General features: G+C 44.7%; 2 protein-coding genes across 2 annotated transcripts; both read left to right on the forward strand.

The window, feature by feature from the left end:
* The first annotated feature begins 21,244 nt into the window (after window positions 1-21,244).
* On the forward strand, window positions 21,245-32,421 carry LOC125152394 (zinc finger protein 345-like). The gene is made up of 3 exons (XM_047834222.1): window positions 21,245-21,455; window positions 23,888-24,014; window positions 27,030-32,421. Exons 1-3 carry the CDS (start codon window positions 21,423-21,425, stop codon window positions 29,264-29,266), a joined length of 2,397 nt encoding a protein of 798 aa, XP_047690178.1. The 5' UTR covers window positions 21,245-21,422; the 3' UTR covers window positions 29,267-32,421.
* A 15,701-nt stretch (window positions 32,422-48,122) lies between these two features.
* On the forward strand, window positions 48,123-60,363 carry LOC125152387 (zinc finger protein 585A-like). Its single transcript, XM_047834197.1, has 3 exons — window positions 48,123-48,373; window positions 50,804-50,930; window positions 54,572-60,363. The coding sequence occupies exons 1-3, from the start codon at window positions 48,341-48,343 to the stop codon at window positions 57,730-57,732; spliced, it is 3,321 nt and encodes a 1,106-aa protein (XP_047690153.1). The 5' UTR covers window positions 48,123-48,340; the 3' UTR covers window positions 57,733-60,363.
* The last annotated feature ends 3,604 nt before the right edge of the window (window positions 60,364-63,967 follow it).

The raw sequence follows: 63,967 nt of genomic DNA on the forward strand, positions 1-63,967 counted from the left end.
GCATATCCTCTCTGGTGTTTACGTCTCAAGGCCATCGTGCGAGAGAGGAAGAGGATACAAGACAAGGGTGGTTTCATAGTCCAGAGAGGTAGCTTTTTTGACACACCTAGCCAGCATTGTTGTTGGTACCAGCTGTGCCTGTGGCAGATGCTTGTTCTGAAACATTCACCTCCCAAGTAGTCTTCCAGGTACTCCCCAGCCTCCTTGGCTGTAAAAACTGGTCGTCCTGGAGTTGGTGGTGCAGGGACCGACTCCTCTTATGGGTGCCAAAGTCACGCTTCTGTCCCTGAGTCCGTAAATAAACCATTTCTCCTCAAGCTGGACTTCTCAACCTTTTCCCTTGCTTAAGGTTTGGAGGTCATTTTGCGTATACGTCCCTTCCAGGCAATACTACTATTTTCTTCTCTGGAAGTATACCACTATTTACCCATTCATCTGTTTGGACCATTTGGGTTACTTAGAGTTTTGGCGTTTGTTAACAAAGTGCTCTCTCAAAATTTTCATTACCGTTCTCTATGTGGATAGAGGTTTCCTTTCTCTTGTGGTGTGACTCAAAGCACAATGCCCCTCACAGGTAGGTTAGTGCTAATATTTTTAAGAAACTGCCCAAATGTGATTTAAACTTCAGTTCTGCATTCCCACCAGCATGTATGAGAGTTCCAGTGCCTCCAGTCCCTGCCACTACTTGAAAGTGCCAGTCTGTAATGTCAGCCCATTTCATAAGTGTGTAGTGCTGTTGCCATTGCATTTCCTAGGGGTGTTGATTTTGAGTATTTTTTCGTGTGTTTATGTACCACCTGTCTATCTCCTTCGGTACAATTTCTGTTCATATCGTTTGCCCATTATCTTTCCGATGAGTTATGGCTATTTCCATTTTCATTTACAAATAAGAAACGCATACGACAATGGTATGTATTCTAATTTTCCTCATTCTTAAATGGTGTGACATTTTGCTGTATGGAGTCATAGTAACAGTGTTAGGCTATTTCTTCACTATTTTCACTCAGCTGCTTTTGTGTCCTGCACACGTGACGGCCCAGAACACCATACATGTGTAAGTTTAGTGTGCATTCTTACCATTATGTCTTCACTTTCTTACATCCAGGCATTCAGAAATACAAAACTGCAGCCCTGCTTTGTAGTGCTTGCCAATTTCCAAAGTGTAAATTCTCCCATCACGAGAGCGGGATATGCTGGGAGAAGGCGCTGAAAAATTCCACTTGGGTGTTTGGTGGAAGACTAAACTTTGGCGTGTGCAGGAGACTTTACAATCCCAGGCAGACGGGAGCTGGGGTGGGGGTGGAGGCGGGGGTGCTGTGAGCCAGCTGCAGGTCTGCACAAGCCTCAGGAGAAGATGTTAATCCTGATTGGCCAGAGGGGAGGGACCTCCCTAAACACCCTGATGGGTGCGTGAAAATATGGCTGGCCTCACCTTAGTGGTGACCAGGTTGTCGGGCAAACCCGCTGGGTTCAGATTGCTTCCTCGGATCCCACCCAGTACCTTGGAAGGATTTCTCACCCTCTAGTGATCACCTCCATGTGATGTAACTCTTTCTTTCTGTAATAGTTGAGCGCATTCCCCAAAGATGAATGCCTTTGGTGCATCTCACCCTGAATCTAGGTTGCCTTACCAGCCCTCCCACTCAGGGGAAGACTGCTGGCCGGGGCACTGCGGCCATTTCTGGCTTCCCCCTCTCCAGGGAGGACTGGGAGCCAGTGGGGCAGGCAGAGGAGGGCGACACTCCCAGAAGGAGAGGTCAGCGGCCTTAGTGTAGGAACCCGCTGAGACCTTTTTCCTCGGACCCACACGTGACGGTGGTGTCATCTCAGAGGGGCCTGCAGGGAGAAGGGGCCTGCAGGGAGAAAAATTTGCTGGGTCGCAGGTCAGGAGTGGCACAGGGACAGGGGAGGAAAATGGCACCCCCCGGAGGTGACTTTGGAAGGACCTGCTGGGTTGAGTCCCCATTTGTCCTGTGGAGTTCAAGGTCCCACTGTGGATCCTTAATGCAATGCGTTGCCCTGAGCCCTGGCCATTCTTGACCCGGGAGGTGCCTGAGGGACACAGCCCAGTCCACAGGTGAGTTCTTGATTCCTTTCCACGTGCACAATTGTGACCACTCTGGCAGCTCCTCGGGGTGACGGGGTGTGACATTTGGGCTAAACTGATTGGATTAGGTTGTCCAAGATTATGTAAAGGAAAAAACTTCAGGCACAGGTTGGTCAACAAATTATGAGTTTGTTGTACTGTGGGGTACAGGGATGTAAGAGCACCAAGCCTGGGGATCCCAAGTGGACTAGGTTTGGCTGCTCAGCGGTGACAAAATCCCAAGACAGAGGAACGAGTTGGGGGTGAATCTCTTTCAGGGAGGCTAACATAGGGAACACAGTGGACTAAATTCTCAAAGACTGATTCCAAAGTGGTGAAAACACTTCTAGGTTTATAGAAGAAAAATGTCAGCAAAGGTGGGTGGGTACCTGCAGGGAGGCAGTGAGTCAAGTAGATCATTGTCATGGAGTCACTCACGGGTGGGGTCTTGCTGTTCAGGGCACTCTTTATTGCTTGAAGGGGTCGTTTTGGTTCTCATCTGGGAACGCTTGCCATCAGGGTCTTCCTTAGCCAAGAGACAAGCTGGAAGGAACCCAACGAGAAAGTTTGAAGTCAAAATAGAGGCAACTGAGGTCCTCTTTCAGTACTAACAAAAATAGTATGTAGGGGTGCAGCCACCTCAAACCCTATGGCCAATCCAGTCATCTTGAAGGTTTGCCGAGCATCCTTCGTCCCCATGATTTCTCTGCGGATGTTTCTCTGTAGATCAGGCATTCTCTCCTAGAAGAGTAGAGCAGTTCTGCATGCCACAACACAAAGCAGACCCTCTTGCACAACCCCTAGGCACTGGGGAACCAGAAACTGTTGTAAAACCTTTGAGCACTGAGATAACATCCATAGCTAGCACCAGAAGAGTCTGCATGTAGTCAAGAGATGCTCCAGACCGCTGTGCTCCCTTTTCTGGTTAACTGCCCTCAACTGCTTTAAAAACCCTTGGGGGAGGCAGAGACCTGGGAGTTGGCCTGTGTACAAAAGTCCACCTTCTCCCCGGGTGGCCAGCCGCCTGAATGAGCTCATGTTTCTTTCCATTGAACACTTGTCTCTTGAGTATTGGGTTTTCGAGCAGTGGGCAGCAGAACTTGAGTTTTGGTAATGTAGGAATGTATTTGAACATAGATACACAGATATGCATGCAAGTGCCAAAGCAGTTGGATACCAGTACGGTAATAGGATACCAGTACGGTATGCAAATACCGTTTTTCTGTATGAGGGAGAGTGATTGAAGGCTTTTCACTTTGTATGTTCATAAAGGAGTAGTAATCCATTAATAAACAATAGAAAATCAGCTATTGTAGACCTTACTTTTTAGTGAAGGAAACATTTGTGTGCTGGTAAATTTTGCAGGCTTGGTTCTCAAATCCTGCAGCCTTAGAGAAGATTCATGTTAAACACAAGCACATTGGGTTTACTGTCTTTAGGAACAAGTAAGTGGAGGGAATGCTTAACTCTGTGTCTATTTCACCCGGAGACTTCTTAAAACACCGCTCTTTAGTGGCGCCTGCATGGCTCAGTTGGTTGAGCATCTGACTTAGGCTCAAGTCATGATCTCATGGTTTGTGAGTTTGAGGCCTGCATTGGGCTCTCCGCTCTCAGCGCAGAGCCCACTTTGGACCTTCTGCTTCTCCCCCACTCACACTCTCTTTCTCAATAATAAATAAACCTCAAAACAAAACAAAACAAACAAAAGCACTGCTTCTTGGAATCACGTGGAAAGTGTCTGAGTCAGTCAGTCTAGGGTATAGGCTGAGAATGAGCATTTCTAGTGAGTTGTGAGGTGATGCCAATGGACAAGGTCAGTGCAGAGATGAAACTGTGAGAACAAGCATTTAGGGAGGGCCAGGCTCCCTCCCTCCAGGCTGCAGTACCTGCGGACTGTAGCTCTGTAGACTCAGAGGACAGCAGAATACTTTTTTCCTCCAAGTATTTATTTAAATTCCAGCTAGTTAACATACAGTGCAGTATTAGTTTCAGGTGTAGAATTTAGTGATTCATTACTTACAACAACTGGTGCTCATCACGACAAGTGCACCCCTTGATAGCCATCACCTGTTAACACATCCCCCGCCCACCCACCTATCCTCAAGTAACCCTGCGTTTGTTCTCTATAGTTAAGAATCTGTTTCTTGGGGAGCCTGGGTGGCTTCGTTGGTTAAGCATCCAGAACTTGATTTCAGCTTATGTTGTGATCTCACAGTTCGTGGGTCGATCCCCGGATCAGACTCTTCACTGATACACAGAGCCTGCTTGGGATTCTGTCGCCCTCTCTCTCTGCTCCTCCTGCCCCCTCAAAAAAAAAACCAAAAAGCAAAAAGCACCTAACAAGAGTCTATTTCTTGCTTGCCTCTCTCCTCACCGCCCCACCCCCACCCCCCCCGCCCCATGTTCATTTGTGTTGTTTCTTAAGTTTCACATATGAGTGAAGTCCTATGGGATTTGTGTTTCTCTGACTGACTCATTGCACTTAGCATCATATTCTCTGGCTCCATCCATGTCGTTGCAAAGGCAAGATTGCATTCTTTTTGGTGGCTGAGTAGTATTCCATTATGTATATGTATATGTATATGTATATGTATATGTATACACACACACATATATATACATGTATATGTATATGCACAAACACATATATGTACATATACACATATACACACACGTATATACATATATATGTATATACACACCTACATACACACACACATACATACATATATACACTCATACACCTACCACATCTTTATCCATTCAACAGTCGATGGAAATCTGGTCTCTTTCCCTAATTTTGCTATTGTTGATAGTGCTGGTATGAACATCGGGGGTGCGTGTATTCCTTTGCCTCAATATTTTTGTATCCTTTGGGTCAGTACCTAGTAGTGCAATTACTGGATTGTAGGGTAGTAGCATTTTTCACTTTTTGAGGAACCTCCCTCCATACTGTTTTGCGGAGTGGCTGCAGCAGTTTCCATTCCCACCAACATAAGAGGGTTACCCTCTTTCTGCATCCTCACCAGTATCTGTTGTCTCCTGTGATGTTAACTGTAGCCATTGTGAGTTGTGTGACATGGTATCTCATTGTAGTTTTGGTTTGCATTTCCCTGATGATGAGTGACGTTGTGTATCTTTTCATGTGTGTGTTAGCCATGTGTATATCTTCTTTGGAAACATGTCTGTTCGTGTCTTCTGCCCATTTCTTAAGTAAATTATTTGTTTTTTGGGTGTTGAATGTTGTAAGTTGTTTATAAATTGTGGATATTAACCCTTTCTCAGGTATGTCATTTGAAAATATCTTCTCCCGTTCTGTAGGATGCTTTTTAGTTTTGTTTGTTGTTTTCTTTGCCAATAAACTATTCCAATAGTTTACTTTAGCTTTTATTTCCCTTGCCTCAGGACGTATCTAGTAAGAACTCGTTAAGGCCAATTTCAAAGAGGTTCCTGCCTGTGTTCTCTAGGCTTTCATGGTTTCTTCTCTCACATTTAGGGCTTTCATCCACTAAAAATTTATTTTTATTTTTATTTACTTAGAGAAGGAGAGTATGCATGTGCATGCCTGCACGAGAGGGGGAGGGGATAAGAGGGAGGGAGAGAGAGAATCCCAAGTGGGCTCCATGCTGGCATTACAGAGCCGGATGTGGGGCTTGAACTCACAAACCGTGAGATCGTGATCTGAGCCAAAATCAAGAGTTGGACGCTTAACCGACTGAGTCATCCAGGCACCCTTCTTTCATCCATTTTGAATTTACTTTTTGTGTATGGTGTGAGAAAGTGGTCCAGTTTGATTCTTTTGCATGTTCCTATCCAGTTTTCCCAGCACCTTTTGTTGAAGAGACTGTCTTTTTTCTATTAGATATTCTTTCCTGGTTTGTCGGGCATTATTTGACCATATAGGTGTGGGTTCATTTCCGGGTTTTCTACTCTGTTGCATTGATCTATGTTTCTTGTTTTTGTGCAAGTACCATACTGTGTTGATCACTACCGCTTTGTAATATAACTTGAATTCTGGAATTGTGATGCCTCCAGCTTTGATTTTCTTTTTTAGGATTGCTTTGGACATTTGGGATCTTTTGTGTTTCCATACAAATTTTTGCATTGTTTGTTCTAGCTGTGTGAAAACTGCTGGTCGTATATTGATAGGGATCGCGTTAAATGTGTAAATGGCCTTGGGTAATATAGGCATTCTAACAATATTTGTTCTTCCAACCCATGAACACATAATGTGCTTCCATTTGTTTGTGTCATCTTCAATTTCTTTCATAAGTGCTCTATAGTTTTCAGAGTACAGATTTTTTTACCTCTTTGTTTAGGTTTACTCCTAGGTATCTTACGGTTTTTGTTGGCAATTGTAAAAGAGATCGATTCCTTGATTTCTCTTTCAGCTGTTTTTTTATTGGCATATAGAAATGGAACAGAGTTCTGTACATTGCTTTTGTATCCTGGAACTTTACTGAATTCAGGTATCAGTTCTAGCAATTCTTTGGTGGACTCATTCAGGTTTTCCACATGGAGCATCATGTCATCTGCAAATAGTATACTTTTGACTTCTTCCTTGCCAATTTGGGTGCCTTTTATTTCTTTTTGTTGTCTGATTGCTGAAGCAAGGACTTCTGGTACAATGTTAAATAACAATGGTGGGAGTGGCCATCCCTGTCTTGTTCCTGACTGTAGAGGAAGAGCTCATTTTTCCCCACTGAGGATTATATTAGCCTTGGCTCTTTTATATTTGGCCTTTTGATGTTGAGATATGTTCCCTCTATTCGTACTTTAGAGGGTTTTTCTCAAGCATGGATGCTGTACTTTGTTGAGTGTTTTTTCTGCATCTATTGAGAGGATCCTATTGTTCTTACCCTTTGTCGTTGGTGGTGTTACTGTTGTTGTTGTTGTTGTTGTTAATGTGGTGTATCACATTGATTGATTTGTGAATATCGAATCACCTTTGCAACCCTGGAATAAATCCTCTGTTCATGGTGAATGATTCTTTTAACATGCTGTTTGATTTGATTTGCTACTGTTTTGTTGAGAAATTTCTCATCCATGTTAATCGGGGATATTGCCTGTAATTATTTTTTCTAGTGTGGTCTTTGTCTGGTTCTCAGATCAAGGTAATTCTGGTGTCATAGAATTGGTTTGGAAGTTTTCCTTCCATTTCCATTTTTTGGAATAGTTTGAAAAGAATAGGTATTAACTCTTCTTTAAAATTTGGGAAGCCATGTGGCCCTAAGAGATTTATTGTTGGGAGATTTTTGACTACTGGTGCAATTTCTTTGCTGGTTATCAGTCTGTTCAGATTTTCTATTTTTTCCTGTTTCGGTTTTGGTAGTTCATATGTTTCTAGGTTTTTTTTCATTTCTTCAAGATTACCTGGTGTGATGGTATATTCTTTTTCATAATATTCTCTTATATTTGTATTTCTGGGCTGTTGGTTGTGATCTCTCCTCTCCCATTTGTGATTTCATTTATTTGAGTGCTTTCTCTTTTCTTTTTCATAAGTCTCACTAGGTGTTTATCCCTTTTATTGTGTCTTTCAAAGAAGAAGTTCCTGGTTTCATTGATCTGTTCTTCTATATTCGTTTTCATTTTTGTTTTTGTTTGCTTGTTTGTCTCTATGTCACTTATTTCGGGTCCAATCTTTATTATTTCCCTTCTGCTGGCTTTAGGCTTCGTTTGTTCTTTTTCTAGCTGCTTTAGGGATAAGGTTATGTTTGCCTTTCTTCTTTTTGAGGTGGGCCTGTATTGCCATATACTTATCTCTTAGGACCCCTTTTGCTGCATCCCAAAGTTTAAAAAACTTCTTTCTTAATGTTTATTTTTGAGAGGGGGGGATGGGAAGGGCAGAGAGAGAAGGAGACACAGAATCCAAAGCAGGCTTCAAGCTCTGAGCTGTCAGCACAGATCCTGACACAGGGCTCGAACTCACAAGCCATGACATGATGACTGAGCCCAAGTCAGACGCCTAACCGACTGAGCTACCCAGGCACCCCGCATCCCAAAGGTTTTGTACCATCATATTTTCATTTTCATTTTCATTTGTTTCCATGAATTTTTTATCTTTCATTTCCTGGTTGACTCATTGCTACTTTAGTAGGATATACTTTAGTCTCCACGTATTTATGGTGTTTCCAAATTGTTTCTTGTGGCTGACCTGAAGTTTCATAGTGTCATGGTGGGAAATATGCATCACGTAATCTCAATCTTTTTGTACTTGTTGAAGCCTGAATTGTGACCCACTGTGTAATAATATTCTAGACAGTGTCCCATGTGCCCTTGATAAGAATGTGTATCTGCTTCTTTAGGGTGAAATGTTGTGACTATATCTGTTACATGCATCTGGTCCAGTGTGTCATTCAAAGCCATCGTTTCCCGGGGCGCCTGGGTGGTGCAGTCGGTTGAGCGTCCGACTTCAGCCAGGTCACGATCTCGCGGTCCATGAGTTCGAGCCCCGCGTCAGGCTCTGGCTGATGGCTCAGAGCCTGGAGCCTGTTTCGGATTCTGTGTGTCCCTCTCTATCTGCCCCTCCCCCGTTCATGTTCTGTCTCTCTCTGTCCCTCAAAAAATAAATAAACGTTGAAAAAAATTTTTTTCAAAAAAGCCATCGTTTCCTTGTTGATTTTCTGCTTGGATGATCTGTGGATTGCTGTCAATGAGTTGTTAAAGCCATCTACTTTTATTGTATTATTATCAATGAGTTTCATTTTGTTTGTTATTAATTGATTTATATCTTTGGGAACTCCAAGATGGGGGCATAAATATTTACAATTGTTAGTTCTTGGCGAATAGACCCCTTTATTATGATACAGGGCCATTGTTAACTCTTGTTACAGTTGTTGGTTTAAATCTAGTCTGTCTGATATAAGCATGGCTACTCTGGCTTTCCCTTGACATCTATTAAGAAGATAAATGTTTCTCCATCCCCTCACTTTCAATCTGCAGGTGTTTTAGGTAAAGTGAGTCTCCTGAGGGGCCTGGGCAGCTCAGTTGGTTAGGCGACCAATTTCAGCTCAGGTCACGATCTTCCAGTTTGTGGGTTCGAGCCCTGTGTTGGACTGTGTGCTGACACCTCAGAGTCTGGAGCCTACTTCGGATTTTGTGTCTCCCTCTCTGTCTGTCCCTCCCACAAGCTCTCCCTCTCTGTCTCTCTCTGAAAAATAAATATTTAAACATTTTTAAAAATAAAAAAATATAAAGTGAGTCTCTTGTAGACAGGATGTAGATGGATCTTGTTTTCTTCATCCATTCTGACACCCTAAGTCTTTTGATTGGAATATTTAGTCCATTTACATTAGCGTGATTATTGACAGTTATGAATTTAGTGCCATTGTATCACTTGTTTTAAAAAAATTTGTTAATATTTATTTGTCTTTGAGAGAGAGAGAGAGAGAGAGAGAGAGAGAGAGAGAGAACAAGCAGGGGAGGGGGAGAGAGAGAGGGAGACACAGAATCCATATCAGGCTCCAGGCTCTGAGCTGTCAGCACAGAGCCCAACACAGGGTTCAAACCTATGAACCATGAGATCATGAACTGAGCCGAAGCCGGACGCTTAACCAACTGAGCCAGCTAGGCGCCCCTGTGTCACTTGTTAAGTCATTGTTTCTGAAGCTTTTTTTCTGTTCCTGCTTAATCTCTGTCACTTTCAGTCTTTCTTTCCCACTCAAAGAGTTCTCTTTAATATTTTTTGCAGATCTCATCTGGTGGTCACAAACTCCATAATTTTTGTTTGTCTGGGAAGCTCTTTATGTTTCCTTCTCTTCTGAACGACAGTCTTGCTGGATAGAGTATTCTTGGCTGCAGATTTTTCCCATTCAGCACAATGATTCATGCCACTCCCTTCAGGTGTGCCAGGTCTTTGTGGAAAGATCTAACCTTATTTGTCTTGCCTTGTAGGTTATGGATTTCTTTTCCCTTTTCCCTTTTAGGATTTTTTCCTTATCTCTATATTTTGCAAATTTTACTATGATATGTCCTGGTGTTGGCCTGCTTTTGTTGATTTTTTTTCTTTTCTTTTTCTAAATTTACATCCAAGTTAGTTAGCATATAGTGCAACAGTGATTTCAGGGGTAGATTCCTTAACGTCCCTACCCATGTAGACCACTCCCCATCCCACAACCCCTCCAGTAACCCTCTGTTTGTTCTCCATATCTAAGAGTCTCATATGATTTGTCCCCCTCCATGTTTTTATATTATTTTTGATTCCCTTCCCTTGTGTTCATCTGTTCTGTGTCTTAAAGTCCTCATAGGAGTGACGTCATATGATATTTGTGTTTCTCTGGCTAATTTCGCTTAGCATAATATCCTCCAGTTCCATCCATGTAGCTGCAAGACGGCAAGATTTCATTCTTTTTGATTGCCGAGTAATACTCCAGTGTGTGTGTGTGTGTGTGTGTGTGTGTGTGTGTGTATACAAGCACACCCCACATCTTCTTTATCCATTCATCCATCGATGGACATTTGGGCTCTTTCCATACTTTGGCTATTGTTGATAGTGCTGCTATAAACATTGGGGTGCATGTGCCCCTTCAAAACAGCATACCTGCATCCCTTGGATAAATACCTAGTACTGCAATTGCTGGGTCGTAAGGTAGTTTTATTTTCAAAATTTTTAGGAACTTCCATACTGTTTTCCAGAGTGGCTGCACCCGTTTGCATTCCCACCAGCAGTGCAAAAGACATCCTGTTTCTCAGCATCCTCGCCAACATCTGTTGTGCCTGAGTTTGTTAATGTTAGCCCTTCTGTCAGGTGTCAGGTGGTATCTCATTGTGGTTTTGATTTGTATTTCCCCAATAATGAGTGATGTTGAGCATTTTTTCATGTGTCTTCTTTGGGGTAATGTCTATTCATGTCTTTTGTCCATTTCTTTACTGGACTATTTGTTTTTTGGGTGTTGAGTTTGATAAGTTCTTTTTAGATTTTGGATACTAACCCTTTATCTGATATGTCGTTTGCAAATATCTTCTGCCATTCCACTGGTTGCCTTTTAGTTTTGCTGATTGTTTCCTTCGCTGTGCAGAAGCTTTTTATTTTGATGAGGTCTCAATAGCTCATTTTTGCTTTTGTTTCCCTTGCCTCTGGAGACTTGTTGAGTAAGAAGTTGCTGTGGCCAAGATCAAAGAGGTTTTTGCCTGCTTTGTCCTCAAGGATTTTGATGGCTTCCTGTCTTACATTTAGGTCTTTCATCCATTTTGAGTTTATTTTTGTGTATGGTGTAAGAAAGTGGTCCAGAATCGTTTTTTCTGCATGTCATTGTCCGGTTTTCCCAGCACCACTTGCTGAAGGGACTGTCTTTATTCCATTGGATATGCTTTCTTGCTTTGCCAAAGATTCTGTGTGCCATACGTTTCTCTGTCCATTTCTGGGTTCTCTGTTCTGTCCCACTGATCTGAGTGTGTGTTCTTACGCCAGTGCCATACCGTCTTGATGATTACAGGTTTGTAATGCAGCTAGAAGTCCACTGCTTTTGTTGATTTTGATGGGAGTTCTCTCTGCTTCTTGGATTTGGACGTTTGTTTCCTTCCCTGAATTAGGGAAGTTTTCAGCTATAATTTCCTCACATAAGCCTGCCCCCTTTTCCTCTCTCTTCTTTCTCTGGGACTCCTATGATATGAGTATTACCACATTTTGTGGAGTCGCTAAGTTCCCTAGTTCTACGTTCATGATCCAATATTTTTCTTTCCCTCTTCTTTTCAGCTTTATTATTTTCCATAATTTTATCTTCTATATCACTTATTCATTCCACGGCTTCTTCCATCCTTGTTGTCATTACAATCCATCAGTTTCAACTCTCGGTTTTGGCATTCTTTATTTCAGGCCGACTAGTGTTTCGTTCTTTTATTTCTGTGGTAAGGAAGTCCCTGCTGTCTTCTGTGGTTTCTCAAGCCCAGGTAGCACCCTTATGATTGTTGCTTTAAGTTCTATATCAGGCATATTACCTATACCTCTTTTGATTAGATCCCTATCTGTAACCTTTTCTTGCTCTTTCTTTTGGGATGAATTCCTCCCTCTTGTATTTTGTCTAGGTCTCTGTCTTCTTCTCTGTGTTAGGAAAGCCTGCTATGTTCCCTGATTCTGAGAGCAATGGCTTTGTTAAAAACAGGTCATAATACTGACCAGAGCCTTGGTGCTTCAGGTGCCAGGTATATGGTGTGTGTATGCTGTGTGCAGTCTGCTGCTGTGTTTTTGCTGCTGTTTCCCTCAGGTTACTCTTCAGCAAAGTTTCTCCATTTCACCACTGGGGAGTGTTTGCACCTTGTCTAGAGTGTGGTAAGTTTTAACTAGCTGTGCTCTCATCTACTTGATGAAAGAGCCCTGAAGCTATTTCCAGTTAACTGAAGCTTTGTAGCACTCTGTGGTCCGTAGTCTTGTATGCGTGGGGTGTTTGTGCTGCTCTTCAGTGGGAAGGGCATGCTGCTCTGGTTCTCAGGCACGCTTGCCCTAGTAAAGAGGCACTGGCAGAGTGCAGATTGGTGAAGCTTGGTGTAAGCAGTTCTGGACTCCACTGTTTGCGCTGTGCTGCTCACTGAAGTCAGTCCATACTGATGAGTGGGCGATGAAAATGGCACCAGCCCTCTTTCTCATTCCCGAGAGGGAAGTTCATGCTGGCTGGTGTCTGGGAAACCCTCAGAGATGAGTGAATCATCTCCCTGCATGTGTCTCAGGTGTCCCACAGATCCCTGTCTTCACCGCATCTGTGTCTGGGCTGTCTGCCCATCTGGCAGTGCAGTGCACCTGTGTTATATCCCAGGCAGGCTGGCTGAGTTTTAAAACTCCAAAGTTTAGGGGCCTGTCGTGGTGCAGACCCACACCGGTCCTCTGGAGTAGGGGGGTGGTGTGCTTTGCCATGCTGGTGCTGATGCAGGTCTGTCCTAGAAAGGCAGCTGCACCAGTGCACAGGAGCTTGGAGTTTGGGGTAAAGTGCAGCAAAAACCGGTGTCTAGGTTGGCTGCCCTCAGCAGATGTCTCTGCCCTCGTGCTAAGAGGTGGGTGTGCACAATGGCACCTGCCAAATGTTTGGACCAGTGAGAGACAATGTCTCCTCTGCCAGATGCACTCCAAGAAGGGGGAAACATCTCTCCCAGTGCACCCCAGGGGATACTCAGATCATGCTGTGTGCTCCAGGGTCCTTCCCTCCCTTTCCACATGAGCACTACACAGCCACCAGGATCCATACCAGCCAAAATGAGGATCTCTGAGCTCGACTCATTCTAAAAATTCACGATAATCAGCCCTTCTTGTTTTCCCTGTGAATGGCTTTAGAAAGTGTTTTCCTTGTGCAATCCCCTGGGTTCTGTGTGCTTTCTTCCTCTCTCCTTCTCTCTCTCTCCCTCTCCCTACTCCTCCCCCTCTTGCTTCTCTTCCCCTTCCCCTTCACTTTCCCCTTTCCCCTTTCCCTTTACGTTTCTCTTTGTGTGTCATCTCTCTGTGATCATGGCTCCCTCTGTTCTGCAGCATACGCGGCCCTTTCCTCCCCCAAGTCATATCTCCACCTCTCTTAACTTTCACGGTGTGGCCTCTTGTCTCTTTCTTTAGTGGTGCAGTTTGTCATGTCTCTCTTCAGATCGTTTTCCTGGGTGTTCAGAATGATTTGATATTTATCTAGCTGTGTTCAGGGGATGAGGACTGTATAGGGAGGGCCCGTCTGTTACTCCACCATCATAGCTCCCTTTATGTTTGTTATTTATTGTTTTATATATCTGGGTACTCTCATATTCAGGGCATAAGTATTTACAATTGTTAGATCTTATTGTTGGATTGTTCTTTTTTTTTATTATGATATAGTGTCCTCTTCAACTCTTGTTATATAGTCTTTGGTTTAAAGTCTTGTTGAGGGGCGCCTGGGTGGCTCAGTCGGTTAAGCGTCCGACTTCGGCTCAGGTCATGATCTCACGGTCCGTGAGTTCGAGCCCCGCGCGTCGGGCTCTGTGCTGACAGCTCAGAGCCTGGAGCCTGTTTCGGATTCTGTGTGTCCCTCTCTCTCTGACCCTCCCCTGTTCATGCTCTGTCTCTCTCTGTTTCAAAAATAAATAAATAAAATAAAATCTTGTTTGATATGAGTCTTGCTATTCCAGCTTTCTTCTGATGTTCATTTGCATGATAGATGATTCTCCATCCCCTCAAGTTCAATCTGCAGGTGTCTTAGGTCTTAAACGAGTCTTTCTGAGGCAGCATACAGAAGGGTCTTGTTTTCTTGCTGGTTTATTGGGTGGGGGAATTAGTCTTGGTTTTTTTAGAGATTGTAACACCCTATGTCTTTGATGGAACGTTTAGTCCATTTACATTCAGAATAATTTTTTTAAGTTTATCTATTTATTTTGAGAGATAGTGAGAGACAGAGAATGCAGGAGGAGCAGAAAGATAAGGGGAGAGAGAGAGACAGAGAGAGAGAAGAAGTGTGAGAGAAAGAGTGAGGGAGAGAGAGTGAGAGAGACAGAGACAGAGACAGAGACAGAGACAGGGTCCACACTGTCAGTACAGAGCCTGATACAGGGCTTGAACTCATGAACCATAAGATCATGACCTGAGCCTAAACCAAGAGTTGGTCACTCATCTACCTGAGCCACTCAGGCACTCCCAGAGTAATTTTTTTTTTTTTAAGTAAGCTGCACACCCAGCACAGAGGCCAATGCAGAGCTCAAACTCAAATGCAGAGATCAAGACCTGAACTGATAAGAGTAAGTATTGATGAAAATGAACTTAGTTCCATTTTATGACTTGTTTTATCATTGTTTATGGAGATTTTCTCTGTTCCTTTCCAGTCTCTATCACTTTTGGTCTTTCCTTCTCACTCTAGGAGTCCCCTTTAATATTTCTTGGAGGGCTGGTTTAGTGGTCGTGAGCTCCTTTCATTTTTGTTTTTTGGGAAACTCTTCATCTCTCTCTCCATTCTGAACGACACTCTTGCTGCATAGAGTATTCTAGGCTGCATACTTTTCCCATTCTGCACGTTGACTATATCATGCCACTCCCTTCTGGCCTGCCAAGTTTCTATGGAGAGATCTGCAGCTATTCTGATGGGTCTTCCCTTGTTAGTTAGAGGCTTCTATTGTCTTGGTGCTTTTAGGATTTTTGATTTAGCAGTATATTTTGTAAATTTAATTATAATATGTATGGTGCTGGCCTTGCTTTTGTTGATTTTGTTGGGAGTTCTTTTTCCCTCCTGGATCTGGATGTCTATTTACTTTCTCAGATAAGGGAAGTTTTCAGCTATAATGGCCTGAAATCAACTTTCTATCCCCTTTTCCCTCTCCAATTCTTCTGGGACTCCTATGATACGAATGCTATTATGTTTGATGGAATCACTGAGTTCCCTAAGTCTATCCCCATGATCCTCTGTCTTCTTTCTTTTGTTCAGCTTCATTATTTTCCCTAATTCTATCCTCTATATGACTTATTTGTTCCTCTGCTTCTTCCACCCTTGTCATTACATCCAATGCGTTTCAAGTATCAGTCATTGCACTTTTCATTCCTGCCTGATTGTTTTTTAACTGTTTTGTTTCTCTGGTAAAGACCTCCCAGATGTCTTCCCTTCTTTTCTCAAGCCCAGCAAGTATCCTCAGATTATTGCTTTAAGTTCTCCATGAGTATATTAATTAGATCTGTGTTAATTAGATCTCTGGCTGTGATTTTACTGTTGTTGTTGTTGTTGTTGTTGTTGTTGTTGTTGTTGTTGTTGTTTGAATTGTATTTATTTATTTTTAGAGAATGAGAGAGTGAGACAGGGGATGGCTGGAGAGAGAGGGAGAGTGAAACTCCCAAGCAGGCTTCTTGCCTAATCACAGAACCCGATATGGGCCTCATTCTCATGATCCGTGAGATCATGAACTAAGCCAAAAATCAAGAATTGGATGGTCAACCGTCTGAGGCGCTCTGGCTGTAATTTTATCTTGTTCTTCCTTTAGGGAAGAATTCCTCCATGTGGGCATTTTGTTTAGGTCTCTGTCTTCTTCTGTATATTAGAGAAGCCCATCAAATGTTCTTTTCCTGAGAGTAATGGCTTTATTAAGGAGAAGTCATATAGTGTCCATGGCCTGGTGCTTCAGGGAGTGTCTGTTGTGTGTACTGTGTGTACTCTACTGCTGTGATTTGCTGCTCTATCCTTCAGGCCAGTTGCTTGCAGAGGTTCTCCTTGCCCACAGTGGGCACTGTTTGGTCCTTGGCCTGAATGTGGCAAATTGTAACTAGGTGTCTCAGGCCTGCTTGTTAAATGAGACCTGATGCTACTTCCACTAGAACTGAATCCTTGCAGAACTCTCTGGTCAGGAGATGTGGTGTGTGGGTGGGTTTCTGCTGGTCATCTTTCGAATGGGCCCACAGCCGTGGGACTTAAGCCCACGTGGCCCAGAAGGGCAGTGCTGGCAGAGCGCAGGTGGGTGGGACTTGGTGTATGCAGGTTAGGAATCCAGTGTTCGCCCTGTGCTGTTTACTGGAGCTGGATTTTGCTGAGGGGCAGTGGAGGAAAATGGCACCAGCCAACCCCTTTGATCCTGGAGAGGGGTCTCCATGCTTACTGCTCTCAGGGAAGTGCTCCCAGAAGGCTGAATAATCCCCCATGCATCCAAGGCAGTTTACAGAGAGCCGTTTTCACTCTGTCTGTCTCTGGGATGTTTGCTTGCCAGGAGCAGTGCTTTGGGCTCTATCCCAGCCCAGTATGCTGACTTTTACAACTCAAAAATTTAGGGACATGCTGTGGCAGGGGCCTGTGCTGATTACCTGGGATAGGGTCTCTCCATCCTGAGGCTGATGCGTGTTTGACCAAAGGGGCGGTTGCCCCAAAACACGGGCCTTGGGACTTGGAGCAAGCAGGCTAGGCAGCCAGTGTCAGCTTGAGCCACCCTCAGCAGCTCTTCTGCATCTATGCCAAGGGGCATGGGAGGGAAATGGTGCAGCTGGTTCTTTTGTTCCCAGGGAGGCATCTCTGCTAACCCACTTCTCACAGATGCACTCCAAGAAGAGTGAACAGTATCTGCCCTGTGGTCCCTAGGTGTTCTTCAGATCGTGCCTTCTGACTCCAGGTTGCTTGCCTGCCTTCTCTAGAGGAGTAGGGCAGACGCTCAGGGCTGCATCCCAGTGAAACCCACCAACATTTAAAATCTAGTCTCTGAGCCCTGTTGGTTTCAAAAGCTGCCAGGTGTCAGGCCCTCTGATTTCTCCAGCAAATGGCTTTGGGGAAGTGTTTTCCTAGTGCAATCCCCTGTGCTCTCCTCCCTCCCTCCCTCCCTTCCTCCTTCCCTCCCTCTCTCTGTCTCTCTCTGTCTCTCATCTCTCAGGGATCCCAGCCCTCTGCAGCCCCCCAATCTGTTTCTTGCCCAAACCCCATCTCTGCACTTCCTGCTTCCCTTGATGTGACATCTTCTCTCCCTCTAGTTGTGCAGTTTGTTCTGTTGAACCCAGGTTGATTTTATGGGTATTCAGAGTGATTGGATAGTTATTTAGTCATGTTTAAGGGAAGAAATGAGCCTAGGATCCTCCTTCTCTGCCAGTATCTTAGCTCCTCCCCTCCCCCAGTCCAAAGATGTCTAATGGACACCTCCTGAGTTTCTCTGCAGTGAGCCAAGCAATCTAAAGGCTTAAATGAATGGAGTTCCAGGGGCTCCGATGCCAAGGAGTCCACACACTGAAGCCACCTACCAACGTGTTTCTTTTGCTGGAAACTGTACATCCACAAGAAGGCCATTAGACTCAGGTGGCTCCAATGCCTTAGCCACCTACACCTCACTTCAAGCAAATTCTTGTAAATGCCTCAAGGGTCAGAATTCAAAACCCAAGGCTACCCTGTCTCTAACAGGCAACTAGGCTTTCCCATACAAGATAGTTTCTGAAGCTATAGCCAGTCATGTAACGTGTTTCCTTTTCTTCTCATTTTGGTCTACAAAAGCCTTTCCCCTAGTTGGGTTTAGGGCTGCCTGATTGGATTTGGTGTTTGCTCAAACAGGCACTTCTAAATTTTAATGTACCTCACTTTATTTAAGCAAAACTAATAAAAGTAAAAAGCCACAGGACTCACATTTACTCATGGTGCATGTAATAATGAGGGCTGCCACACAGCCCTGTGTAATATTACATAAAATGTCCTCTTCTTTTTCTTTTTTAATTTTAAAATTATTTATTTATTTCAAGAGAGACAGAGTGTGAGAATGAGAGGGGCAGAGAGAGGGAGACACAGAATCTGAAGCAAGCTCCAGTCTCTGAGTTGTCAGCACAGAGCCCGATACAGGGCTCGAACTCATGAACTGTGAGATTATGACCTGTGCCGAAGTAGGACACTTAACCCACTGAGGCACCCAGGCGCCCCTCCAACGTCCTTTTCTCACAAAATCACCTCTTGTTGTTTCCATCACACCTGCCACATTCTAACGTACAATAGAACTTAGTATTCCTGCTTCATGTTTCCTGTGTTTTTCTTGAACACGATAAAAGGCACATGAAGACGGGACTGCTTCTCTTGTAACTGAATTTTCCCATGCATCTACCAAAAGTTCTTGCAAACACATTATGTGCTCAATGCACATTTTTTAGAACAGTGAATAAACATGACATTTGAATTTGCCTCTCATTTTAACTATTCTGGGTACCCTAAATGTCCTCTTTAAGTCTCCAAATTAGTGTGAAAATTAGTAAATGAAATCTTACTAGAATGGATTCAGGAGGCCCTGGAGGGAGACCTCTCACGCAGACATGACATGCATAAAGAGCAGGAGGGGGGGAGATAACTTTTGTCTTGACAAGGGAGGACACATTCCCAGTAGGAAATTAATCTCCTGCCTTTCACAAAAAGAAGGATGATCTCTCCTTGCCCCAGTAAGGAAACACTAACCATGGCATGCAGCCAGTGAAAACCCGCCACAACCTCAAACTTTTGTTCTTCAGTGAACTTTTGTTGAAAGCAACTCTCCCCAATCTCCACCTTAAACCTAATAAACCCAGACTTTTGTGGTGCCTAAGTGGCTCACTTGGTTGAGTTTCCAACTTCAGCTCAGGCCATTTTTTTATGGTTCATGAGTTCAAGCCCCACATTGGGCTATCTGGTGTCTCCCGGAGCCTGGTCTGGATCCAATGTGCCCGCCCCCCACCCCCGCCCCTCTCTCACTTGCTCTCCCTCTCCAAAAAATAAATAAACATTTGTGAAAGTAGCTCTGGAACTTTTTTTTTTTTTTAATGGTGACTTTCCCTCTGTCTCTTGAACCTTGCCTGTGGATTGCCATGGTGTGGTTATCCTCAGTTGAAATTCCTTTGTCATTCGTGAATAAATTCAGTTTGCTAGTAAAGTAACTGGCTATTTATTTTTAAGCTGGACAGTAGTATTGTTCAATGCTTGTAGGAATGAAAACGTACATTCTTGAGATAAAACCCTCACAAAAACCAAGTATTGGTGTAGCACAGTCACATGCTCCATTTGGTTCTATCTTTTCTCAGACTTAGAGCCTGCTTCTAAAAGTTCTGTTAGTTTGTAACTGTTTTTTACTCTTTACTGATATGTAGGGAGGTGGAATGTTGGTTTGCCCATAGGTATTTCTGGCACTGTCTTAAACCACTAGATAAACGTTGTGAACTGCTTTCTGAAATGGGCATTTCACATCTGATTTTCTAGGATACTTTCAATTCCTACTGCCAGTGCCTGAAGAAATGAGAATCACTTCCCAGCAAGGAGATGAGGTCATTGGGTTCAGGTAATCCTTTACTTCAGGGTTCAGATTCTCCCTTTGCACACACGCTCCAACTAAATGGCAATGTGTTTGGTACCAAATATAGCATCTGTTAAGTTGCTCACTGTTTGGGATCGATGTCAATCTCCTGACAGGAACTGAGTATATGTGGGTATGTGGAGTAAGTAATATATGGATAAAAATGTTCCTCAAAAGATGGGAAGATACAGGGTGCCTCTGTGGCTCAGTCAGTTTGGGATCCAACTTTGGCTCAGGTTATGATCTTGCGGTTCATGGGTTCGAGCCCCACCTCAGGCTCTGTGCTGACAGCTCAGAGCCTGGAGCCTGCTTCGGATTCTGTGTCTCCATCTCTCTGCCCCTTCTCCACTCACACTCTGGCTCTCTCTCAAATGTAAATAAACATGAAATGGAATGGAATGGAATGGAATGGAATGGAATGGAATGGAATGGAATGGAATGAAAATGAAATGAAAAATGAAATGAAATGAAATGAAATGAAATGAAAATAATTTAAAAAATGAGACAACAATCACGATATAGGCATATGAAGTTTTGTGTGGAACCAGAGGCTGACGTTGTCAGTTTACCTAATTCAGGGTGGCCTACCATCCCTGTCACGGACTTGTATAGGGTGTGACAAAGGGAACTACAGTCCCCAAATGGAGTCACTTCTGCTGGGTCATATCACCAAAGCAGGGCACAATACCTAAGCTCATACAACTTCAGCACTACCCAGAATTTAGTTTCCACTGGTCAGTGAGGAATTTTGTGGTCAGCACCAAAAGGGTAATCGGCCACAAGAATGGGTCCTCTGCATCGCCCAAAGATGAGGTATTCCGCTAAGACCTTTTTGTCCCCTAACAAAGTGACCTCGCCTGACATAATCCTTTTTCTGTTTATGAACTTCTTGTTCTACCTTTAAAAACCTTACCCTTTCTGTAGCTCTTTGTTGCTTCCCTTAACTTGCTAGATGTGATGCTGCCCAGTGCACAAATGAGTGACTGATCCTGAAGACCTTCAAAATGCACTGGGCTGAATTTTTATGATAACGGGGACTTTTGTATTGTTCCTGACCAATTGCAAACCTAACTCTAACGCTTCAGGCTGCAAGCATTTGAAGAGCAACATCTTTCCAGCTGTGCACGGCCTCCTTTGATTTCTTAAGTGCTGGACACATTTGAATGATGTGTCATTTACCTCAGGAAGAGGAAGTGGCAGCAACTAAACTACTAGTTTTAGGCTTTGGACTTTAAAAACCAACAAAGCCGCTCCCTCTGGTAGGAGCAGCACTTTGCAGGAACTCTCGGGGACAGCTGGCCGAACTCTGAAGTCCCTGGGGCCGAGCCCCCTTCGGTGGCCGCTGTAACTCTGAGATCTATGGTACCCGGAAAAGCGTGGGGATACAGGACGCAGGCAGCAGCCAATGACGGAGCAGGACGGGGCACTTGTGGGCATGCGTGGCGCCTGGGGGTGGTATTTCCGGCCTCTTCACGGTGCACTATTTTTGCCTCAGGTTTGTTTACCCTCAGAGGTTGGAGAGCCCGCCTTTGGATCTTGGGGACATAGTGACACCGAGCGAAGGAAGGCGCTGTTCTTTCGCACAGATTGGGACCTTCGAGTGCCCGACACCGTCCGGGCAGCTCCGCGCTCGCTGGACCTACAGAGTCCCATGGCGGCGGCCTCGACTAGGAACCCGGCTGAGGTAAACGCTCGGCCCCAGGTCCACCCGCCCCGCCCCTGACCCTCCAGACCCGAGCGCGGGGCGCCTGCTCGCGTCCCTGCGGCCCAGGTCCCGGTGTCCGGGCCCGGGAGGCGCTCGCGGGCGGGGTCCCCGCGTCTGAGCGCCGGCGTGTCGGGGTGCGGGAACGAACGGGCTGCAGGGGAGGGGCCGGCTGGTCTGCAGGGGGCCTGCGCCACCGGCGGGGCACGGCAGGTCTCGGTTGTTTCAGCGAACGCAAGGTGCAGCGGCGCCCGTGAGGCCTGTCACCTGGCTGCCTGAGCAGTCCATCCATGCTGGCGGTGTGCCAGGCGGTGTAACCCAGGTGTAAATAGATAGGCCCGATCTGGCTGCGGAGAGGACAGATTGCAGGGGTGGGGGGCAGAGGGGGCAGGGAGCGCAGGAGGGGGTGCCTGCGCCAGTGTATGTCATCGTTGACGGGCCAGAACGGTCACCGTGGATGTCAGAGAAGCGGGTGAATTTTGGCCCCGGGATCGAGAAGGGCCAAGGCAAATTTGGGGTGTTGCAGGTGACAGGAGAAAGGGAGGGGTCCCGGAATGCCTGGGGGCTTTGGTCCTTTGAAGTATAATCTGCCAGTTATTTGACGGGCAAAACTGAGTTTGTTTGAGAACCAAAGAGCACCGCAGTCTGGAACAAGCAAGCTGAGGCTGAACAGTAGGCCAGTCTGGAGGACGCGAGAGAGGTAGGCTTTTTTAAAGGGGAAGGGGCTAAGTTGGGAAGGCTGTTAAAATCTACAAGTCCCTGAGAGTAAACTGGGAATTGAAAGTATAGTGGCTTCCCGTTGGCGGAGCTGTGGGTGGGGCGGTCCCCAAAGCCTGCCTTTTCCCCTCTGGGCTAGTAGAGGAGGTAGTTTCCCAGTCCCCAAGTTCAAGTGTGTCGTCCTGTGGGGTCTGCACTGATCCTGGCGGTAGTGCGTGAGAGCTCCCCCAGCTGCGTCCTCCCGACTCCCTTTTAGTGAGGTTTCCCGTTATTAATTTTCAGCGGTCCTAGCCGCGGAAGGGGTGGACGCTCCCATCAGCTGGACGGAAGGTGTCAGTAGGTTGATTGTCCTTGGAGATCTCCCAAGTTGCTTGGACGTCGTTAAGTCTTAGATGTTCAGAGAGGCGTGAGTGACGTCATCCAGTGGGCAGCGGGACAGGAAAACCCGGGAAACCGGGGCAGGTTTCAGGATGGAAACTTTGAAAAGTGACGGCAGTAGTGTGGCCCCGGCGGAGGTTTGGATCACACTGAGCGGGGGTGCAGACTAGGGGGGCAATGCTATTAGTAGGTCAGAGGGCCTTAGTGAGGTGTGCTGAAGAGGGGTTCCCTGGCTCAGCGCCTGGTTGGGGCTGCTGGGCAGTGCGGGCACAGGCGAAGGAGAGAGAAAGATGTGGCAGATGGATGGGTGGGTAAGGCTTCCATGGCATGATGGGACAAGAGATGGCTGAGGACACCTAGGAGTAATTGCGGCAAGGTGGCAGGGAGTCGGGGCTGCCCTTTGTTCAGTGGTGTAGGGCTTCACCAGAACTTTGTGGTGCGCTTTTCTGGTGTCCGGGCCGTTTCACAGTCTTGCTGATGGATAAGGTGTGGGGCCAGTGTGGTCACTTGTGAGTCTCTGTGCCTGGCAGGGAGACCTTTAGGGCTGGGCTTTTCACAAAGGTTCAGTGCAGAGTGGAGGGTTGTGACTGTTGGAGGGACAGCATGGGCAGCACAGAAGTATTAGCGGGACTGGGAGTATCTGAAACGGCCACGTGGCTGTGGGTGTGTGTCCCTGAAGCCAGGCTCCCCGGCAGGCGAGGGGGACTTCTCGGCCGCATTTGAGGCTTTCCCTCTGGTGGGATCCATGAGAGTGCTGGGGCTGTAGTGGAACCTGTTTGAATTTGTCACACATCCTTTGGGTGTCATGTGACAGGTACCAGTGTAAGTCAAGGGGGCATCCTTTGGTGTGGGGCAGGAAGCTGTGGGGGCGCAACTGTGGGGTCTGAAGGTGTGAGGGAGATGCAGACTACAGGGTCATGTTCACTTGGAGAGGGAGTGTGAGTGTGAGCTTAGGGTCTCAGGGCCCTGGGATTGGAGACTGACTGGTCGAGGTGGGTCCATAATTGTCTGTGTTTGAGGGCACATTCGGGGAGACTCCACGGGAATTTCCAGGCAGAAAGGATGGCGCTTGGGGGGCCATACCCAGATTGGCCCCCGCAGATTGCATCTACGCACCCCTTGCCTGTTATTGCTGAGGACCGAACACAGTGATTGGTGGGATGGTGAGGAGACGGTGGCATTAATGCCACCAGGACCTGGTATTTATTCTGAGGTAGGAGCTGGGGTGGCTGGGGAGAATGGGGTGTATGTGTCAGGGTTTAGATTGTGGGTTCCCCGAGAGAGAATGTTCATGGTGCCATCTGTCCGTTTCATGACAGGGTGGTGTGACCTTCGAGGACATTGCCATCTACTTCTCCTGGAAGGAATGGAGACTTCTTGATGAGGCTCAGAGACGGCTGTACCATGATGTGATGCTGGAGAACTTTACGCTTATATCCTCCCTGGGTAAGGCCCTCACCCTCCCCAGTGACCTGGACTGGGCTCTGTATTCCCGCTTTAGCCCCCAGCTGCCCATTCCCTAGGGGATGCTTTGTACCTCTTGGGTGTGGACTGTGGGCCCTGCTTGCTCCCCCAGCTTCCGTGGTGGTTGCATTTGTTGCTAAGGCTGGGGTGTTGGTGTGCCCTTTTCTCTCCCCTGCCGTTCCAGTGCTCTCTGTGCCAAACCTTCATAGAGTAAGATTCAAGGTCAGTAGTCATGCCTTGAGGATAATGGATTGCACCTTGCTTGCTCTCTCCCTGGCTGGGTCTGCTTGTTCAGATCACTGCCATTTCTGTGGCCCGGGTTTTGATCTCTTCCTCTTGAAGCCAGTATTTGTGCCTTTCTTTGCCAGAAATTGCACACATTGGCTTGGTCATACTTAAGTGGACTCTGGCCACTTCTCAAGACTATCCAGTGTGGTGCTTTTATAGTGTTTACATCTTTATTCCTACTTCCCCCTACTCCCTTCACCTTTGTTAAGGTACAACTGACAAATAAAATTATGTTTTTGAAAGTGTATTATTACATTATAGTTTGATACACTTACACTTTATGAAGTTTTTACCAAGATGAAGGTAATCAACATAACAATTACTTGACATAATTACCTTTTCTATGGTTAGTGATGAGAAAGCTTAATATCTACTCTCTCAGCAAATTGTAAGTGTACAGTACAGTATTCACGAGTGTAGTCAACATGCTGTCTCTTAGATCCTCACATTCATCTTATAAATGAAATTGTGTATCCATTCCCAGCATTTCCATTTTTCCCAGTCCTTAGCCTCTGGCATTCTAGTTTCTATCTTTATTAGTTTGAATAAGAAATACCATGCAGCACTTTTCTTTTGCTTTGTGGCTTATTTCACTTAGGGTAATGTCTTCCATTTCATCCATGTGGTGGCAAGTGTCCATTTTCCTTTCTTTTTTATCACCAATTATTACTACATATGTGTGTACTAAATGTTTCTCACTGTATCTTCTCACACACACCTATTCATGTTTCCGTATATTGATTTTTCTGAATGATACTGTAGTGGATGTGTATGCACAGACACTGTGTGGATACTGATTTTCTTTTCTTGGGATACATACATAGAAATGGCAATGGTGGGCTATATGGTAGTTCTGTTTAAAGTTTTGGAGAGGCCTCTGTAATATTTTCCATAATGACTTCCCTGATTTACAGTCCCAGCAACAGTGTTCAAGGGTTCTATATCGTGCACATCCTCACCAACGTGTTACCTCTTGTCTTTTTGGTCATAGCCATTTTAACAGGTAGGAGGTGATATTTGTGATTTTTTATTTGCATTTACTGATGATCAGTGCCTTGATTACCTGTTGGTTATGTGTATATATCTTCACTTTCTTCTCTGTCTACGGTTCTGCTACAACTTTTCAATTAGATATAGTCCTGTGTGGTTTTTTTTTTCCTTTTGGAGTATATGCTTTTGAAGTTTTAGAGTTTGAGGTCTTAAGTTGAAGTTTTGAATCAATTTCAAGTTCATTTCCATGAGTGCTTTGAGATGTGGGTCAAGTTTCCTTGTTTGTTCTTTTGGATATTCAGATTTCAAAACAGCATTGAAGAGATTGTTCATTCCCTAGTGTATATTCTTGGGGAAATTTTCAAATACTAGTTGCTTGTATATATTTATTTCTGGTCTCTTTATTCCATTTATGTCAGTGTCCTATTGTTTTGATTATATAGCTTTGTAATGTTTGAAATCAGAAATGTGCTGCCTTCATTTTTGATTTTTGTTTCCAAGATTTCTTTGCTTCCTGTTTTAGGAGACCCAGTGGCAGGGGTGCCAGTGTCCTCTGTGGAGCAGGCAGTAGGAGTCCCTGCTGAGCAGGGACCTCAGTAGCACCCACCTGGTGGCTGACAGAGATTCCCCAGCCCCTGTTTTCTACCCTTCCCCCCATGTCTCTGCTAATATTGTCTCCAGCCATCCTTTATGTTTGCTTGTGCTCTCTTTTATGCTTCACTGTGTATTAGTCAGTCTTGATTGGACTCTTGAGCCCTCTGAGGCTACTATGATTCATGAATAGCTGTTGAATTGATTTTTTTTGGTGAAGGCTGGAATCCCGTATTCTACTCCTGCCAACGTCAGTCACATAGGATGCCTTTCTGAGTCTGTTGTGCGCTGAGTAGCTCTGGGACAGTCGTGGCCATCCAGCGTGACCACTTTTCTTCAGTATTTCTAGCCTCCCTGTGCCCTGTAGTTGCTCACCTGGAGCTTACAGGGAAGAGTCCATACATGGACTGTATCATACAATGGACCTGATCCAGACATGACCAGGTGGGCTCATAGGGGCCTTTTTCTGGTGAATGGCAGCTGGGGAAGGTGTGATATCAGGACTTTGTTCAGATCACACTAGGTACCTTTGTTCAACTAGAGTTTGGTGCCATGCCAATGGCCATACCTCGTTCCTGTCTTTCCTTCTTCCCTGTTGACAGTTTGTGTACTTGTGGGTTCTACTCCTTTGGTAGTCCTGTGACTTCCAGCACAGGGGTAATTGCTGTTTCTCAGGCCTCCACATCTTACCCATTTCTCTCACTGCTCTTCCTGGGTAGTCCAACATTCACCTTCACCCATTTGCCAGAAATGTTCGTGTATCCTTAATGTGACCTTGAACAGCCACAGATTTCTTTTGATTGGATTTTTCAGCAGCCTCCTACTCACCCAGGTGTCAGTAGCAGAAAAGAACCTTGCCAATGCTGTGAGCAGAGAAACAAGTTGTAGACCCTGGCTCTCTTCCTTCCATCAAACCCTGGTTTTCTGTCCTTCCAATGAGCTGTCCACAGTGCATTGACCTTAGGGGCCCAGTAACGCAGAGCAGGCACTCCTTCACCTGAATTCCAACTCCCGTGTCTGGAATAGCATCTACTCAACTCGTGCCTACACGAGACAGGTGCATATGTGTGACGGGCTTACCCCTCACTGTAGTCACCATGTATTTCATGAGAGTTTCTTTGCGTTCAGGTTGCTGCTGTGGAGCAGAGGATGCGGAGGCACCCCTTGAACAGAGCGTTTCTGTAGGTGTGTCACAGGCCAGCACGCCCAAGGCAGCTCTGTCTTCCCGGAAGACCCACCCCTGTGAGATGTGTGGTCCGGTCTTGAGAGACGTTTTCCGCTTGGCGGAGCAGCAGGGAAAACCAAGCAGCCAGAAACTGTTGAGGTGTGGGGCATGCGCACAACGATTTTACTTCAGCGTAAACTTTCAGCAGCAGCCGGAGCAGCACACGGGAGAGAAACCATTCAGAAGTAGTGTGGACACGGTCTCTTTTATGAAGGGATATGGATTCCATGATTCAGGACAGCCCTTTATCTGTACAGAGGTTCAGAAGGACTTCCTGCCTGGCTTGGTGCATCTGCAGCAGGACGCCATTCATACTGGAGAGAAGCCAAACACAATCAGCCAGTGCAGGGCAACTTTGCAGAGCAGTAAAGGTCATTACACTCGGGGAGAATGCAAGGAAGCTTTTGGTCCCAAATATACACATGTTCAGGATCAGGGTGTCCAACCTGGAAGTCCATGTTTTGTGTGCAGTGAATGTGGGAAAACATTCAGGCAAAAATCTTTATACACTATCCACCAGACATTCCATACTGCACAAGGACATCATGAGTTTGGCGAAGGTGAAAAATCCCTTAGACGAAGGTCAGCTCACAGTCTGTACGGAAAGACTCACACTGGGTCTAGGCAATACACTTGCAACAAATGTGGGAAATCCTTAAGCCAGAAATCAGTACTTATTCATCCCCAGAGATGGCATAGTGGAGAAAGTAATCATGTTTGCAGTGGATGTGCAAAATCTTTTAGCCATCGCCAGATGTTGATTACACGTTCTGTTCAAACCTTAGAAAGGCCTTATAATTGTGGTGACTGTGCAAAACGTTTTACCTCTATCTCTGCTCTCAGTTATCATCAGAGATCTCACACAGGGGAAAGACCTTATGAGTGCAGTGAATGTGGGAAGTCTTTTATCTCCAGTACTGGCTTCCGTTCTCACCAGAGTGTTCACACTGGAGAAAAGCCTTATGAGTGCAGTGAATGTGGTAAATCATTTTTCTCTAGGTCTGACCTCCATTATCATCACAGAGTTCACACTGGGGAGAGGCCTTATGAGTGCAGTGAATGTGGCAAGTCCTTTCACCGAAGAAATAACCTCAATGTACACATAAAGGTTCACTCAAGTGAGAGGCCATACGAATGTAATGAATGTGGAAAATCTTTGAAGTGTAAGTCTTCGTTCATTCAACACCAAAGAATTCACACAGGAGAAAGGCCTTATGAGTGCAGTGAATGTGGGAAATCTTTTACCACTAGTTTTGTCCTTCGTTCTCACCAGAGAGTTCACACCGGAGAAAGGCCTTATGAGTGTAGTGAATGTGGGAAATCCTTTACTGCTAGCTCTGTCCTCCATAATCACCAGAGGGTTCACACAGGAGAAAGGCCTTATGAATGCAGTGAATGTGGGAAAACTTTTACCACTAGTTCTGTCCTCCGTTACCACCAGAGAGTTCATACAGGAGAAAAGCCTTATGAATGCAGGGAATGTGGCAAGTCCTTTCCCCGAAGAACTAACCTGAATGTACACATAAAGGTTCACTCAGGTGAAAGGCCTTATGAGTGTAATGAATGTGGGAAATCTTTTAAGTGTAAGTCCAAACTCATTGAACACCAGAGAATTCACACAGGAGAAAAGCCTTATTTGTGTAGTAAATGTGGGAAATCTTTTAGTCGTAGCCACGCCCTCCAGTATCATCGACAAAGTCACCTTGGAATAAGGCCTTATGAGTGTAATGAGTGTGGGAAATCTTTTGCTTGTAGTTCTTCCCTTCGATCTCACCAAAGAGTTCACACTGGAGCAAGACCTTATGAGTGCAATGAATGTGGGAAATCTTTTACAGCTAGTTCTGTCCTTCGTGCTCACCAGAGAGTTCATACTGGAGAAAGACCGTACGAGTGCAGTGAATGTGGAAAGTCCTTTCTCCGAAGAAATAGCCTCAATGTACACATAAAGGTTCACTCGGGTGAAAGACCTTATAAGTGTAATGAATGTGGGAAATCTTTTAAGTGGAAGGCAACATTCATTCAACACCAGAGAATTCACACAGGAGAAAGGCCTTATGAGTGCACTGTATGTGGGAAATCTTTTATCAGTCATCCTGCTCTTAGTTATCATCAAAGAGTTCACACTGGAGAAAGGCCTTAGGAGTGCTGTGAATGTGGGCAGTCTTTCAGCCAAAGCTCCAGTCTCACTCAACAACGGAAGGTATAGTAGATGAAGCCCTTCTGAGTGATCAATTATGAATTGTTTATGTTCACTAGAAGTTGTATTTCTCTTCCTATCCTCTATTCAGGATTAGCAGATGATGTCTTTGGGAGGTAATTTGAATCAGAATGGGTCATGAGTGTGGATGGAGCCCTCATGAATGGGTTTACTGTCTTCATACCAGTTCTAAGAGAGCTTGCTTCCTCTGTGTACCATGTGAGGACCCTTTTGAGAAGATCATCTATAAATCAGGAAGTTGCTCCTCACCAGACATGGAACCGGACCCTATAGGGAATGTTAGTTTGGCTATCCAGCCTCCAGAAAGAAGTTTCTGTTGTTTGCAAGTCACCTAGTTTGTGGTACTTTGTTAGAGCAGCCTGAGCTAAGACATGTGAAGAATGTGGGCAATCTTTTGGCGAAGGATACAGTTTCATAAAAATCAGAAATTACCCTGGGTAAGGCCTCATGAGTGAGGGGAATGACACAATTCCTTTTGCCAGTCCTCTGTCTTCATTGCATACTCAGTTCACACTGCCAAAGGGCGTTAAGGTAGCAGAGCAGGTGGTATTTTCTTGAGTAGTGTAATCACAGTGGAGGAGTGCCTTTGTGAAGCAGCCACTTAGCTGGAACAAACCTTGTTCACTTGAATGTCCCCAGTGGAGTGACTTACCCTAAGTTCCAGCTATTTGGGAAAACTTGAGGAGCTGTGTTGTGCTTCTGATGTGTCCAGAGTCATTGCTAGATTGAAGTGAACAAATGACTCCACTTTGATACCTGACAGGTCCCCTAATGTGCATCAATCACCGCCTACATGCTTAAGCATGTTACCCCTGTGCATTGTCATTGGTGATGGACATTATGGGTAATTGGAACTTCACATTCCCTTCTAAGTTAGGACATGGATGTGATGCAGTGTTTATCCACAGTACCTGATCTGAGATTTGGATAGTGTCTTGCAGATAAAGAGTAAATGTCTTACGATATTGTTGGTCTTGTGATGCTTGTGATAAATCTATGCAGCATCCAAGTCCCAACACAGGTATTTGCTGCCACATATTGCTCTGGTTTATGCATTAATAAATGCCTTTTTTGTTTAATTACTTTAGTCTTAGGTGTTGTATTCTAATGGGTTATTTGAAAGCAGAATTAGGCTCTTCCAGCAGTAAGGAGTGAACAGATTTCATTGCATCCCAAGCTTGCTGTGTTCTGGAGAGGATAATTGCAAATAAATAATATGTACGTGTGCACTCTCCAGCTTGGGTGTGAATTTGCATTATGACCCACTACCTTTCTTATGGGCTGAATTGTGAATCCAAAATACCTATGTTGAAGTTGTGGCCCCCAGTATGTCAGAATGAGACTATAGTGAAACACAGGATATTTAAAGATATAATGAAGTTGAAATGAGGTTATTAGGATGGACTTTTAGTATGACTGGTGTCCTTATAAGAAGAGGACCTGAGGATAGAGGACCAGAAGAATGACCATTTGAAGACAGGGAAATCCCCATCTCCAAGCCATCTGCATCTCTCTCCAAGGACAGAGGCCTGAGAAGAAACTAACCCTGCTGATTTATGTCCAGTTTCTAGATTCCAGATTTGTGGGCAAGTATATTTCCGATGTCAAATCACCCATGTGGTACATTATTATGGCAGTTCTAGCTAATACAGTCCCCTGTGTTCTATATCTGGATTCTGTGGTCTGGATGCCAGGATTTTTCTTGTGCTCAGAGGTCACCCTGAAGAGGGAGCATCTCCAGTGGTTATGAAACCATCTCCAGTGGTTGTGGAGACAACATGAATATTTTGCTTGTCCACAGCTGATACCACATACTGCCAGGCACTGTTGAGTGGAATATCTACCTCAAATTCTTCAAAGGAGCCATGTGGGCGGATGCACACTATTCGTGTGTTACACCACAGGGGCAAGGGAACTGTAATTGGTAATCTAGAAGATAGGGTAATGAGGGAGTAGAGGAGACATCAGCCACATAGTGGAGTGTATCTCTTACAAACATGTATCCACAGATGTTCTAGTGACTGGCTGGGCAGGATCAGTGTGCACAGAAATTCTTCACTATCAGACATATGTATCCTGTGCAACAGAGCTCATTGTATCTGAAGTCTCATATCCTCTCTGGTGTTTACATCTCAAGGCCATTGTGTGCAAGAGGAAAAGGATAGAGGACAAGGGTGGTTTCAAGTCCAGGGTGGTAGCTTTTTTGACACACCTAGCCAGCATTGTTGTTGGTACCAGCTGTGCCTGTGGCGGATGCTTGTTCTGAAACATTCACCTCCCAAGTAGTCTCCCAGGTACTCCCCAGCATCCTTGGCTATAAAACCCTGTCTTCCTGAATTGGTGGTGCAGGGACCGACTCCTCTTATGGGTGCCAAAGTCACGCTTCTGTCCCTGAGTCCGTAAATAAACCATTTCTCCTCAAGCTGGACTTCTCAACCTTTTCCCTTGCTTAAGGTTTGGAGGTCATTTTGCGTATACGTCCCTTCTAGGCAATACTACTATTTTCTTCTCTGGAAGTATACCACTATTTACCCATTCATCTGTTTGGACCATTTGGGTTACTTAGAGTTTTGGCGTTTGTAAACAAAGTGCTCTCTCAAAATTTTCATTAGGGTTGTCTATGTGGACAGAGGTTTCCTTTCTCTTGTGGTGTGACTCAAAGCGCAATGCCCGTCACAGGTAGGTTAGTGCTAATATTTTTAAGAAACTGCCCAAATGTGATCTAAACTTCAGTTCTGCATTCCCACCAGCATGTATGAGAGTTCCAGTGCCTCCAGTCCCTGCCACTACTTGATAGTGCCAGTCTGTAATGTCAGCCCATTTCATAAGTGTGTAGTACTGTTGCCTTTGCATTTCCTAGGGGTGTTGATTTTGAGTATTTTTTCGTGTGTTTATGTACCACCTGTCTATCTCCTTTGGTACAATTTCTGTTCATATCGTTTGCCCGTTATCTTTCCGATGAGTTATGGCTATTTCCATTTTCATTTACAAATAAGAAACGCATACAACAATGGTATGTATTCTAATTTTCCTCATTCTTAAATGGTGTGACATTTTGCTGTATGGAGTCATAGTAACAGTGTTAGGCTATTTCTTCACTATTTTCACTCAGCTGCTTTTGTGTCCTGCACACGTGACGGCCCAGAACACCATACATGTGTAAGTTTAGTGTGCATTCTTACCATTATGTCTTCACTTTCTTACATCCAGGCATTCAGAAATACAAAACTGCAGCCCTGCTTTGTAGTGCTTGCCAATTTCCAAAGTGTAAATTCTCCCATCACGAGAGCGGGATATGCTGGGAGAAGGCGCTGAAAAATTCCACTTGGGTGTTTGGTGGAAGACTAAACTTTGGCGTGTGCAGGAGACTTTACAATCCCAGGCAGACGGGAGCTGGGGTGGGGGTGGAGGCGGGGGTGCTGTGAGCCAGCTGCAGGTCTGCACAAGCCTCAGGAGAAGATGTTAATCCTGATTGGCCAGAGGGGAGGGACCTCCCTAAACACCCTGATGGGTGCGTGAAAATATGGCTGGCCTCACCTTAGTGGTGACCAGGTTGTCGGGCAAACCCGCTGGGTTCAGATTGCTTCCTCGGATCCCACCCAGTACCTTGGAAGGATTTCTCACCCTCTAGTGATCACCTCCATGTGATGTAACTCTTTCTTTCTGTAATAGTTGAGCGCATTCCCCAAAGATGAATGCCTTTGGTGCATCTCACCCTGAATCTAGGTTGCCTTACCAGCCCTCCCACTCAGGGGAAGACTGCTGGCTGGGGCACTGCGGCCATTTCTGGCTTCCCCCTCTCCAAGGAGGACTGGGAGCCAGTGGGGCAGGTAGAGGGCGACACTCCCAGAAGGAGAGGTCAGCGGCCTTAGTGTAGGAACCCGCTGAGACCTTTTTTCCTTGGACCCATGCGTGATGGTGGTGTCATCTCAGAGAATCAGCCAGGAAGGGGCCTGCAGGGAGAAAAATTTGCTGGGTCGCAGGTCAGGAGTGGCACAGGGACAGGGGAGGAAAATGGCACCCCCCGGAGGTGACTTTGGAAGGACCTGCTGGGTTGAGTCCCCATTTGTCCTGTGGAGTTCAAGGTCCCACTGTGGATCCTTAATGCAATGCATTGCCCTGAGCCCTGGCCATTCTTGACCCGGGAGGTGCCTGAGGGACACAGCCCAGTCCACAGGTGAGTTCTTGATTCCTTTCCACGTGCACAATTGTGACCACTCTGGCAGCTCCTCGGGGTGACGGGGTGTGACATCTCGGCTAAACTCATTGTCCAAGATTATGTAAAGGAAAAAACTTCAGGCACAGGTTGGTCAACAAATTATGAGTTTGTTGTACTATGGGGTAAGGGATGTAAGAGCACCAAGCCTGGGGGCCCCAAGTGGACTAGGTTGGCTGCTCAGCGGTGACAAAATCCCAAGGCAGAGGAACGAGTGGGGGTGAAACAGGAAAGGAATCTCTTTCAGGGAGGCTAACATAGGGAACACAGTGGACTAAACTCTCAAAGACTGATTCCAAAGTGGTGAAAACACTTCTAGGTTTATATAAGAAAAATGTCAGCAAAGGTGGGTGTGTACATGCAGGAAGGCAGTGAGTCAAGTAGATCATTGTCATGGAGTCACTCATGAGTGGGGTCTTGCTGTTCAGGGCACTCTTTATTGCTTGAAGGGGTCGTTTTGGTTCTCATCTGGGAATGCTTGCCATCAAGGTCTTCCTTAGCCAAGAGACAAGCTCAAAGAACCCAATGAGAAAGTTTGGGGTCAAAACGGGGGCAGCTGAGTTCCTCTTTCAGTACTAAAAAAACAGGATGTATGGGAAATCTACCTTGGGTCCTCCAGCCAACCTAGTAATTGTGAAAATTTAACAAACACCTTTAGCCCACATGATTGATTAAGCTTTTTCTGTGTATCCAAAGATCCGGTGTTGTCTCATGGAAAGAACTTAGCACGTCTGCATGTCACAAAACAAACCTGACCCGTAGCATTAAGTCATCAGACCCCCTTCACAACCTTCCAGCACTGTGAAAACATCTATAGCTGCGACTATTGAGTCTGCATGCAGTCAAGAAACTTATGGACCACTGTACTCCCTTTACCGGTTAATGTCTCTAAACTCCATTAAAAACCCCTGGGCTACACACAGACCTTGGATTTGGCCTTTGTACAACAGCCCCACCTTCCTCAGGTGATCACCCTCTTGAATAAAGCTCATATTCCTTTCCATGGAACACTTGTCTCTTGCATATTGGCTTTTGGAGCAGTGGGCAGCTGAACTTTGTCTTTGGTAATGTACAAACAGGAATTAACAGACACATAGATACATGATGGGGTTTTGGCGTGATGGGGTCCAGAGGTGATGGCCAAGAAATAATTCTTGAGATGACTTTGATGCAAAAATTGATTTTATTATAGCATGGGGACAGGACCCAGGGGCAGAAAGAGCTGTACTGGGATTGTGAAGAGAGTTAACTGGTTATATACAGGGACCTGGGGGAGATAAAGTCCTGAGGATGTTTCTGATAGGATCTTCATCTGCTAAAGAAAACTCACAGATTGCTGGACGCCCAGCTATTATCAAGCTAAGGTGGTTTTTCCCTTCAGCACATTAACATTAAGAGGATAGGGAGTTCCTGGAGAAATGTTATGATCTGTGTTTGACTTAAGTATTTGACAATGGACTGTTGGTTAAAGGAAATTTAATTTTATCTGCCAGTTCCTTCTTGCCATTGTTCCCCACATCACTATGGAGGGAAGGGTGAATTTGGAGATAGAGATTTCTGGAGATTAGGCTATTGAGAAGGTTGCCTTTTTCTTGTAATTTACTAAGATATTTGTAAACTGATGGAGACTCATATCTTGCATTACTCTGATATCTATCAGTTAACCATTTGTTTTTCCCTTTCCTTTGTTCTTGGACAGCCAGGAGTGCTTGAGGAATGTCACACCTAACCCACTGGGGGGAGGGGGAGGTTTGCTGTTAGCCTGTACTTTGCCCTCAGCTTGCCCCACCCTCCCTCATCATATCCCCTGAAAAGTTTTGATCCTGAAGTCATTAAGGTTGTTAAAAGTGGAAGGTCTCATCTTCTGTAGCTTCTTCCTGCTGAGTAGGGGTGTAGAGATGTCCCTACCTATGGGTCAATATTGATCAGGTGGGAAATGTATGGGGGAGTTGCAAATGGTGGAGGCAACTGGATCCAACGTGGACAACAGGTATGAACCTCCTTGAGGAGAAAAGATCATCTGTTGTTTTGAAGTTATTGCAGGGGTGGACTCTGGGCACCAGAGTAGTTGACAAAAATCCTCTAGTCCAGGAGGTTAACCAATCACTAAAGGAAAGAGAGGGATTGTTTAAAAGCACCAGTTTGAGTATTCATGTCAGTTAGAAATCCAGAAATATTTTTGTGGTAATCTGGAATGCACATACAGCATTGTTTGTGTGAGAGCACGAGTTCCACTTTAAGTAGCAGCTAAAACATTTAATCCCATTTTATTTTGTAGAACTGTTTTGTGCATTTGGGCTATTTTAGCATTGAATAATATAATGTTATTTTAAGAGTCATTTAAGAACTTAACTGTGTGGGGCACCTGGGTGGCTCAGTCGGTTAGGTGTCCGACTTCAGCTCAGGTCATGATCTTATACTCCGTGAGTTCAAGCCCCACATCGGGCTCTGTGCTGACAGCTCGGGGCCTGCTTCGGATTCTGTGACTCCTTCTCTCTCTACCCCTCCACCTCTCATTCTATCTCTCTTTCAAAAATAAATAAACATCAAAAAAATTTTTTTAAATACCTTAACTGTGTAACAGGTGGTGTTTAGCCAACAGGTGCTTTCCTGTTTAGTAAGCAATCAGGTAATTTTAAAAAGATATTTTTATAACAAAAATAAAGGGTAATGGATAGAGAAAATTACAAACCCAGTGTCTACCAGTGCTGCCAGTGAGATTTTTAGATGTCAGGCTTGACACATCCTCAGATGGAGTGGAAACAGGCAGCAGGAATCAGATTGGTCTTTCTGGTTTGTAACTCAAATGTCTGTGGTGATACTTTTGAATGGCCCATTGTAAGAAGGAATTGTTAGTATAAATTGGGGAAAGGATAATGAAAAAGAAAGGTACAACCACCATAAGAGAAGTTTGAGGCTCACAGGAATGAGAAGGCACATTAGTTTGCTCATTGATTAAACGGGGTACAGGTTTTATTTGAGATATAGGAGGCTATGAAAAGTGTCCCTCTAATTTACTGCAGTGGGAGTACTCAGTATGACCCCATAGGGGCCCTTCCATTCTGGAGTTAGATCTGCTGCTGTATTAGACTTTCAATCTTTTTAATAAACCAGGTCTTTGGGTGTAAATGGTATGGGTTTCTATTAGCTGTCAGATCAGGTTTAGGGAGGATATGGTTTGCATATTCACTTAGAGATTTATGAATTAACCCGGCCTCAAGTGAATAATTTAATGAAGTACTATAGTCCTTATCTGTTGATAGGCTTACAGTGATAAAAGTCTTTACATACAATTGTTGGGGGAATCCATCCCACTTTCCAGTTGTTTAAATAATCATATGCCCATGGGGTCTTATTATTACCCCCACAGAACAAGAAGCAAAAAATTGTCCACACCTGTGCCATTGTGACAATTTTTCTGAAGTTTACCTCAAGTTGTCTAGTTTAGGCAAATAACATTTAAAGACAATGAAAACTAAAGTTTAACATCCATAAAGGTGCATTATTGAAACATAGTTTTTCTAAGAACCCTCATTTCCAGGGATAGCCAAATCAAGATTAATTCATTTGTAGACCAAGTCAAGTTTTAACAAACTTGGCCTAATTATTTACATAAGCTCAGCAAGAACAGCAATTTATCATGTAGATCTTTTTTTTTGTTTGTTTAAAAAAATTTTTTTTTAACGTTTATTTATTTTTGAGACAGAGAGAGACAGAGCATGAACGGGGGAGGGGCAGAGAGAGAGGGAGACACAGAATCGGAAGCAGGCTCCAGGCTCTGAGCCATCAGCCCAGAGCCCGACGCCGGGCTTGAACTCGAGGACCGTGAAATCGTGACCTGAGCTGAAGTCGGACGCTTAACCGACTGAGCCACCCAGGCGCCCCTATCATGTAAATCTTTTAAAGTTTGCTTTGCTGGAAACTTTTGTAAGGAATCTCCAGATTGAACTTTTAGTAGGCTCTCAAGACCAGAAGCCAAGACAAGTACTTGCCATCAGACAGTGCTGCAATACCTGTAGAATTATGCAAATTCCTCCTCACACGGTCCCCAAGATATCCTGAGGTTCCTGCACCTGTCAGGAAGTGACATTCTTTTTTTTTTTTTTAATTTTTTTTTTCAACGTTTATTTATTTTTGGGACAGAGAGAGACAGAGCATGAAGAGGGGAGGGGCAGAGAGAGAGGGAGACACAGAATCGGAAACAGGCTCCAGGCTCTGAGCCATCAGCCCAGAGCCCGACGCGGGGCTTGAACTCACGGACCGCGAGATCGTGACCTGGCTGAAGTCAGACGCTTAACCGACTGTGCCACCCAGGCGCCCCGGAAGTGACATTCTTTACTCACCTGGTAAGGCTGCTGGGAACTCTGTAAGCAAGGTATCAGGCTAACATTTCCAAGGGGATTTATGCCTCCATGTTTCTTAAAGTGAACCTGTTATGCCCAGAATTCGTGATCCCCAAAGACAACCAGGGAGCCGAGTCCAATGCAAAAGCAAAGAGCCTTTATTCGAGCTAGCTTGAGTTCAATCCCCTACCTGCACTGACACAGTGGTGAGATGCCAGAGAGAGAGTGTGAGTTTCAAAAGCATAAAGGTTTTATAGGGATCTAGGGGTGGTTGGTGGGGTAATGGTCGTGGCCTTAGCCGATTGGCTGGGGAAGGGTCAGAGTCCTGTTGCGCAGGTCACCAGACGTGGTTTGAACGGGAAGTTTGGGTGAGAGGGAAGTTACTCAAGGGGAGGAGGCATGGTCTGAGTTTTGAGCAGGAATTTCTTTCTGCGGTTTTCCCGGAAAGGGGGCCATGTCGGGGACATAGTCACTCAAGATGGAGGACACAGAACAAGATGGAGGACACAGAACAAAATGGAGGACACAGAACAAGATGGAGGACACAGAACAAGATGGAGGACACAGAACAAAATGGAGTCGGCCGGCCTAGGTCTTCTCTTTCAAACCTTAGTTCCTTAGAGCTGTGTGGTCATATCTGAGTCTATGCATGTCTCTCAAATATGACATTCCAGTCAAAGCCTTGGTAAAATAACCAGTATTTCCAATGGCATCCTGTTACAAGGTGAACATATTCTTATTGAACTTATGCAAGTAAGTATGATTGCCATGGAGAAAGAACACTCACTGAGTTTGTGAATTTCAGAGGGTTTAGGTAGAGAGAAAAGTTCAATACTATAGTTTGTTGACAAATGAATACTTTATCACATTCCTGTATGTCATAGATATCTTAAGAGAAAGTTTCCTTAATCTGGGTGAGCAAATATTAGAGATCCAACAATATTTCCAACAAGAATTACAAAACTATAATCTTCCTCTCAGTTCATTTAGTCCCATGTTCCTAATTCTTGTTCAGTTTGAATGCAGCTTTTTCATTCTGGAAATTCTTACCCATTTTAGTTTTAGGATTTTTAAAGATGTCAAATACCTGTGTTTGTCCTAAAAGTCCTTTTTACGAATCTTCTTGAAGATGAAATATGTTTTGAGAATGAGAACAATTATAAATGACACAATCTCAGAAATGGACATTGCTAAAGATCTTATGAGAGTTCCTTATATGCAATTGACAGGGAAATTCAGTGATTTCTGTGACACATAACATTTTATGATCAGAATATCAGGTGATTACCTTATTACCGAAACATATTAAAATTTTAGGAGTTGCATATGTATTTGAGCATTTATAGCATTTACTTATGCAATACAACTAAGGTTTACCATTATTTGGGAGAGCTTTTCCAAGTAACTTAAACATACCAAATAAGTCTGAATGGTCAAAAGGACTTCATTTACAATTTAAATCCTGGGAAGTTTGTTAAAACCTTACAAAGTTATAAAACATATCCTAAATAGGGTTACAGATCATTACGAATCTTATTTGTTTAACCAAGGTGGCAATAAGAGATTCCAAAGGCAAATATGTAGGGTTATATAGTTGTTAGTAAAACTTTGCTGGCTTAACATTGACAAGTTTTAACTTTAAGTAATCAAAGACCTGATAAAGACAAAACATAAAGCTTTGGTTTTCCTGGTGGACAAGAGAGAAAAAGCTATTGTTTACATTATTCTTAACAGCAGATCAACAGTCCAAGAAAACTTTGTCTTTTGAACCGAGAAAAAAGCAGAATTTTAATCTAATACCAGTGTACTTTTAAAATCCATCCATTTCAACCTTAGTCCATTCTGACCACCATAAAATTCCTTTCCAAAGATTTCCCTTCACAGACCTACAACTTTCCTTCGCCTTCAGATTTTGTCCCAAGCCGTTTCTTTGCAAACAACCAATCTCGTTTAGGACAAAATTACTTTCTTTTACCTTCAACAAAACTGTATTTCCATTTTACATACAGAGTTGCTTTTCTTATATCTGTTAGTCTTAACTACATTCTGCAGAATTTTAATTCAGAAACCTTAGTCTCCAGTGAAAACAGTAACCAAGTGTAACCTGTTACACCAGAATTCTTTAGATGACAAATTTATAAACCAGTTAAGCACAAAGCATGTTTACCAACAGATCCAATAGCCTTAGTTTTTCTGCAGTAAGTCGAAGCATAAACCTATGTTTAGTAATCAATGCTTTAGTATTTTATCTCATTAGATATCCAATGATTTCAATCACATTTAATGTGTGTGAGAGAAACTTTAAAGTTTCAGATTACCAAAGGCTTTGAAAGCTATCTTAACAATTACCCATGAAAACTTTGGGGCAGACAAAATTAACCAATATTTTAAGTCCTATTTTGCTAACAAATTCCAACAGAGATAATATGAGTTTACTTGACCGTCAGCAAGCCTAGATAGATGAGTTCCATATTTAATGCTGATAACTATAAATACAGGTCTAAATTAAACCAAAGAACTTAAATTAGTTTACCAAATATGTTTCACTTGGGTCCAGTTAAGACAAATTTTTCCCCATTGTCCATTTTTTAACCTGGAACACTGGTGGGAAAATCTGAAGTGGGCATTCCATGGGTGGGGGATGCTCTTCTTCTCTGACTTTGAGGGTGGGAGGAGGAGTTGATGGTGCCTGAGGCACTGAGGATGGTATAGGAACCAGTTCTGCAGACCGCACCCAAGATGGTGCAGAAAGAGGAAGAGGGGGAGGGGAAGGAAGAAGTGAGTTGCCAGCAGAAGGTAGACAAAGGGAATTCCCAGTCCTGAACCTTGTCACCTTGGACAGAGCAACAGATGCCATTTCTGTCTATCTGTCTCTCTCTCTCTCTCTCTCTCTCTCTCTCTCTCTCTCTCGCCCTCTCTCTCCCCTGCCCCCCACCAACTATTGGAATTAGGCAGTCCATATCACGCCGGAGAAGACAGAGAATTTCCCTGAAACAAATGGAGTTTCAGCAGCTGCTTGGGAATATTCCTTAAAGTCCCTGTCCCAAGGTAGACTAACCACAGTTAGTTTCAATTATAGCCATTAACCTGGGAAATGATTGAGGGAGAGGCCTTCACATCTATTACGAGGAGGAACAGAGAGAGTCAGTGACCCTTTCATTAGGGATGGCCTGTGTTTCCTCCAGCAACTGAGTTCTAGCAGGAGGAGGCCTGTTTAGACATCCAGTTTGTCAGGAGGGAGTTTAGTAGCCAAACACATTTGGTAAAACACATTCTGCAAGAGGCCTTTTGGTCTAGGTCCTGATTTAGAGCCATGAAGACCTGGACCTAAGGTACCTCTGTCGATTTTCCCTATTGCCTGCAGAAGAGATCTGTTAGATTCTACTAAGGCCTTGCAGTGTTACAGGACATCAGTTCTTTCCTAAATCTTGCAATCCAAATTGTTTTCAATGAATTAAAAAGGCATCCCAAGGGAGAGTCCTTAGGGATGGAAGAGAAGCTCCCAGGCTCCTCAAGAGAGAAAAGTAGAGAAGGTCCATTACCACGAAGATCCCCCCTGACGCCCAGGTGGTGTTTCATGCACCGTATATGTCAGAGGTTCCTGGTGTCAAAACGAACTGAGATCCCTCAAATGAAGTCACTATGATGACCAACCAGCCAAACAAGACCGCTGAAAAAGGGATGGTAGCATCCCCCCCCCTCCCCCCGCTTCCCCATTGCACCCTGGCTACAAATGGGTGCCGGTATATGGACCAAGTTTGCCTTGCTGAGAAGGCCAAGAAACCACTGTTTGTTTGTTTTTTAATTTTTTAATGGTTATATTCTTGAGACAGAGAGAGACCGAGCATGAGCAGGTGAGGGGCAGAGAGAGAGAGACACACACAGAATCAGAAGCAGGCTCCAGGCTCTGATCTGTCAGCACAGATCCAACGCGGGGCTCAAACTCATCAACCGCAAGATTATGACCTGGGCCAAAGTTGGACGCTCAACCAACTGAGCCACCCAGGAACCCCCAAGAAACCACTGTTTTTAACCCATGGAAAATATTGGGAAAATGTTACATGGGGGAATTACTCAATTTTGTAATTTAAGTAGTAGTTAGTAGAGGCCATTGACCAAAAACAGTAAAGACAGAAATCCATCATGATCTAAGCGACATTCCAACACATATAGTTTTTACAGCCAACTTCCTAGGAAATGGTCCCTGGTTGGGTTTTAATTCAATTGGGTACTGGCTTTGGCCGGGTCCCGGTGCAGGTCCCCCTGCCAGAAGTGGCTAGACCAGGGATGTGGAGGGGGTCATGTTAGACCAATGAGGAGGAAACCTTATACTGGAGTCTTAAGATTGGCAACCATCTTGGTGACTTGGGTGGCTGTCCTGTGCCCAAGACATACAACTTTTTATAAAGACAGGAATAAAGAGAGGGCATCAAGTTTCTGGGTCTTATTACTATTCTGGCCAAGGTACTAACTTCTAGCCAAAAGTCAGGCTTTCTCCTCCATGTAGAGTAGCCATGGGCTAGAGGATTGCAGCCTGAACAATTGACAAGAAAATGTTCCAATAAGACCATACTCCTTGAAAGACCCTCGAAATGAGAGTAAAGGAAGAAAAGAGAAAGTACTCACCAAGTTTGCACCGAAGCTCAGAGTCCAGTTGAAAAGACTCATAGCCCCATACATTGGACGCCATATGATGAGGTTTTGGGGTGATGGTGGGGTTTGTGGGGTCCAGAGCTGACGGCCAAGAAAGAATTCTTGAAGACGTCTTTGGTGCAAAAATGTGATTTTATAAAGCACGGGGACAGGACCCATGGGCAGGAAGAGCTGCACCGGGGTTGTGTAAATGACTGGTTATGTACTTTGCAGTTTTGGGGGGGGGGGGTAAAATCAAAAGGGAAGTTTCCAAAGAGACTTTCATATGCTAAAGACTCACAGATTACTGGAGGCCTAGTTATTGTCAAGCTAAGATTGTTTTTCCCTCTAGCAAAGCATTAAGACAATAAGGACTTCCTGGAGAAACATTTTATTCTGCAAGCCTCAAGTATTTGTCAATAGGCTGTAGGTTATAAGGAAATTTGCTTTTATCCACCATTTCCTTTTTGCCTTTGTTCCCGACAATACTACAATATTTACTAAGATATTTGTAAACTGATGGAGACTCGATCAGTTTAACCATTTGTCTTCTTTCCTTTCCTTTGTCCCTGGGTAGGTAGGAGTGCCTGAGGAATGTCACACATATCCTACCTGGTGTGGGGGGCAAGGAGGGCTGCTAGGATAAGAAATCGAAACCTAAGAACACCCAATCGAAACACCCAATCACAAACAGCTAACTAGGCTTTCCCAAATAAGGCAATTCCTTAAGCTATAGTGAATCATGTAACTTCTTTGCTTTGCTTTCCACTTTTGTCTAAAAAAGCCTTTCCCCTGAGTTTGGTTTGATGCTGCCCAAATGTATTTGCTGTTTGCTCAAATATGGTCTTCAAAATTTTGATGTTCATCAATTTGGTGAGGGAGCCAAAGGCAAGTAGAGGGCGAACCACAAGCCAGCAACCTGCCAACCAGCCAACCTCATTGGGATATATGTAACATTACTCAGGCATTCCTGACTGTCATAAGCTAAGAGAAGGAGAGAACAAATGGCTAACTGACAGAGATGATAGTTATGCAGGATGCAAGTCTTCATCAGTTTACAAATGTCTTAGTCAATTACAAGAAAAAGGCAATCTTATCAATAGTCCAGCCTCCAGAAACCCATATACTCAGTTTCCTGGAGCCCCAACATCACACTCCCTTTCATAGTGATGTGGGGAACAAAAACAAGGAAGGAAGGAAATGGCAAATAAAATTAAATTTCATTATAACCTGCACCCATTGACAAAGACTTGAGACAGGCAGAGTAAAACATTCCTACAGGAACTCCCTACTGTCTTAATGTTAATGCCTTCATGAGGAAAAAACAACCTTAGCTTGACAATAGCTAGGCCTCTCATAACTTATGCGTCTTCTTTAGAATATGAAAGTCCTTCTGGAAACCTCCCTTTTGCCTTTACCTCCCCCAGCTCCATAGTACATAACCAGTCACTCCTCACAACCCCAGTGCAGCTCTTTCTGCCCAAAGGCCCTGTCCCTATGCTTTCATAAAATCACCTTTTTGCAACCAAGAGGTCTCAAGAATTCTTTCTTGGGCCATTCGTTCTGGACCCTCACCACCACTCCAAAACCACCTCAACTTTATCTTTTAAAAGAACTAAAAAAAATAAATAAATAAAACCCACATGACTCATCCTTGCTCAGTAGTGCTCTTATTAAAAAGAGCTTCCTTGCATAGGGTGCCCGGGTGGCTCAGTCCAGTGGGCATCTAGCTGTTGATTTCGGCTCAGGTCATGATCTCACGGTTCGTGGGTTTGAGACCCAAGTCTGTCAGTGCAGAGCCTGCTTGGGATTCTCTCTCCCTCTCTCTCTCTGCCCCTCCTCAACTCTTTCTCTCTGTCAAAATAAATAAACTTAAAAAAAGGGCTTCCTCACTACACAATGTAATATTACATCCAATCCCCTCTTCTCACAAAATCACCTCTCCTTTTTTTCATTGCACCTGCCACATTTTAACGTACAATATAACAGTATTTCTGCTTTCATGTTTCCTGTGTTTTCCTTGAACATAATAAAAGCCACATGAATATGGGACTGCTTGTCTTCTCTCTCCATTTCTCTCGTGAATCTACCAAAAGTTCCTGAAAAGGCAATATGTGCACAATGCAAATTTGTTAAGACAGTGAATAAACATGACACTTTTTAAAGTTGATTTATTTTGAGAGACACAGAGCAAGCAGGGCAGAGATAGAGGGAGAGGGAGAATCCCAAGCAGCCTTTGCACTGTCAGTGCAGAGTCCAAGGTGGGGCTCAATCTCATGAACCCTCAGATCATGACCTGAGCTGAAATCAGAAGTCTGAAGCTTAACTAACTGACCCACCCAGGTGACCCTAAACATGACATTTCAAGTTCTTTCCCATTTAAACTATTCCAGGTACCCTAAATGTCCTCCTTAAGTCTCTCTTCAAAGTAGTGTGAAAATTAGTAAAGGAAATCTCCTTTAAAAATGGAGTCAGGAGGGGCGCCTGGGTGGCGCAGTTGGTTAAGCGTCCGACTTCAGCCAGGTCACGATCTCGCAGTCCGTGAGTTCGAGCCCCGCGTTGGGCTCTGGGCTGATGGCTCAGAGCCTGGAGCCTGTTTCCGATTCTGTGTCTCCCTCTCTCTCTGCCCCTCCCCCGTTCATGCTCTGTCTCTCTCTGTCCCAAAAATAAATAAACGTTGAAAAAAAAAATTTTTTTAAATAAAAATGGAGTCAGGAGGCTGAAATGAGGGAGCTCTTAGGCTGGTAGGACATAATCTGCAGGAGGAAGGAATATAATTTATTTTATTTTATTTTTTAAATTTACATACAAATTAGTTAACATATAGTTCAACAATGATCTCAGGAGTAGATTCCTCAGTGCCCCTTACCCATTTAGCCCACTCCCCCTCCAGTAACCCTCTGTTTGTTCTCCATATTTATGAGTGTCTTATGTTTTGTCCCCCTCCCTGTTTTTATATTATTTTTGATTCCCTTCCCTTATGTTCATCTGTTTTGTCTCTTAAAGTCCTCATATGAGTGAAGTCATATACTATTTGTCTTTCTCTGACTAATTTCACTTAGATAAAACCCTCCAGTTCTTCCCACGTAGTTGCAAATGGCAAGATTCCATTCCTTTCTGATTGCTGAGTAATACTCCATTGTATATATATACCACATTTTCTTTATCCATTCATCCATCAATGGACATTTGGGCTCTTTCCATACTTTGGGTATTGTTGATAGTGCTGCTATAAACATTGTGGTGCATGTGTTCCTTTGAAACAGCATACCTGTGTCCCTTGGATAAATACCTAATAGTGCAATTCCTGATTTGTAGGGTTAGTTCTATTTTTAGTTTTTTGAGGAACCTCCATACTGTTTTCCAGAGTGGCTGCACCAGCTTGCATTCCCAAGGAATATAATTTTTATATTAACAAAGGAGAATGCATTCTGGGTAGGAATTTAGTCTCCTGCCTTTAATAAAAAGAAGGACGGTCTTTCCTTGCCCCACCAAGGACACACTAATGAAGGCATGCAGCCACTGAATATCTGCCACAGCCTCACACTGTTGTTCCTCAGTGAACTTTCATTGAAATCAGCACGCCCCAATATCCTCCTAAAACCTCATAAAAACTGACTTTACCTGTGTCTCTTGACACTTGCCTGTGGACACTTGCCAGTTAAAATTCCTCTGTTATTCCTAAATAAACTCAGTTTGCTAGTAAAATAACTGGATGTTTATTTTTAAGCTGGAAAGTATTGCTCAATGTTTGCAGAAATGAAAATTTCACATTTTGCAGATAAAAGTCTCACAAAGACCAAGCACATTGGTCTGGCACAGCCACATGCTCTGTTTCATTGTATCCTTTCTCAGACTACTTAGAGCCTTCTTCTAATATTTATGTGAGTTCCAAGGCTCACTTGTAAGAGTGTCCAACTTCAGCCCAGGTCATGGTTTTGCGATCCCTGAGTTCCACCACCACACTGCACTCACTGCTGTCAGGACAGAGCCTGCTTCAGATCCCCTGACCACTGCCTCCACCCCCCCCCCCCCCCCCCGGTTCTCTATCCCTCACCTGGCTGTATTCTCAAAAATAAATAAACATTTAAAAAAGAAAAGTTCTGTGAATTCTACTGTTTTTTGGTCTTTACTGATATGTAGGAATATGGGATGTGGGTTTCCCTTAGGTATTTCTGTTACTGTCTTTAAACCACTAGATAAACGTTATGAACTGCTTTTTGAAATGGGAATTTCACATCTGATTTTCTATGATAATTTCAGTTCCTACTGCCAGTACCTGCAGAAATGAGAATCATTTCCCAGCGAGGAGATGAGATCATTGGGTTCAGATTCTCCCTTTGCACACATGCTCCAAATGGAAATGGCAACACGTATTTGGTACCAAATATAGCATCAGTTAAGTTGCTCTCTGAGATTGATGTCAAACTCCTATAAGGAATTGGGTATATCTGAGAATATGGAGTAAGAAATATATGGATAAAGGTGTTCCTCAGTAGATGGGACACAATCACTATACAGGCAAGTGAAGGTTTGTGTGGAACCAGAGGCTGACCTCCTCATTGTCCACCTAACTCAGGGTGGCTTGCCATCCATCTTCCTTCTTCCCTGTCACAGACATGTATGGAGTGTGACAAAGTAAACCACAGGCCCCAGATGGAGTCCCTTCTGCTAGGTCATGTCACCAAACCTGGGCATAATACCTAAACTCATTATACTTTCAACCACCCCCAGAAATTTGGTTTCCACTGGCCACTGAGGAATTTTGTGGTCAGCACTAAAAAGGTAATCAGCTACATGGATGGGTCCACTCCATCACCCAAAGGAAGATGAGGTATTTCTCTAATAAGACCCATTTGTCCCCCAATTAAGATGACCTCAACTGACATAACCCTTTTTTTCTGTTTATGATGTTTTTGTCCTACCTTTAAAAAGCTTTTCCTAAAAACAAAAAAACAAAACAACACAAACCAACACCAAAAAACCTTTCCCTTTCTGTAGCCCTTTGGAGCTTCCCACTACTTTCTAGATGTGATGCTGCCCAATTCACGAATCAACGAATAAAGGCAAAAGACCGTTAAAATGTACTGGGCTGAATTTTTGTTGTTTAAAGAAACTTTTCTATTGTTACTAAACAATTACAAAACTGACTCTAACGCTTCATGGTGCAAGTGTTTGAAGAGCAACATCTTTCCAGCTGTGTACACTCCTTTGATTTCTGAAGCGGTGAACACATTTGAATGATGTGTCCTTTACCTCAGGAAGAGGTCGTGGGAGCATATAAAATAATAATTTTCTCCTTTGGAAGCTGATTGAGCTTCATGGAGTGTGAAGTTAGGGCTCTTCTCTGTCTTTAACAATGTGCAAAGCAGTTCCCCGTGGGTAGGAGCAGCACTTTCCACTAACCCTCGGGGTGCGGCGTGTCCAAAGCTCTAGGGTGCAAAACCTACTTCTGGTGGCAACTACTGCGCTGGGAGCTAAGGTACCCGGAAGGCACTGGACAGAGGACAGAGCGAGGAGCCAACAAGGGAACAGGAAAGGGATTTCTAGGCGTGCGCAGCCGCTGGGGGCGGGACTTCCGGCCTCACCCCTCGGACGACTTCTGGCCTTTCCTCAGGTCGGCTCAACCTCTGAGGTTCCGGAGCGGACTTTCGGGGACGAGGTGACAAACTGACAAAGGGCGAGGGGAGGCGACGTCCCCGCCGCATAGACTGGGGATAACGACTCGCTGACGCCACTCGGGCTGCTCCCCGCCGGGGCCGGAACTGGGACCGCGGGCTCGAGTGTCAGTTCTCCCACAGTCCGATGGCGGCGGCCGCGCCTAGGAACCCGGCTGAGGTAAACGCGCGGCCCCCGGGCCCACCCGCCCCGCCCCTGACCCTCCAGACCCGAGCGCGGGGCGCCTGCTCGCGTCCCTGCGGCCCAGGTCCCGGTGTCCGGGCCCGGGAGGCGCTCGCGGGCGGGGTCCCCGCGTCTGAGCGCCGGCGTGTCGGGGTGCGGGAACGAACGGGCTGCAGGGGAGGGGCCGGCTGGTCTGCAGGGGGCCTGCGCCACCGGCGGGGCACGGCAGGTCTCGGTTGTTTCAGCGAACGCAAGGTGCAGCGGCGCCCGTGAGGCCTGTCACCTGGCTGCCTGAGCAGTCCATCCATGCTGGCGGTGTGCCAGGCGGTGTAACCCAGGTGTAAATAGATAGGCCCGATCTGGCTGCGGAGAGGACAGATTGCAGGGGTGGGGGGCAGAGGGGGCAGGGAGCGCAGGAGGGGGTGCCTGCGCCAGTGTATGTCATCGTTGACGGGCCAGAACGGTCACCGTGGATGTCAGAGAAGCGGGTGAATTTTGGCCCCGGGATCGAGAAGGGCCAAGGCAAATTTGGGGTGTTGCAGGTGACAGGAGAAAGGGAGGGGTCCCGGAATGCCTGGGGGCTTTGGTCCTTTGAAGTATAATCTGCCAGTTATTTGACGGGCAAAACTGAGTTTGTTTGAGAACCAAAGAGCACCGCAGTCTGGAACAAGCAAGCTGAGGCTGAACAGTAGGCCAGTCTGGAGGACGCGAGAGAGGTAGGCTTTTTTAAAGGGGAAGGGGCTAAGTTGGGAAGGCTGTTAAAATCTACAAGTCCCTGAGAGTAAACTGGGAATTGAAAGTATAGTGGCTTCCCGTTGGCGGAGCTGTGGGTGGGGCGGTCCCCAAAGCCTGCCTTTTCCCCTCTGGGCTAGTAGAGGAGGTAGTTTCCCAGTCCCCAAGTTCAAGTGTGTCGTCCTGTGGGGTCTGCACTGATCCTGGCGGTAGTGCGTGAGAGCTCCCCCAGCTGCGTCCTCCCGACTCCCTTTTAGTGAGGTTTCCCGTTATTAATTTTCAGCGGTCCTAGCCGCGGAAGGGGTGGACGCTCCCATCAGCTGGACGGAAGGTGTCAGTAGGTTGATTGTCCTTGGAGATCTCCCAAGTTGCTTGGACGTCGTTAAGTCTTAGATGTTCAGAGAGGCGTGAGTGACGTCATCCAGTGGGCAGCGGGACAGGAAAACCCGGGAAACCGGGGCAGGTTTCAGGATGGAAACTTTGAAAAGTGACGGCAGTAGTGTGGCCCCGGCGGAGGTTTGGATCACATTGAGGAGGGGGTGCAGACTAGGGGGGCAATGCTATTAGTAGGTCAGAGGGCCTTAGTGAGGTGTGCTGAAGAGGGGTTCCCTGGCTCAGCGCCTGGTTGGGGCTGCTGGGCAGTGCGGGCACAGGCGAAGGAGAGAGAAAGATGTGGCAGATGGATGGGTGGGTAAGGCTTCCATGGCATGATGGGACAAGAGATGGCTGAGGACACCTAGGAGTAATTGCGGCAAGGTGACAGGGAGTCGGGGCTGCCCTTTGTTCAGTGGTAGGGCTTCACCAGAACTTTGTGGTGTGCTTTTCTGGTGTCCGGGCCGTTTCACAGTCTTGCTGATGGATAAGGTGTGGGGCCAGTGTGGTCACTTGTGAGTCTCTGTGCCTGGCAGGGAGACCTTTAGGGCTGGGCTTTTCACAAAGGTTCAGTGCAGAGTGGAGGGTTGTGACTGTTGGAGGGACAGCATGGGCAGCACAGAAGTATTAGCGGGACTGGGAGTATCTGAAACGGCCACGTGGCTGTGGGTGTGTGTCCCTGAAGCCAGGCTCCCCGGCAGGCGAGGGGGACTTCTCGGCCGCATTTGAGGCTTTCCCTCTGGTGGGATCCATGAGAGTGCTGGGGTTGTAGTGGAACCTGTTTGAATTTGTCACACATCCTTTGGGTGTCATGTGACAGGTACCAGTGTGAGTCAAGGGGCATCCTTTGGTGTGGGGCAGGAAGCTGTGGGGGCACAACTGTGGGGTCTGAAGGTGTGAGGGAGATGCAGACTACAGGGTCATGTTCACTTGGAGAGGGAGTGTGAGTGTGAGCTTAGGGTCTCAGGGCCCTGGGATTAGAGACTGACTGGTCGAGGTGGGTCCATAATTGTCTGTGTTTGAGGGCACATTCGGGGAGACTCCACGGGAATTTCCAGGCAGAAAGGATGGCGCTTGGGGGCCATACCCAGATTGGCCCCCGCAGATTGCATCTATGCACCCCCTGCTTGTTATTGTTGAGGACCGAACACAGTGATTGGTGGGATGGTGAGGAGACGGTGGCATTAATGCCACCAGGACCTGGTATTTATTCTGAGGTAGGAGCTGGGGTGGCTGGGGAGAATGGGGTGTATGTGTCAGGGTTTAGATTGTGGGTTCTCCGAGAGAGAATGTTCATGGTGCCATCTGTCCGTTTCATGACAGGGTGGTGTGACCTTTGAGGACATTGCCATCTACTTCTCCTGGAAGGAATGGAGACTTCTTGATGAGGCTCAGAGACGGCTGTACCATGATGTGATGCTGGAGAACTTTACGCTTATATCCTCCCTGGGTAAGGCCCTCACCCTCCCCAGTGACCTGGACTGGGCTCTGTATTCTCATTTACCTCCCTTCCGCCTACTCCCTCTTCCTCCTTCCATTCCCCCGGCGATGCTTTTTCCTTCTCAGGTCGGATGTGGGACTTGCCTGCTTTCCCCGCTTTTTTGGTGGTTGCATTTGTTGCTGGGTCTGGGTTGTCCATATGCCCTTTTCTCTCTCCTTGCAGCCCAGTGCCCTCTGTACTGAACCCTCATACGGTAAGATTTGGGCGGTAGTCATTAATTAAAGCTGACAGATTGCACCTTGCTGGCCCTCTCCTTGGCTGGGTCAGTGTATCCAGATCTATGCCATTTCTGTGGCCCAGGTTTTGATCTCTTCCCTTTGGTGATGTGTACTTGTGCCTGCCTGTGCCAAAAATTGCAGGCATTGGCTTGGTCACACTCAAGTGGACTATGGGCTACTCCTCAAGACTATCTTATGTGGTTCTTGTAGTGTTTACATTTTTTGTATACCTGCCCTTTTCCATTCAGCTCTGTTAAGGTTTGATTGACCAAATTGTATCATTGAAAGTATATTACAAGATGAATTGATATACTTAAACATTATGAAATTATTACCAAAATGAAGGTGATCAGCACACTGATTACTTGACATAATTACCTTTTTCAGGCTCGTGGTGAGAAAGCTTAATATCTAGTCTCAGCAAATTTTAAGTTACAGTACAGTCAGTATTAACATGTGTAGTCAACATGCTGTCCTTTAGATCCTCAAACTTACTCATCTTATAAATGAAAGTGTGTACTCATAACCATCATCTCCCCATTTCCCCCAGTCCAGAGCTTCTGGCATTCTACTTTCTGTCTCTATGAGTTCGAATATTTTGTAAGAATACCCAAATAAAATACCATGCAGTATTTGTCTTGTCCTGTGTGGTTTATTTCACTTAGAGTAAGTTTTTCCGTGTTCATCCGTATTGTGGTAAGTGCCCGTTTTACGTTCTTTTTTATGGCTGAATATTCCTCCCATCCAAGTACTAACCAGGCCCGACCCTGCTTAGCTTCCGAGATCAGACGAGATCGGGTGCGTTCAGGGTGGTATGGCCGTAGACTTTATGGCTGAATATTCCTACACTTGTGTGTGTACTAAGTGTTGTCACTTATCAGCTCATGCACACTTAATCATGTTTCCCTATGTTGACTGTTGTGAATAATACTACAGTGGATGTGGATGTGCAGACACTTCGTGTAGATTCTGATTTTGTTTCCTTGGGATACGTACCTAGAAATGGCAATGGTGGGCCATGTGGCGGTTGATTTAAAAATTTTTTTGTGACTCCTCCCTATTATTTCCTATAATGACTTCCCTGATTTACATTCCCAGCAACAGTGTTCAGCCATTCTTTTTTCTGCACATCCTCACCAACATGTTACCTCTTGTTTTTTGGTCATAGCCATTTTAACAGGTATAAGGTGATATCTTGTGGGGGTGTTTTTGTTTTTTGTTTTTGTTTTGTTTTTTTTTGAATGAGAGACTGATAGAGATAGCACATGCAAGCAAGGGAGAGAGAGAATCTTAAGCAGGTTCCAAACCGAGTGTTGTGCAGAAATCAAGAGATGCCTAAAACGACTGAGCCCCCCAACACTCCACATAACTTATGATTTTGATTTGCGTTTCCTGATGATTAGTGCTCCAAGCCCTTGTTGGCCAATTGTATCTCCTTTTCACTGTCTTCTGTGTGTCTGGTTCTGCTGCTACTTTGCAATTTGCTATAATCCTACTTGTTTCTTTTTGATTTTGTTGTGTGTGTTTTTGATGTCATATTTAAAAAAAAATTGACAATAGTAAGGTTAAGGAGACTTTTCCCTAGTTTTTTTCTAAGAGTTTTAGGGTTTGATGTCATGTGTTGAAATTTTTAATTAATTTCAAGTTTTTTCCATGAGAGCTGTAACATGGAGATCCTGTACATTATTTTTTTTTCATTTGGAATATCAGATTTGACAACAGTCTTAAAGAGATTATTTTTTCAGGGCGCCTGGGTGGCTCAGTGGGTTGAGCGTCTGACTTCAGCTCAGGTCATGATCTCGCGGTCTGTGAGTTCGAGCCCCACATCGGGCTCTGTGCTGGCCGCTCAGAGCCTGGGGCCTGTTTCGGATTCTGTGTCTCCCTCTCTCTCTGACCCTCCCCCGTTCATGCTCTGTCTCTGTCTCAAAAATAAATAAATGTTAAAAAAATTTTTTTAAGAGATTATTTTTTCAACAGAGTATTCTTGGCATAATTGCCAAAAATCAGTTAATTATGTATGTGTAGTTAGAATTTGGGCTCTTTATTCAATTGCACTGGTCTATTTTTTATGCCAGTGCCATATTGTTTTGATTATATAGCTTTGTAATGTTGTTTGAAATCAGAAATGTGCTGCCTTCAGTTTTGATTTTTGTTTCCAAGATTTCTTTGCTTCCTGTTTTAGGAGATTCGGTGGCAGGGGTCCTCTGTGGAGCAGGCAGTAGGAGTCCCTGCTGAGCAGGGACCTCAGTAGCACCCACCTGGTGGCTGACAGAGATTCCCTAGCCCCTGTTTTCTACCCATCCCCCCATGTCTCTGCTAATATTATCTCCAGCCATCCTTTATGTTTGCTTGTGCTCTCTTTTATGCTTCACTGTGTATTAGTCAGTCTTGATTGGACTCTTGAGCCCTCTGAGGCTACTATGATTCATGAATAGCTGTTGAATTGATTTTTTTTGGTGAAGGCTGGAATCCCATATTCTACCATCCTGCCAACGTCAGTCACATAGGATGCCTTTCTGAGTCTGTTGTGCGCTGAGTAGCTCTGGGACAGTCGTGGCCATCCAGCGTGACCACTTTTCTTCAGTATTTCTAGCCTCCCTGTGCCCTGTAGTTGCTCACCTGGAGCTTACAGGGAAGAGTCCATACATGGACTGTATCATACAATGGACCTGATCCAGACATGACCAGGTGGGCTCACAGGGGCCTTTTTCTGGTGAATGGCAGCTGGGGAAGGTGTGATATCAGGACTTTGTTCAGATCACACTAGGTACCTTTGTTCAACTGGAGTTTGGTGCCATGCCAATGGCCATACCTCGTTCCTGTCTTTCCTTCTTCCCTGTTGACAGTTTGTGTACTTGTGGGTTCTACTCCTTTGGTAGTCCTGTGACTTCCAGCACAGGGGTAATTGCTGTTTCTCAGGCCTCCACATCTTACCCATTTCTCTCACTGCTCTTCCTGGGTAGTCCAACATTCACCTTCACCCATTTGCCAGAAATGTTCGTGTATCCTTAATGTGACCTTGAACAGCCACAGATTTCTTTTGATTGGATTTTTCAGCAGCCTCCTACTCACCCAGGTGTCAGTAGCAGAAAAGAACCTTGCCAATGCTGTGAGCGGAGAAACAAGTTGTAGACCCTGGCTCTCTTCCTTCCATCAAACCCTGGTTTTCTGTCCTTCCAATGAGCTGTCCACAGTGCATTGACCTTAGGGGCCCAGTAACGCAGAGCAGGCACTCCTTCACCTGAATTCCAACTCCCGTGTCTGGAATAGCATCTACTCAACTCGTGCCTACACGAGACAGGTGCATATGTGTGACGGGCTTACCCCTCACTGTAGTCATCATGTATTTCATGAGAGTTTCTTTGCATTCAGGTTGCTGCTGTGGAGCAGAGGATGCGGAGGCACCCCTTGAACAGAGCGTTTCTGTAGGTGTGTCACAGGCCAGCACGCCCAAGGCAGCTCTGTCTTCCCGGAAGACCCACCCCTGTGAGATGTGTGGTCCGGTCTTGAGAGACGTTTTCCGCTTGGCGGAGCAGCAGGGAAAACCAAGCAGCCAGAAACTGTTGAGGTGTGGGGCATGCGCACAACGATTTTACTTCAGCGTAAACTTTCAGCAGCAGCCGGAGCAGCACACGGGAGAGAAACCATTCAGAAGTAGTGTGGACACGGCCTCTTTTATGAAAGGATATGGACTCCATGATTCAAGAAAGCCCTTTACCTGTACAGAGGTTCAGAAGGATTTTGTGCCTGGCTCGGGGCATCTGCAGCAAGAGGCCACTGAAACTGGAGAGATGCCAAACACAATCAGTCAGTGTAGGGCAACTTTGCAGAGCAGTAAAGGTCATTACACTCGGGGAGAATGCATGGAAGCCTTCTGTTCCGAACATACACATGTTCAGGATCAGAGTGTCCAACCTGGAAGTCCATGTTTTGTGTGCAGTGAATGTGGGAAAACATTCAGGCACAAATCTTTATTTGCCATACACCAGAGATTCCATACTGCGGAAAGACATCATGAGCTTAACAAATGTGGAAAATTGCTAAGGCAGATGTCAACTCACACTGCACATGGAAAGACTCTCACTGCGTCTAGGCAATACACGTGCAACAAATGTGGGAAATCCTTAAGCCACAAATCTGTGCTCATTCATCCCCAGAGAGGGCATAGTGGAGAAAATGATTATGTTTGCAGTGGATGTTCACCATCTTTTAGCCATAGTTCAGTTTCGATTATACATTCTGTTCAAACCTCAGAAAGGCCCTATAAGTGTAGTGTCTGTGCAAAATGTTTTACCTCTATCTCTGCCCTCACTTATCATCAGAGATCTCACACAGGGGAAAGACCTTATGGGTGCAGTGAATGTGGGAAGTCTTTTACCTCCAGGACTGGCCTCCATTACCATTACATAGTTCACTCTGGAGAGAGGCCTTATGAGTGCAATAAGTGTGGGAAGGCTTTTATCTCCAGAACTGGCCTCCGTTACCATTACAGAGTTCACACTGGAGAAAGGCCTTATGAATGCAGAGAATGTGGGAAATCTTTTACTGATACTTCTGCCCTCCGATATCATCAGAGAGTTCACACTGGAGAAAAGCCTTATGAATGCAGTGAATGTGGGAAATCTTTTACTACTCCGTCTGCCCTGCGTTGTCATCAGAGAGTTCACACTGGAGAAAGGCCTTATGAGTGCAGTGAATGTGGGAAATCTTTTACTACTCCTTCTGCCCTCCGTTCTCACCAGAGAGTTCACACTGGAGAAAGGCCTTATGAGTGCAGTGAATGTGGGAAATCTTTTACTCATACTTCTGCCCTTCGTTATCACCAGAGAGTTCACACTGGGGAAAAGCCTTATGGCTGTAGGGAATGTGGGAAATCTTTTACTACTCCTTTTGCTCTCCGTTCTCACCAGAGAGTTCACACAGGAGAAAGGCCTTATGAGTGCAGTGAATGTGGGAAATCTTTTTTCTCTAAGTCTGACCTCCATTGTCATCATAGAGTTCACACTGGAGAAAGGCCTTATGAGTGCAGTGAATGTGGCAAGTCCTTTCTCCGAAGAAATAATCTCAATGTACATGCAAAGGTCCACTCAGATGAAAGGCCTTACAAGTGTAATGAATGTGGGAAATCTTTTAAGTGTAAGTCAGCATGCATTCAACACCAGAGAGTTCACACTGGAGAAAGGCCTTATGAGTGCAGTGAATGTGGGAAATCTTTTACCACTAGTTCAGGCCTTCGTTATCACCAGAGATTTCACACTGGAGAAAGGCCTTATGAGTGTACTGAATGTGGGAAATCTTTTGCTGACACTTCTGCCCTCCATTATCACCAGAGAGTTCACACAGGAGAAAGGCCTTATGAGTGCACTGAATGTGGGAAATCTTTTTTCTCTAGGTCTGACCTCCATTATCATCACAGAGTCCACACTGGGGAGAGGCCTTATGAGTGCAGTGAGTGTGGCAAGTCTTTTTCCCGAAGAAATAACCTCAATGTACACCTAAAGGTTCACTCAGATGAAAAGCCTTACAAGTGTAATGATTGTGGGAAATCTTTCAAGTGTAAGTCATCATTCATTGAACACCAGAGAGTTCACACCGGAGAAAGACCTTATGAGTGCAGTGAGTGTGGGAAACCTTTTTCCACTAGTTCTGTCCTTCGTTCTCACCAGAGAGTTCACACTGGAGAAAGGCCTTATGAGTGCAGTGAATGTGGGAAAACTTTTACTGCTAGCTCTATCCTCCGTAATCACAAGAGAGTTCACACTGGAGAAAGACCTTATGAGTGCAGTGAATGTGGGAAAACTTTTACCACTAGGTCTGTCCTCCTTTATCATCAGAGAGTTCATAGTGGAGAAAGGCCTTATGAATGCAGTGAATGTGGCAAGTCCTTTATCCAAAGAAATAGTCTCAAAGTACACAGAAAGGTTCATTCTGGTGAGATGCCTTATAAGTGCAATGAATGTGGGAAATCTTTCACCTGCAAGTCAAAACTCCTTGAACACCAGAGAATTCACACAGGAGAAAAACCTTATCTGTGCAATAAATGTGGGAAATCTTTTAGTCGTAGCCATGCCCTTCAGTATCATCATCAAAGTCACCTTGGAATAAGGCCTTATAAGTGTAGTGAATGTGGGAAATCTTTTGCTTGTAGTTATTCCCTCCGATCTCACCAGAGAGTTCACACTGGAGAAAGGCCTTATGAGTGCAATGAATGTGGGAAATCTTTTACGGCTAGTTCTGTCCTACATGCTCACCAGCGAGTTCACACTGGAGAAAGACCGTATGAATGCAGTGAATGTGGCAAGTCCTTTCTCCGAAGAAATAGCCTCAATGTACACATAAAGGTTCACTCGGGTGAAAGACCTTACAATTGTAATAAATGTGGGAAATCTTTTAAGTGGAAGGCAACATTCATTCAACACCAGAGACTTCACACAGGAGAAAGGCCTTATGAGTGCACTGTATGTGGGAAATCTTTTATCAGTCATCCTGCTCTTAGTTATCACCAAAGAGTTCACACTGGAGAAAGGCCTTAGGAGTGCTGTGAATGTGGGCAGTCTTTCAGCCAAAGCTCCAGTCTCACTCAACAACAGAAAGTATAGTAGATGAAGCCCTTCTGAGTGATCAATTATGAATTGTTTATGTTCACTAGAAGTTGTATTTCTCTTACTATCCTCTATTCAGGATTAGCAGATGATGTCTTTGGGAGGTAATTTGAATCAGAATGGGTCATGAGTGTGGATGGAGCCCTCATGAATGGGTTTATTGTCTTCATACCAGTTCTAAGAGAGCTTGCTTCCTCTGTGTACCATGTGAGGACCCTTTTGAGAAGATCATCTATAAATCAGGAAGTTGCTCCTCACCAGACATGGAGCCGGACCCTATAGGGAATGTTAGGTTGGCTATCCAGCCTCCAGAAAGAAGTTTCTGTTGTTTGCAAGTCACTTAGTTTGTGGTACTTTGTTAGAGCAGCCTGAGCTAAGACATGTGAAGAATGTGGGCAATCTTTTGGCGAAGGATACAGTTTCATAAAAATCAGAAATTACCCTGGGTAAGGCCTCATGAGTGAGGGGAATGACACAATTCCTTTTGCCAGTCCTCTGTCTTCATTGCATACTCAGTTCACACTGCCAAAGGGCGTTAAGGTAGCAGAGCAGGTGGTATTTTCTTGAGTAGTGTAATCACAGTGGAGGAGTGCCTTTGTGAAGCAGCCACTTAGCTGGAACAAACCTTGTTCACTTGAATGTCCCCAGTGGAGTGACTTACCCTAAGTTCCAGCTATTTGGGAAAACTTGAGGAGCTGTGTTGTGCTTCTGATGTGTCCAGAGTCATTGCTAGATTGAAGTCACTGCCAGTTTCTGTAGCAGAAGTCATTTCACCAATGCCACCTGGCAGGTTCCTACAATATATATCAGTCACCACCCCAATATGCTATGGCAAGCTGGTCTCTGTGGTTTGTCATTGGCGATAGGAATTATGGATTGTTGGAACTTCTCATTCCCTTCTCAGTTACAATGTGGATGTGACACATTGTTTATCCACAGCACCTGATCTGAGTTCTTGGTGGTATCTTGCAGAGAAAGACTCATCTTAGGGATGTTACCATCTTGTGATACCCAACTGGTTATGTGGGGTAAGGCCTCGTCCAGAAGGAAGAGGCAAGAGGTAGCGTTCTGTGCAGCAACATGGTGAAGTCTTTTCCTTTGCAGACCCTGGTGTGAGTGTGGTAACATCTCAGAGATGATTTTGAGGAAGTGGCTGAGCCTTGTGGACAGCAGTGTGGGGCATGCCAGGGGACCACTGTGCCAGGTTGAAGGGCTGGGTTGACATGCAAGGAGTGGGTGAGACACCTGAAGGGGGTGGCACACCCAGCAATGCTATTTAGGTGGGACTCTATGGGCTGAGTCTCCCTTTTTCACCCTGGACATGGATTTCCCACTGTGGGTCCCTAAGACAGTGACCTGCCTATTGCTCTAGCCACTCTTTTCCCAGTAGTTCCCTGAGGGACACCGCACAGTCTATGTGGCCCAGAGGTCCTTGACCCAACTCATACGTACATGCTGTGCAATGTCATGTACAAGTCTGTGGTGCCAGTGAGGGACTCAATCTCCATAGTGATTATATTTTTTGAAATAAGTTGTTAAGGACAAATTAATATCAGGCAATGAACCACATATTCAGAAAGCTTAGAGTACACTAAACAGGATAAATGCAAGAAGAAGAAAAAAAGACCCACATGTAGGTGTTTTATTTTCAACTTACTTGAAATCATAGATAAAGTTTTTAAAGAAGCCTGAGGGAAGAAAATAGCTCCAGAAGAACAAAGACTTATATCCATTTTCTCAGAAATCATGCAAGCAAGACAGGAGAGGAATGAAATATTTAGTGTTGAGAGAAAAACTCATCAGGCTAGAGTTGTCTACCTGGCAAAATTATCCTTCGACAGTGCAGGGCAAACAGCATTTCTGAAAGAAAAACTAGGGAACGTTTTGCCAGCAAACCTGCCATCTTATTCCATTTTGGGTGATATGACAAAGTACTACAGACTGGGTAATTTATAGAAAGATAAACATTCATTTCTCACAGTTCCGGAGGCTGGCAAGTCCAAGGTCAAGGTGCCAGCATGGGTGAGTTCTCTGGTCAAGATCCTCTTCCTGGTTCCTAGTTGCCTTTTCTTGCTACATTCTTCCATGATTAAAGAAATTAGGGATTTTTTTTTTCAGTAGGCTGCAGGTCCAGGATGGAGCCAAATATGGGGCTTTAACTCATGATCCTGAGATCAAGAGTTGGATGCTTAACTAATTGAGCCATCCAGGCACCCCAGAAATAAGGGATCTTTGTGGAGCTCCTTTTATAAAGGCAGTAAGCCCATTCATGAGGGCTCTAACCTTATAACCTAAGCACCTCCCGAAAGTGTCATATTTAGGGGTTAGGATTTTTTCACATGAATTTGGGGAAGGGGGGTGACCATAGGATCTTGCTTGCAAGAATTGTGAAAAGAACTTTAGAGACAAGGAATGTGATATGGGTCAGAAACTTAGATCTACATGAAGAAAGAGTACTGCAGGAAGAATAACAACGTAAAAAAAGTATTTTTCTGGGGTACCTGGGTGGATCAGTCAGTTAAGCGTCTGACTTGGGCTCAGGTCATGATCTCACAGTTTGTGAATTTGAGCCCCACGTTGGGCTGTGTGCTGACAGCTCAGAACCTGGAGTCTGCTTTGGATTCTGTGTCTCCCTCTCTCTCTGTCCCTCCCCTGCTCGGTCTCTGTCTCTCTGTCAAAATATATATTAAAAATTTTTTTAATATATTTTTCTTTTTTAATATTATTATTTAACAATTTTTAAGTATGCTCCACACCCGACAAGGGGCTTAAACTCATGGCCCTAAAATTAAGAGTTGCATGCTCTGCCAACTGAGCCAAACAGTTGTTACATCAACAATATATTCTGTTATTTATGATTATCTTAATGTGTGTGTGCAGATATTAGGCTTTGATATTCATAGAATGAATGATGTCAATGATAAAAGGGACTGGAAGGAGGAATTGAGATTATTTTGTTATGATAAGGTATAGTATCCTTGAAGTGGTGTAGTATTTGAAAGTAGATTTTGAAGGGCTCCTGGTTGGTTCAGTCAGTTAAGCGTCTGACTTAGGCTTAGATCACAATCTCACGTTTCATGGGATTGAGTCCCATAGTTAGTGCAGAGCCTGCTTTACATCCTCTGTCTCTCTCTGGCCCTCCTCTCCTTGAGCATGTGTGCACACTGTCTCTCTCTCTCTCTCTCTCTCAAAAATAAAAGCATTAAAAAGAAGTAGATTTGGATTAGTTGTCAATGTTTATTGCAAATTCGAGGGCAACTAAAAGTATAACTGATATGCTAAGGAACCAAAGAAGATGGAGTACCATAAAATACTCAGTTAAAACCATAAAAAGCAGGAAAAGAGTGGAAGACAAATTGGGACAAAGAACAAGGGTGATGAAGAGAAATCAGTAACAAATATGGTATATGTTAATCTAACTATATCAATAATCACTTTGAATGGTAGAAAACTAATTAAAAGATTTTCACAATGGGCCCCAAAGCAAGATCCTACTATATATTGTCTACAGAAACTGTGCGATAATACATATGCAGTGTTTTAACCTCTGAGTTTGTAGTAATCTATTACAGGAACAATAGAAAATGGATAGAGGAACAGACATGCGGAGAAATGAATGATTGAGAAAGACATAGAGCAAGTTAGTGAGGGCTCACTTTATGAAGCTTCTCCCTCTGTGTGACATGGTAGGATCAGTGTTGGTAAGTAAACTGCTTTATTTACTGTGGCTTCATTGCTTAACAGTATCCATTAACTGTCATCAGGCAAAGGTATAACTTTATATTGATGTTTTATCATAAAATTATGCAGGTATGACTGGTCAGAAATGACCTTAGGATTATAGAGTGCAAAAGTCAGTTGGTGACCTGTTTAGCTAGTTAGAAAGCATTTAAGTCATTGTGCTTTAACGAAACACCCTTTATCTGATTGTGAAGTTCTGAGAATGGGGAGATATTGGAAGGATACAGCCTCATCACAGAATATTGTATGAAATTAACCTGATAAACACATAATGTGTAGAATTTTACAAATATGAAATCATACTCCAGGAATATAAGAGTTTGAAATTAAGCAAGCCTTCATAACTCCTTATTGACATAGAAACACACAAATATCAATGGAACAGAATAGGGAGCCCAGAAATAAACCCATGCATGTATGGGTTTGTCTGTTTATAAAGACAAAGCCAAGAATATATAACTCAGAAAGGATAGTTGCCAATAAATTATGTTGGCAAAACTGGGCAGTCACATGCAAAAGAATGAATCTGGACACCAGTCTTATACCACAAATGAAAATAAGTTCTAAATGGATGAAAGATTTGAATGTAAGACCTGAAACAATAAATCGAGAAAAAACATAGGGGTAATCTTGAAATTTCTTGGTAATGTTTTTTTTTTTTTTTTCGATTTGATACCAAATATATGGTGGTGACGAAACAGGTACAAACATTTGTCAAAACTCAATGAAGTGTATATTTTATTACTTTTTTCAGTTTATTATTTTGAGAGAAAGGGAGAGAGAGAGAATCCCAAGCAGGTGATGTGCTGTCAGTGTAGAACCTGAGATAGGGCTTGAACTCATGAACAGTGAGATCATGACCTGAGCTGAAATCGAGTCAGGCACTTAACCGTCTGAGCCACCCAGGCCCCCCAATTGTATATTTTAAATGGGTACACTTTTAACAGTTTAAATTGTGCTTCAATGAAGTGTGAAAACACTAGCTTGTTTATTTTTTTTTTAATTTTTTTTCAACGTTTATTTATTTTTGGGACAGAGAGAGACAGAGCATGAATGGGGGAGGGGCAGAGAGAGAGGGAGACACAGAATCGGAAACAGGCTCCAGGCTCTGAGCCATCAGCCCAGAGCCCGACGCGGGGCTCGAACCCACGGACCGCGAGATCGTGACCTGGCTGAAGTCGGACGCTTAACCGACTGCGCCACCCAGGCGCCCCAAAACACTAGCTTGTTTAAATGGTTGCCAGGATCAACAGCCTAGCCATCTTGTACAAAATGGGACACAGAGGTATACCTTTTCCTGGGAGAATGGGGAAAGGATCTTCCCCAACGTAATAAAAATTATGTCAGACCTGAGGCCAGAATGCAGGTCACCTGACACACAAGCAGGGTTTCTTTTACACCCCTGTCTTCCACATAAAGGCTCTGAGGCGCCTGGGTGGCTCAGTTGGTTAAGCATCTGACTTCGGCTCAGGTCATGAGCTCACAGTTTGAGTTTGAGCCCTGCTTTGGGCTCTGTGCTGACAGCTCGGAGCCTGGAACCTGCTTCAGATTCTGTGTCTCCTCTCTCCGCCCCCCTCTCTCTCAAAAATAAATAAACATTAAAAAAATTTTTTTTTAAGAAGGCTCCATCCGACTTCCTTGAATGAACATGGGCACATCCTCAAAAGACAGGTTCTGGGTCAGAGACCACAGGGCAGCTCTTCACATTCACCTCCAGGTGACCATGATATCTGAACTGCTGGTTGACTTGTCCAGTAGTTTTTGTCTTGAGGATAAGCTCCACCTGCCAGGGTGGGGAGGAAAGGACAGTCATCCCCCATGGGGATGGGGACACTGATTCTTTTACCTGGCCCCAGGGCTGGTCTCCAATCACTCAGAGAGAGAGAGAGAGAGAGAGAGAGAGAGAGAGAGAGAGAGAATCTTGAATATATTCAAAGATGTTGAGGTCTGAGGGGGCACTGAAAAGAGGAGAGTTCAAACATCTTCATTTATCCAAGTTAGAATTTTTCTTTCTTCTTGATTTATTAAGGAGAGAACCTCACCTTTTAGATAAGTTCTTCATTTTTTGTGAGTTCTTTGGACCATGACAGATCCCAAGAGGGAAGAATGAATATGTGAAAGAACTTATAAATAGAGGGTGAGGCTTCTACTTGTCCTTGGAGGAAGCTAATAATTAGGTGGGTGAAAAGAATGAAATACTTTTGCAGGTGTCTTTTGTTGTGTAAAAACATGACCCCAAACGTAAGTGATTTAAAATAGCAAATGGGACACCTGGGTGGCTCAGTTGGTTAGAAATCCAATTCTTGATTTTGGCTCAGGTCATGGTCTCAGGGTTCATGAGATCGAGCTCCATACAGGGTTTAGTGCTGACTTCACAGAGCCTGCTTAGGATTCTCTCTCTGCCCCTCCTCTGCTCGCATACACA

Source organism: Prionailurus viverrinus, chromosome E2 (assembly GCF_022837055.1).
Source record: "Prionailurus viverrinus isolate Anna chromosome E2, UM_Priviv_1.0, whole genome shotgun sequence".
NCBI lineage: Eukaryota > Metazoa > Chordata > Mammalia > Carnivora > Felidae > Prionailurus > Prionailurus viverrinus.

Coding starts and splice junctions, on each gene's coding strand:
- LOC125152394 (XM_047834222.1), top strand. CDS start 21,423: ATGGCGGCGGCCTCGACTAGGAACCCGGCTGAG. Junction 21,456..23,887: donor CGACTAGGAACCCGGCTGAG/GTAAACGCTCGG, acceptor GTTTCATGACAG/GGTGGTGTGACCTTCGAGGA. Junction 24,015..27,029: donor TACGCTTATATCCTCCCTGG/GTAAGGCCCTCA, acceptor CTTTGCGTTCAG/GTTGCTGCTGTGGAGCAGAG.
- LOC125152387 (XM_047834197.1), top strand. CDS start 48,341: ATGGCGGCGGCCGCGCCTAGGAACCCGGCTGAG. Junction 48,374..50,803: donor CGCCTAGGAACCCGGCTGAG/GTAAACGCGCGG, acceptor GTTTCATGACAG/GGTGGTGTGACCTTTGAGGA. Junction 50,931..54,571: donor TACGCTTATATCCTCCCTGG/GTAAGGCCCTCA, acceptor CTTTGCATTCAG/GTTGCTGCTGTGGAGCAGAG.